This window comes from Coffea eugenioides, chromosome 6 (genome assembly GCF_003713205.1).
Source record: "Coffea eugenioides isolate CCC68of chromosome 6, Ceug_1.0, whole genome shotgun sequence".
Lineage (NCBI taxonomy): Eukaryota > Viridiplantae > Streptophyta > Magnoliopsida > Gentianales > Rubiaceae > Coffea > Coffea eugenioides.
In genome coordinates, this window is record NC_040040.1 from 53,475,100 (window position 1) to 53,547,188 (window position 72,089).

Below are 72,089 nucleotides of genomic sequence, written 5' to 3' on the forward strand. Positions count from 1 at the left end.
GCGTACCCACGTGTTGAAAAGAACTCTTTTGGACATTATTGGGACGGGATGGTCAGAAGACTACAGCTTCCAAGGCGTGCCCACGCCTTCCAACCTTTGCGACAATGAAAGTCAAACTTGACCATGATCCTGTCAAACCCTAGTTTTCCACTTTTCTCTTTTTCTTGTCTGGTCTGGTCTTGTCAATTGCCTTTGTCTTAGTTTCTGCTTGCCACTTTCCTTTGTTTTGTTTTAGTTTCAGTTCTTTTTTTTTTCCCTTTTCTTGTTGGTCCACCGCCGCCATTGCCCGCCGCTGTCCGTCGCCGCCATTCGTGCGCCGCACCGCAGCACGGCTCTTTCCCAAAAGCCGCTGATCTGGTTCAGCCGTTGCTGCTCAAGTGCGCGTCAAGCCTTCAGCAGCGCCGCTTAGCAGCCCATGCAACCAGCTAGCCGCCGCGCGCTTCCTCAGCAGCGCGCATCTTCAGCACACGCCCAAGTGCGTGCTGCCTCCTACTCGCGCCGCCACTCAGATCCAGCGCGCGCAAACATGCCCAGCATCCTTAGCCAGCGCGGGCTTCACCTGCGCGCTGCAGCCAATGCGTGTTCTCCTCTGCGCACGACCCAGCAGAACAGACGCCTGCCGGCGCGAGCCTAGCCGTGCGTGCGATCGGCACAGCGAGCATCTCCTGTTCTTGCAGCGCGCGCCCAGCAGCCTTCACCTCGCGCGACCATTCGGTAAGCGCGCACGCCGTGTGCCCGTCAATTGCGCGACTTGCCTAGCCCGCGTGCGCGTCTCTCACCGTGCGTCTCCACCGCGGTCTTCTCCAACGTAACAAAATGGTACCTCTATTTTACTATATTGTTGCCACTGATCTTTGAATTTGAAGTCTGTGCTATATTTGACTTGATTTTGGGATTGCAATAATTGTGGGTTCTGGTGGATCTGAGATTTGGTACACGTGGCTGGTGATTCACCCTTTATTGAATATAATTGACTGTTAATTTAATTTTAGGGTCTCAGATCTATTTGTCTTTACTGTTATTTGCCAAGTGACGCCAGTGAGGGCATCTTTGTGTTTGTTTGACTTGTCGTTGTTCTGGTGGGGTCACTGTGTTTCTCTTTGCTATTGGACTGCTGACTGTTGAGTGCTACCTGTGGATTGTGGTCCCCTGTCCCCATTTTGGTGGTTGTATTGTTGTTCCTGTGCCTATTTATATTTATTTCTGTGGTTTCCGAATGCCTCTGAAAAAGGCAACACCATCTAGTCCATCTGGGTCCCAACCTCGTAAGAGGTGAGCCCCAATTCAACCCCCCACTCGGTCCAGTTTAGATCTCTCCAAAAGTACTATATCTCCGGAGAACCGGGGGGAACATATCACTGACCTTACACGGGAACAACATGACCGATTGAATAGCTTGTTGCCGCGTCCTTTTGCTCCGTGTAAGTGTTTTCATGCCCCGACCCTGGATCGTTTGCAAATTGCACGGGATATTGAACAGTTGTTCTCGACAATTGGTTGGCAGCGATATCTAGTCATTGACTACCCTACATTTGAGGAGCTGTGTTATGAATTCTATTCCACTTTTGAATTTATCAAAAATGAATTTATCACTTTGGATGAGTAAGGGGTGATTAAATTTAGATTAAGAGGTACCCCACAGGATATGTCCATTAATGACTTTAATCTGATTCTGAGGTTTGTTAGTGAGGATACAATTTCCTCCGGGATATATATCAACTGTGCATGTGATTACACCAGACCTTTTTTAGTGATTATATTGATAAATAGAGGGAGTGGTCCACGGACCTTCAGCTCTATGATCCGAGTTAGTCCAAGGCCTCTCATCTGAAAGATCCGGTCTTGAAGATTATCCACAGATTCTTGGCCTACAATTTCTCAGGCCGGAAGGACTCCTCTGGTACCCTTGCCAAGGCTGAATTTTATTTTTTTGGGTGCATGCGCAACAAAGTACATGTTAACTTTAGGTGTTGGGTGGCCACTTAAATGCAATCCATCATTCAAAAATGGCATAAACCGGTGATTATGGGCTCGCTTATTACTCACTTGGCCGTTCGATTGGGATTGCTTGACCTCGATAAAGAGCACAAGTTCGCTCTAACTCGGGAGATTGAGCCATTGAATTTGCGTAGCTTGGAGAGAATAAGAGTTATTTTCAAAGTAAGAGATGTATATCAGATGATCCCTCCTGGCGAGGGCAGGCCACAGCCCCGGGTTCCTCCTACTGTCCCCCCTACTGGGTCACCGCCCCACACTGATCAGGCGGGTCCGTCCTCCTACCATGCTCCCCCTGTTTGGGAGTCCCAGTACCGTTCCCTCCAAGATTCTGTCCATGAACTGGGGGAGCGAGTTGAGGGACTAGATGATCTTCTTGCAGCGTTGCAGGTTTTTGCTCGTATTCAGATGAAGAATCAGGTAGCTTTCTTTACTCATATTGGATTCCAGCCGCCTCATCCTCCTTCCCCTTAGTGTCTCGTTGCACCATCTCAGTAGTCAGGGAAGTTTCGCCCCCTTTATCCTTACACTTTATTTGTCTTTGCTACATTGAGAATAATGTAGGTTTTTAGGTATGGGGGGGATGGTGTCTATTATTTCTTTTTGCTTAGAACGAAAAAACAAAACAAAAAGGAAAAAAAAGAGGAAAAATTAAACGAGAAAAAAATATTATATGTAGTTAGTTCACTTTTTGCTAGAACATGTTGCTATGATGGATTACACAATCAAGGTGCACGTGTATGTGGTCATATATGCTAACTATACATTTTGTTTTTCCTTGGCAATATTGTTGAATGTTGAATGTGCTGGACTTGACCCATTCTTGAAACTTTTGGGAGCTTTTGAGTCATGCACGAGTACATTATTCTTGTCTGCTTCGTTTGGATTGTTGAATGGGTATCACACATGGTATTGGCATTCTAGAACTTGCTATTTTATACATGTCAAAGCCACATTTGGTTGAACTGGATGCATTTAAAATGATAAAGGCATTTAGGATGTAACCTTCTTTAGTTTTTTACAAACCATGCCTTCATCTTGTCTCCCGCTAGTGAACCATTTTGAGCATCCTTCTACTTTGTTTGTTAGCTGTGTTTGATAACCTAGAGCCTTTTTAGACTTTCTTATTCAACCTTGTATCCATAAGAGATATCTGAACTTCGTTGTAGGTGCGAGGCAAATCAATCTAGTTTCGCAGGTGTTGTCAAAATAAAAGTTGTGTGGTCTTAAAAAAAAAAGGGCAAGAAATGCTATCGACAAGCTGGTGAACAGAAAGCTCTGGCTTACAAGGCGTGCCTACGCCTTGCAAGACGCCCTAAAAAAAAGAGAAAAAAAGAAGAGTTTTGACACTTACACAGTGGGTATAGCAAATGGAAATGCTTTACTTGTGGAATTCCTCCAGTAAAGCGTTGAGGTTATGCAAGTGGATATCAAACATTCTCTTGATACATTATACCCTATCTTTACCTTCTTATCCCACCTTTTTACCCAAGCCCTATTAGAACCCTATTGAAGTCCCTTTGATTTTTGTATTTTGTTCACTTTTGAGTGGAGGAGATGTGATAAATGTGCGAGTCTATGGTAATGCCATTTGGTGATGTTGATTTGAGCGTTCCTAGTATCTATACACTTTCTTGAAGGTGACGAGTATTACTGTTCACACTCTTTGAATAACTACCTGTCCAGTGTGTTCTAACCTTGGCAACATTGTCAGGAATGCGGGATGCTTGTGTTAGTGTAGATCACTGTATAACCGTTGCTATCTTGATTTTACTTCCGAGTTTCGAAATGCTTGAGGACAAGCATTGTCTAGATGTGGGGGAATTTGATAAAGCAATTATTGGGCACCATTTGCACTATTATTTGGTCATAATTTTGGTTACTTACTATGCTAAGTGTTGAGATTTTGCTCATATTTGATATTTGTGTAAATTATAGGTGGTTGGTGTCAAAAGTGCTCTCTCGAGGCAAATTTTTAGAAGACTCTTTATTTCATGACGTGCCCCCGCCAGAAATTGAGGAAATACACCTAAAAGACGAACCCGCGGGATTGGTAGAAAAAGTGGGCAATTAGGAAATCACCAAGCTCGTGGGCCGCGGAGGTGTAGGGGATAAAAACTCTATTCCTAGAGAAAGCAGAGGGTTTGACATTTTCTTTCTTTTCGGCGGCTACTTTGGGAGATTTTGAAAAAGCCAGATTCACGTGGGCCAAAAAGAGAAAAGGAGACCAAGGGTCTTAAGGCTAAAAAAAAAGCTTTTGAGCTTTGATTTTTTCAACGGTGGCAATCTGCGGCGAATAGGAGAAAAGCCAGATTTACGTGTGATCGATAGATTAGCTTTAGTTTTCCCTGTAGTCGATTTTGCTTTGTCCACCTTTGTTTCGTATGATTTTCATTAGACCTTTGCTTCAGTTTTTCTCCAGTATGAACATGAAACCCAAAGAGAAGCAAGACTTTTCGTTTGTCTTCTTCATTATTTTCATCTCTCCCAATTCTGCGGTAATTAAGTGGATGATAACAATCAACCCACGTGAGATTGATATGATGAGGAGTGGCTAGGTTTCTCCTCTACCCAAAGGTCGACGCGAAGGCGCGGTCCATAACATCTGTGATATCTAATCGAACTTTCACTATTTCGTCTAATCCGTTACTGTTCGTACGTTTCCTGGATTAACTGTTTATGGATATTTTATTAATTGAGTATCAACAACCGGATATTTGATTTAATCTAATAGCCTACTGTCATGTCAACTAAATTGAATTCGTAATTGTTCGTTTAGTCGATAACTAATGACAATCATCATAATTGATTTTATATTAGGAAAATGTAAGATCTAGTTTAAATAAACCCTCTTAACGTGTTTATTGGTTAGGGTTGAGTTTTTCTAGTTTTAATGCAGCTGGATAATTAAACTCCTACGGTCGTACCTAGGGTTGTTTCTGGTTAGAGAAGCAGTTAATGGTCGTACCTTGGCTGTCGAGAAAACAAGGAAAAACTGGCTGTTAGAGCTTGTTGATAGTTATGACCAACCTAGTGACGAATGAATGAAATATCTTTGTATCGATGATCATTTAATTGGACCGTACCTGAAAAGTTGATCTTTTGGGTAGAACTTTACTAATTGCTATTTTTAGTAAATCATACTTGGTGAGTTAGTTTTTGAATTTTGTTTATTTTATTTTTATTTTTTATTCCATTTAATATCCCCCAATTTCGTTCTATTGACTTGGGAAGAAACAACTTCCTACCCGTTCCCTGTGGAATCGACCCAACTTGCCACCGTCTATTAGTTAGTGAATTTAGTCAAATAATTAATTCTGGTATATCGGATTAAGCAAATTTTTCGGGAACAGGGTGAATCAAGTAACCCATTGCACACCTAAAGTCCCTGCTCCAGTACTTAGAATTGATTATTGACTGCTTTTGGTGGTAGTTAGATATTATTATTATTATTGCACAGGTTCGGCACCTGTCAAAATATCATTTTCAAAATTTTCAGATAAATATACAATGACAACGTCCATTAGACGCATATTTAGTTTTTTATGCACTGCAAAACTCATAAGATATTTAAATGTAATTATATCCACTACAGGTGAATACATTTTAATATAATCAAATTCAAGACTTACTGAAAATCCTTGAGTTACAAGTTTTACTTTATATCTCATAATTTCTTTTTTTTCTTTTTTTCTCACAAATACCCATTTATATCCTATTGGCTTTATACCTTCCGGTGTTTAGACTACAGGTCTAAAAACTTTTCTTTTAGCCAATGAATCTAATTCATATTGAATCTCATCTTTCCAATTTGGCCAACATTTCTATACCAACATTCATTAGCTGATTTAGATTCATGATTCTCGTCCTCTATCATAATATCAAGTGCTATATTATATGTAAAAATACTATCAACAATTATTTCTCTTCGGTTCCAACTTTTTCCTGTGCTGAAAAAATTTACTGAATTTACTATAATTTCATTCTCTTCATGAGTTGGCTTTTTATGAACTGGTTCTTCAGGAGCAACCTCTTCAAGAGGTTGAATTTTATCACTAATTGTTGATTCATCTATTTTTTTTTCTTTCGAGGATTTTTATTTTTGGAACTAAGAGGTCTCCCACGTTTCAAGTGTGTTTTAGACTCATTAACACTTATAATTTGTCTTTCAGGAACATTAATTTTAATTGGAGCATTTTCAGTAGGAATATGGGATTTAATAACTCTTTTAGAATCATTAAATGCATCCGGTAATTGATTTACAATTTTTGCAAATGTATAATTTTTTGAACTTCTAGTTTACATTCTTTGGTTTGAGGATCAAGGAAATCCAATAATATTTTTCAAGTGATTTACTTTTTCGGTTGATCTTTATCTCCCCCTAAAGTCGAAAAATATGATTAATCAAAATGATAATTTACAAATCTTGAAGTAAATAAATCACCTGTCAATGGTTCAATATACTTAATAATTGAAGGTGATTCATTGTGACGGCCCCACCTCCCCCTAGGGCGTACCCCAGGGTTCGGCGGGTCGCCTGCCCAGCTCTCGTCGGGATTCAGTCGTTCACTACAGTTCTCAAATGAATTACAATATAAATCTCAAATATACATCCACGTCTCCAATAATTACATATCAAAAGCGAAGCGAAAATAATTTCCAACTATCCATAAAATGATTCCAAATCCAAACTGTACAAGATATATGCCATCCAACCACATGAATAAGTACTACTCGCTCTTCCTTCGCCTTGAGCCCTGTGGAGGGGAATACAATCGTTTTGGGGTGAGTTAGAAGCTCAGCGAGTAACCAATAAAAGCAGTCATCAAATATATTTCACAATAATGCATTTCAATGATGTCATGATTCCAAGATCAAATGTACGTTTATTGCTCTCGTGAGCCAGTGAAATCATTGCACTTGAACACCCAACGCTCAAATAGATCATTTAACATTAATAGTGAGAGGGAGCCCCTTTTTGAGCTCCAGATAAACATGAACATGAACCATAAACAGGGTGGAGACGTTGGTGTCCAGCACAAGACTTTCCCAGAACTCATTGAAGCCAAAATCATAGCATGAATTCACATGCAAGCACGCATGAGATGCCGTCGAGTAAATAATACAAGAAACATTTCAAAAATAACTTTGGAACCTGTTTAGGGTCACTCACCTCCATGGCTCAGAAACCATCCATCATATATCATTGCCTTGCTCAAATCCAAGTCTTAGATCACAAACTCAATGCAATCAAGTCCTTTCAAAGCTCGGACAGCACTTCCACTAAATTTACTAACTTTTCCAGCCATTATGGCTTCATTATTTCCTCAGCCAGTCCCAAAGTCACACAAATAAGTTCATTCAATAGCCGTTCAGTAAACTCCAAGTAGTACAAGTACAATTCAAGCTAGGAAAAAGTCCGGAAATGAAAGTCAAGCCCTAAGATATTCAAATAAGCACAATAAGACTCGATTACAAGTCATAAACCAATTCCAAATACCACCAAAATAGGGCTCCATAAGCATACATAAGCATTAGAGGAAACCAGAAAAATTCGGAAATGGAGTTAAGCGTTAACCCGAAAAAAACAGTTTTTGACGTCATTATGCAGTTTTGATACCAATGGCACTACGATTATCGGATGAAGGTGCAAGACCCAGCGTTTCGAAGCTAAGAGATAGGGTTACAATATTACAGAAGGTCACTCAGCCCAGTTTTGAGTGTAACCAGGTCAAAAATACAATCTACTACGCCAGAACCGCAAAAACAGATTCACAAATCGCATTCTGGTGCAAACATCATAAATTAGGCTACCTAAGTCCAAATCCAGTAATTCTAAAGCCATCCGAAAGCTAAGAAACAGGGATACAATTCATCAGAAGACCTCAACAACCAATTCCGAAGCATTCCCAACCAAATTAACCAATTACAGCCTCAACTATCAAATTCGGGTAAAACCAGGGCAGCAAGGGTAATTCCATCTTTTCTCAAGCTACGCTGCTCCGATTGACCTGAAATTTTGCAGGCACCTCTAAAATATCATTCCCTACAACTTTAATGTTTTAACCCAAGACCAATTCGGCCTCTAACTATGAGATAAAAAACCGGGCAGAATGTAGGAACATAAACCCTAGTTTTCCAATTTTCCTTTCAAAACAGAAATTTCCAGCAATTAACCACTTTTTCCACCTTCTAGCTTCATTCTAGATCATTTCCAATCATCATACATAGCCACACCATAACAATCATATGAAATCAGAAAAATTCATGAACAAAAGAAAAATCCATCAATCTCACCCGTAGGTCATGAAATCATCCATAAAATGACATGCTCTACCACTAGAAATCCTTAATTGATCATTATTAGCATGAGAGGGAAGATATTTAATACCTCACCTTTGCAACTCCAAGAAACAAGACAACTAGGGCTTGTTCTTCACAAATGGCTCCACTCAACACCTTAAACTAACTTAGCAACTCACTTTTGTGGAGAAATTTGGAATTTAACCGGTAGGTTTGTAAGATTCAAGCTAGAAATGAAGGAAAATTGAAGAAACTCTCTCTCTCTTTCTCTCCTCCATGGCCGGCCAAGAGCAAGGGGAAATGAAGCTCATTTTGATCAATTTTTGGTATTTAGTAAAGTTGGTGAATAGTGGTCAAAACCAAGGTCCAATGAAAACGCGACACCTAGCATCTCTTTTGGCTTATAATTATCCTTTTGTCTCTCCACTCTCATCCATATAACAACCTCTAATTATCTCTTAGCACTTGGTAAAATAAATCCGGTATCCAAAACTTAACCTAACTGGCCGAATTTTACCGAACTTTCCGCACTAGTGGGTCCCACGTCCGATATATGTTCTTAATTTCTCAAAAACTAACTGATACTAGAAAAATCATCTAAAAACTATATTTACTTAATAAAATTATCTGGGGAATTTTCTAATAAAAAAAATGTCGAAAAGGCGGGCGAACAATAAAATAAACCCTAGAAACTTAGAAAATTTTTGGGTTCTCGCACTCATTCTTTTGGAGTGTCACAAACTCCCCTCCTTAAAAGAATGTCGTCCTCGACATTCCATTTTGTACCAATCAAGTCGAGACATCCCGCAATAATCACTAATATTTCAAACCAAACCCACAGTCCGGCATCCTAAACTTCAAGCCTAGGATACACTACAGAAATCTGAAACCTAAACTCTGATATCAACTGTGACGGCCCGCCGAACCCTTTGGTTCGCCTTAGGGGGAGGTGGGGCCGTCACATTCATACCCGGCATGTATTTTCAATCTTTATTGGGGGCCTAATTTACGACATTGGGGTAGTGTAATTGGAACATAAATTGCACAATCGAATATACGTAAAAGAGGAATATTAGACTCATAACTAAAAGTTAATTGTAAGGGAGAATAAGTATGATAATTTATAAGTCTAATTTTCACAAGTGTTGTTAAATGTAATATAGCATGTCCCCAAAGAGATAAAGAAAGTTTAGACCTCATCAATAATGATCTAGCAATTAATTGTAACCGTTTAATAAATAATTCGACTAGACCATTTTGTGTATGAACATAAATTACAAGATGTTCAACAATTATTCCAATAGACATGCAATAATCATAAAAAACATGTGATGAATATTCATCAATATTATCTAGACAAATTCTCTTTATTGGATAATTTGAAAATTATGCTCGTAATTTAATTATTTGAGCAAGCAATATCGCAAACGTCAGGTTGCGAGTAGATAATAAATATAAATATGACCATCTAGTTGATGCATCAATTAACACCATGAAATATCAAAATGGTCCACATGGTAGATCTACAAGCTCACATATATCACCATTAATTCGTTCTTGAAATATGGGGATTCAATCCCAAATTTAACTCGTGATGATCTAATGATTAATTTTTCTTGGGAGCAAGCAACACATGAGAATTTATTTATTTTTAATATCTTTTGATTTTTTAATGAGTGGCCATGTGAATTTTCAATTATTCGTCTCATCATTATAGATTCAGGATGTCCGAGACGATCATGTCAAACCATAAAATCATTGAAATGAGTAGACTTCTGGTCTATTAGGTGATAAATTTTAATTGTACTAATTTGTGCATATGTAAGCCAGAAGAAAGTGAAGGCAATTTTTCTAATACCTATTTTTGTCCAAAAATGATACTTGTGATTAATAAAAATTTATCATTTGTCTCATTCATTGTCTTGATATGATATCCATTTTTGCGAATATTTTTAAAACTCAATAAATTCCTTCAAGACTTGGGAAGAATGGTGTATTATTTACGACAATTTTAGTCCCTTCAGGGAGAAATAGAGTGACTTTTTCGGAGTTTTCAATCACTTTTGCACTATCATTGATGGTATTAACATTTGTCTTTCTCATTTTTAAATAAGAAAATTATTTTTTATTTTTTTAATATAGTAGCACTGTCAATGAAACAAATGTCAACATCACCATTATTTAATCCCAAATATTTGCCATCCATTTCTTAATCAGAAAGAAAGTTTCAAACAAAAATAAATATTAATAAAAATATAAAAATAGATATTGAATAGAAACAAAATTACATAAAAGATACAAAGCATCATAAAAAATCTAAACAAGCATAGAATTTTTGTTACATAATCATTTGGCATCTTCAGGATGCCTAAAGAAATCAGTTACATCGAAGTGTGTCATATTAGCATCATCGCCATCATCATAATCATTTTTTAAATCAATGAAACTTGTCTCGACATTTTTGTCTTTTTTTTTCAATAATGCTTGATAGAGATCAACAAAATGATCAGCCGTATGACAGGTATGAGACCAATGACCTTCTATACCACATCGACAGTATTTTTCTTCATATATTTTCTTTTCTCCATTTTTGTGATTATTGTTGTTATTCCACTTTTAGGGGATATTTTATTGTTTGCCACAGTTATAATTTTCATGAGACACAAATCTACCACGACTGCATCCACGGCCATGCCCACGTTCACGGCCACCTCTACGGCTACGTCCACGATCTCGACCAGAATTTTGAGATTGAGTCACATTCGTTTCAGAGAATGGACTAGCACCAATTGGTTGGGATTCGTGATTTTTCAGCAATAATTCATTATTTTGTTCAACCAAAAAAAGACATGCGATAAGTTCAGAATATTTTTAAATCCCTTCTCTAAATATTGCTGCTGTAGGAGCATGTTAGAGACATGAAAGGTAGAAATAGTTTCTCTAAAATATCTTCATCAGTAACTTTTTCACCACATAATATTAATTAAAAAGTAATTCTGAATATGGCTGAATTATATTCATTGATAGATTTAAAATCTTATAGCCGTAAGTGAAACCAATCATATCGAATTTTTTGGAGAATGGCCAATTTCATGTGATCGAATCTTTCTTTCAAATTTTTTCAAAGGATAAGAGGATCTTTGACAGTAAGATATTCTATTTTTAATCTTTCATGTAAATGATGACGAAGAAAAATTATAGTTTTGGCACGGTCTTGATTTGAGACTTCATTCTTTTCAACAATAGTATTACCAGTACCTATTGCCTCAAGATGAATTTCAACATTCAATATTCATGATAAATAATTTTTTTCAGAAATATCAAGAGGTACGAACTCTTATTTTATAAGATTAGTCATAAAAAATTGAAAATAATTTGTGGGTTAGAAATTTACTTCAATAGGTAGATAGAAGTTGCTCGAGGAAACACTGGCAGAATCTCGGCAGAGTCTCGTGTTTCGCTTTTATTCAAAGTAGAGGCTCCATTTTCATCTTTTACTCAAAAGTTGAGACTCGTATTGATAACTTGTTATAAAAATAATAAAATAAATTAATATAATAGGGATTGAAATATTAAAAAAAGAAATAGAGAGAATAAAGAACTATTTTCTATTATTTCGACTGATCAAAAGTCATCCCAAGAGGTACCGGAGTACCTCTATCTATATATATGTACTACAAACTCAAAGGTACATGAATTCTATTCATTCATACATTTAATACTTCAAGTATATGAATAGCTCTGAAACGGTTCATCCAATGTAACTCTTGAAATGGTTCATCCAATGAATCATGAATTAATTTTCTTGGGAATGCAAATGGACATCTATCTTTTTGTTTTATAACAATTTTCCTATTTTAATTGTATTTCATTTCCTTTTTAATTTAAAGTACTTGTAGCCTATAAATAGGCATCTTTAGGATTTTATCATTCAGACTTTGATAACATTATTGATTTTTTAACACAATTGTGTATTTGCTGGCTTTACCATGTTCTTTTTAGTGCGCTCTAGCATTTCGATTCTTATTTGAATTTTTTAATGGTTTGATCATGAATCAACCTTTGTTCTTTTTATAGATTTTATTTGTAAATCAAGTCCGTTTTCACGTTTACCACTACCGCATCAAAGGTACTTGATTAGCATTTTCTTCTTTTTCAGTGGAGGTCAAGCCTTAGGCCACGTTGATGACTGGTTACAAGGAAATTGAGACATTGCCTGCAAACTTCTTATCTCACCATCACTTGGTCAAATTCCATTTTTTAAAGCAGGATAAACGAGTCTAAATTACTGAACTTGTTGCTGCAACATGCCATTTGTAACAGCCCCACCTTCCCCTAAGGCGTACCAAAGGGGTTAGCGGACTGCTTGCCCAACTCTCGTCAGAACTACTAAGACAGACATACACAAGCTAAAACGTTTCGAAATATATTACAGCGCTTAAACAATTCGACGACCATGAATAACGAAAACGAAAACGAAAAAATGAAACTGAAAGTGAACAGTGAACAGTGACTGCCACGTCACAATCCGGCCATGGCCGGATTCCTAGCCAGATTGGAAGCAGTAGATGAATCCAAACGGATTCAAAATTCCCTGTCAATCCGGCCAGCTATCCGGCCAAGAACTTGTTGGATTTGTAGTCGGATTCTCCTGCAGAAATTTCAGCCAGAAATTTTTTTCCTTCTTCGTTCAAATTCTGAACCTGTCCAAATCCCAAACGAGTACAAGTAACTTTATATGTCTCTAGAGAATGAACATTCCCAAATCAAATATAACACATGAACATGATTAAACACTTTTATATACACTTTTATAAATTTACAAATCAAAAGGGAACATTGAATCAAGATACATTTAGGGTTTTCCAACTACCGAGGAGTTATACAAAAGAATATCTATACTAGCTTAACTCATTCTTCAAAACATCATATTTCCAAAAGATTGTACCCTGTAAGGAAAATAAAGTTAACGGAGTGAGTTTTCGTCCAATGGGGTACCATCACTCAAGTATTCAAGAATCACAAAAATACAATGATACTCAATCCAAATACATTCATCGAGTGAGTAGAAACGAACACCATACATCACCAGGGAGTAAAAGGATACGGACGGCTCTCAAGAGCCCTTTTCCTCTTTTGCCGTACTTGATCCCACCTCGTTGACTCTCCGTCAACGCTTAAAGAGTGACCATGACCGTAGACTCCACTTTACTCCGATTTTCGTCCATCATACTTACCCCTTACCGGACCCGAACACCAAACAAAACAGAGATGATAATACTTGAGTATATCCAAAGATTCCCAGAAACAGTCTCCATGGCTTGTCAATTTTCCTCGACCAAGCCTTGCCGGCCCAATTCAAATGACTACCTATGAGGTTGAACTCAGATTTAACAGTAAAGGTCCTTGGATACACGTCCAAACGACACCAGTTCAAGTACAACCAAGAAAATTTTCAAATGATACAGTAAACAGTCCAATAAGCAATAGAGAATGAGAGTGATAAAGTACACCCTCGTCTCATCTAGCATAACAGTAATCACAGGCATTCCAGTCACAGATTTCAAGTACGAATAAAGCCATGAAATAACAATCATGTGAGTGGTACACTCATCAATTCAAAGAAAACGAACTTTAAATGTTTCTTCCCGAGGTAAGCCTTGAGCCACCGGAACGTCCTACGAACAATCAAGAAAATAATAGGCGATCTCTCTCCTTGAGAGAACTTTCCCTCCAATGGTGAGAGCTCAAAATTTTTCAAGTCCCAAATGAACAAATCCAGGCTAAAAGCACAAAGAATCTACTCCACCAAAAGATCTCTCCTTGATAACCACAGCTTCTAGATCAGACATATTAATGGTACGGTAGTCAAAGTAGAATGTAATGACCCTAGATATTTTAAATACCTTTAGCAGAAATGTATCTGCTGCGTTTTCTATTTTAGGAAGTTAGTTAGTAATTCAAAAGTTAGTTACTCTGTTACTCATCAAAAAGGCATGCATGCATGTACGCTCATTCTGTTAAGGGGGCGGTTAGAACACAGAAGGATCTAGAGGAAGAATCTTGTATAAATAAGCCTAAAAGGGGACGGAAAGGTTATGCAATGAGATACAACAAATTCAGTTCCTTCTTTCCTTCATTATCCCTTCCCTCTCACGTATCTTTCCTTCCCTATTTCCTCTGTTCTCTTTCTTTTTCATCTACCCCCTTAGCTACTCTGATTATAATCAGTGGTACCATTACAAGTGGTATCAGAGCTTCCGGTCCTTGGACTAGGAAGCTGAAATCACTATAATCCAATGGCAGATGGAACTCGAATGAAAACTATGGAAGAACAACTACGCAGGCAAGATAGCAGACTCCAAGGAATTCTGGAATCCCTAGCAGCAGACAAACAAATTATGGAAGATAGGTTGGATGCAGTAAGCGGGGAGCTGAGCAATAAATTAGATGCGTTCATGGTGGCCATTTCTCAGCAGCTTTCCAGTGTGAACCGAGGGAATTCTGAGAAGGGATTATTGAGCTCTCCAGAGGGAAGTCACTCCAGGAACTCTGACATGGGGACTCGAGAGCAAGGAGAGAAAACTGTCAGGAGCACCTTCCATGCTAGCACACCTAAATTAGAAATTCCAGCGTTCAGGGGAGACAATCCCCGGGAATGGATCAGGAAACTTCGGAGGTATTTCCAGCTTCTACACATTCCTTTGGAGCAGTGGATGGAGCTAACGGAATTCCATTTAGAAGGGAAAGCAGAGGTGTGGTATCAAGGATTCAAATCTACTAGAGGTAACAAGGTGGATTGGATGGAGTTTTCGGGAGAATTGTGCAAGCGTTTTGGAGCATTGGGACAAATGGATCCAGTGGAGGAATTCAATAAATTGCAGCTTTCCACCACAGTCTTAGCCTACCAGGAAAAATTTGAGGAGCTACTCTCTGAGGTAATGAGTCGAGCACCTCTCCTCCCAGAAAATTATTACATTTCATGTTTTTTGAGTGGACTACCAGATGAGTTACGGTCAATGGTGAAGACTCACGACCCTAAGACTCTATCCAAAGCATTCGAGCTGGCCAGATTGCAAGAGAATGCCTTTGAAGCTTACCACAAGAAGCACAAACCTCCCCAAAAATCTGGTTTCGCAGGGAATACTACACAGACTGCTGCTCAATATACCGCGCCTCATACCAAGCCTGTTATTGCCAATGCTGTCAAGAAACAGAATCCTCAAAGCTTCAGAAAAATCACACCCGCAGAGCTGCAGTACAGGAGGGAGCACCATCTTTGCTTTAGGTGCGGGGAGAAGTTTGGTCCAGGACACCAATGTAAGCAGAAGGAAATCCATCTGCTGGTGGCAATAGACGACAGTCCTGATGATCTGGTGGAAGGGGAGATGATCGAGTACAAGGGAGCACAATCAACCAAGGGTATAGAAATGGAGATACATGCGTTAACAGGGAAAATGACTTACAACACCATCAAGCTGCAAGGGAGTTTCAAACGGACACCACTATCAATTCTGGTTGATGGAGGAAGCACTCATAGCTTTGTCAAAAACTCTGTGGCACGACTCTACCCAGAGCTGGTCCAGTCTATCAAGCCTTTCAGAGTCAGGGTGGCAAATGGGGAGTATTTGACCTGCGACAAGATGATCCCAAACATGAGCTGGACAATGCAAGGTAAACAGTTCACTCATGATATGTTTGTCATTAACTTGGAGCCGTATGATGTGATCATAGGGGTAGACTGGATGGCGGCACACAGCCCCATCACATTCGACTTCAAGCAGCTGAACATGTCCTTTGATGAGAAAGGGGAGAGGATTCTTCTGCATGGAGAATCCAAGGAGACTGTTCTCAAACTCCCTGGTGATAAGGCTGAGAAGGAGGGATGGAGTACCAGAATTTGGAAGCATGCATGCGGACTGCAAATGAAGGAGACTCAGGTAAACACTGTCACTCAGCTGGACACTGATTTTCAACAGTCCTTAGGTGCTCTGCTTAAAGACTACAAAGATGTATTTGGTGAACCACGGTCCCTTCCCCCTTCCAGAAACTGTGACCATCAAATTCCCCTAGTACCTAATGTCAAACCTTTCAAGATAGCACCATATAGGTACCCTCACAACCAAAAAAATGAAATAGAAAGGCAGGTGAAGGACATGCTTAGTAGTGGAATTATCCAGCTTAGCCATAGTCCGTTCGCCTCTCCAGTTCTATTAGTAAAAAAAAAAGATGGAACTTGGAGATTTTGTGTTGACTACAGACAACTAAATGACCTGACTATCAAGGATAAATTCCCAATACCTATCATTGATGATTTACTTGATGAACTGTATGGAGCCAAGCTCTTTTCTAAAATAGATCTAAGAGCTGGATACCATCAGGTCAGGATGATCATTGCTGACATTCCAAAAACAGCTTTCAAAACTCACCTTGGATTGTATGAGTTCACTGTTATGCCCTTTGGTCTTACTAATGCACCCGCAACCTTTCAAAGCCTGATGAACCATGTCTTTGAACCTTACCTGAGGAAGTTTGTGTTAGTATTCTTTGATGACATCCTTGTATACAGTCCAGACCCAGACACTCATCTTTTGCACCTCAAAACTGTCCTAGAAACACTCCAAGCTCATTCTCTTTTTGCCAAGCTTTCCAAATGCGTCTTTGGACAGTCACAAGTAGAGTATTTGGGACATGTTATCAGTGGAGATGGAGTGCAGGCAGATTCTTCAAAAGTCAAGAGCATGATGGATTGGCCTGCCCCTACGTCAGTGAAAGCATTAAGAGGTTTTTTGGGACTGACGGGGTACTACAGGAGGTTTGTGAGGGGATATGGACTTGTTGCCAAGCCACTTACTGAACTCTTGAAGAAGGAAAACTTCCATTGGAATGAGCAGGCTGAGCTAGCTTTTCAAAAACTGAAGCAGCTAATGAGCAGTACACCAGTCCTAACTCTTCCTAATTTCTCTTTACCTTTTATCCTAGAAACCGATGCTAGTCATAAGGCTATTGGTGCAGTCCTAATGCAGCAGGGAAGGCCTATTGCCTATCTCAGTCAAGCTCTGGGACTTAAGAACCTGGGACTATCCATATACGAGAAGGAGTTGCTGTCCCTTATTACAGCTGTTTCCAAGTGGAGACATTACCTGCTGGGCAACCATTTCATCATAAAGACAGATCACCAGAGCTTAAAGTACCTACTAGAGCAGAAGATAACCACTCCCCTGCAGCAAAAGTGGCTTACTAAGTTGCTAGGACTGGACTATGAAATACAGTACAAGAGAGGTAAGGAAAATCTTGTGGCTGATGCACTGTCCAGGAGAGGCTATGAAGAAGATAGCTCTACACACAGTCTCTCAGTCATGAAACCTGCGTGGCTAGCTGAGGTTCTGGAAAGCTACCGAGAGGATAGTGCAGTGATTAAGCTAATCGAAGCCTTGACAATTACACCTAACTCTCTTCCAAATTACTCTTTTGATAGGGGATTACTCAGGTATAAAGGCAGGATTTACATTGGAGCGTCAGGGAGCTTGCGACAGAAGCTGATAACTTGCTTTCATGACTCGCACCTTGGAGGACACTCAGGCAATCTGGGAACCTATCAGAGGTTGAAGGGACCATTCTTCTGGCCAGGAATGAAGAGAGAGGTAGAAGGTTGGGTGCAGCAATGTGATGTCTGTAAGAGGAGCAAGGTAGAAAATTGCAAAACACCAGGCCTACTGCAACCACTTCCTGTCCCTGAGCAAGCATGGCAGCACATTGCAATGGACTTCATTGAAGGATTACCTAAATCTCAAGGATATGAAGGAATACTAGTGGTCATTGATAGGTTTACCAAATACTGCCACCTCTTAGCACTACCCTCCAAGTATACAGCACAATCAGTAGCTAGCATGTACTTTGATAACATCTACAAGTTGCACGGATTACCCCTGAGCATTGTATCAGACAGGGATAGGCTGTTTACTAGCATGTTTTGGCAGGAATTGTTTGGGAAGCTGGGTACTGAGCTGCACTACTCCACTGCATACCACCCTCAGACAGATGGGCAGACAGAAAGGCTGAACAGGTGCGTTGAGACATACTTGAGGTGTCTTTGTTTCCAACAACCTCACAAATGGAAGTTCTTACTAGCAGCTGCCGAATGGTGGTACAATACCAACCATCACACAGCCTTGAAAATGACTCCTTTTCAGGCTCTGTATGGTTATCCACCCTCTCAATTAGGCCTAGATACCTTAGAGACCCCAGTAGCCGCTGTGGAACAGTGGTTGGGGGATAGGAGGAAGTGGAATGAATTGCTGAGGGGAAATCTAATCAAGGCTCAAAATCGAATGAAGCAGTTTGCTGACAAGGACAGAATTGAAAGGAGTTTCCAGGTAGGTGACTGGGTATACTTGAAATTGCAGCCTTACAGGCAAACTTCAGTAGCAATCAGGAAGAATCTGAAGTTATCTTCCAAGTACTATGGGCCGTATAAGATCCTTCAAAAGGTTGGAAATGCAGCCTATAAGCTAGAGTTACCTGCTGGTTCTTTGATACATCCTACCTTCCATGTTTCCTTGCTCAAACCATCTGCAACAAATCGTGTTGTGACTCAGGAGTTACCCTTGACTACTGCTGAGGGGCAGATTAAAATTGCCCCGGAAAGTGTACTTGATACTCGTGAAATCATAAGGAAAAAACAGAAGATGACTCAAGTGTTGATCAAGTGGGTGAACTTAGGCACGGAAGACTCAACTTGGGAGGATGTCACAGTAATACAATCACAGTTCCCAAATTTCCAGCTCAATCCTAGTGACTAGGATTCTTAAGGGGAAGGTGTTGTAATGACCCTAGATATTTTAAATACCTTTAGCAGAAATGTATCTGCTGCGTTTTCTATTTTAGGAAGTTAGTTAGTAATTCAAAAGTTAGTTACTCTGTTACTCATCAAAAAGGCATGCATGCATGTACGCTCATTCTGTTAAGGGGGCGGTTAGAACACAGAAGGATCTAGAGGAAGAATCTTGTATAAATAAGCCTAAAAGGGGACGGAAAGGTTATGCAATGAGATACAACAAATTCAGTTCCTTCTTTCCTTCATTATCCCTTCCCTCTCACGTATCTTTCCTTCCCTATTTCCTCTGTTCTCTTTCTTTTTCATCTACCCCCTTAGCTACTCTGATTATAATCAGTGGTACCATTACATAGAAGCACCCATAGTGTCTTTAACACTAATTCCAAAAGTATCAGTAGTTGAAGCGGCATTGCAAGTACGTAGTGGAAGGGAATTACACAGGTGTTAGTGGGGGTCTACTTCACAGGCATAAAACCATCCATTTCAAGGTTTGCATCCCTTTTTTACCTTCTTTTTTCCAGTTTTCCTTTATCTCTGTGTTTTAGTATTTGTTTCTATTGCTGTCCTCTGTTTCTGTTTCATCCAGGTAAGCCTTTACCTAGCTGAAGAAAGCATTTTTTCTGTTCATCTGCACTTGTTTTGGTTAGTCCTATTTCATTGTTGGAAAGGAGCTGGTATCCCCCTTTTAGCTCAAGCTATTACTATGGTGGAAGAACTAGCGGAGATTATGCAGAAATTTGCTCTAAACACCCAAGAGTGTACCATAACTGACTCGGAAGTGGGTGACTCCAGTATCAGTAGGCAGGAATGCGAGATTTGTCTTCTGGAGAAAATTCAGAGTGATAGAATAGTTAACTTCACTGGCCTAAAAAGCTTTGTCAGCACGGCTTGGGGCTTCCCAAGAGACTTGAAGGTCACAGAGCTAGGACCAAACTTGTACCAATTTGTAATTCCTGATGAGGATATCCGAGAGAGGGTGGTGAACGGTGGCCCTTGGATTCTGGACAACCAATTGTTAGTATTGTGTAAATGGTATGAAGGGATTGAAGATGACCCAGAGGCTTTTAAAATGGCACAATTGTGGGTGCAAATGTGGAACCTGCCGGTTCACTGTCTGTCAAAAGATGTTGGGAAGAAGATTGGTAAAACAGTGTTTAGGGGGGTAAATGAAGCTATTATCCCTCAAACAGGTGGGAAGGAAGGTAGGCACTTGAAGGTGCATGTTGTGGCTGACATATCTACGCCATTACCTAGGGGATCAACTGTTAAGATGAATGGTGTGATGAAATGGATTAAGTTCCGGTACGAGAGATGCCCAAACTTCTGCTATGCTTGTGGAATTATTGGCCACAGAGAGAAAGGATGTACATTAGGTGCCTCGGTAGGGAAAAGGCAACAAGAGATCCAGTATGGTCCTTGGATGAGGGTAAATTATGATAAAGGATCCCCGCAAAAGGATAGTAACAAGTACAAACCCCCTTCCAATAGAGTACATTGGGGTGTGGAAAATGGAGAGCTGGTTCGTAAGGAGCCAAGTCAAGGAGGAGGGGATAAGCAAATCAAGGAAGAAGTGGGTACGGAGGAAGCTAGGGAGAGGAGTGTGGTGGCTGCCTTCAAAAAGGAGATTACTAAGTTTCTTCATTCCAAGAGGGAAGGGCCGGAACAGATTCCACCAATTCCCCCTAGCAAGACAGTAGAGAAGGATGACATACAAAGCAGTACAGCAATGATGGAATTAAGAAAAGAGGGAGCAGAAGGAAGTAATGAAAAGGACAAAAATCTGGTAGTGACTATGGAGGTAGAGAGTAGTGAGAGGAGTGGAGCTTTTGAATACCATAAGGAGGACTTGGAAATGATGGAACCACAGGCATCAGGGGATGTACAAATAATCACGGATTGCAACCAGATTATGGAGAAACAGAAGTGCATCAATGAGCTGTTACAGATTAGAACTTTTGATGAGAACATTGGAAGTAATCAACAAGGAATGGGACAGCCTCAAGAATTGAAGGTTAGAGGGTCTACAAGAACTCTACGAGGAAGAGGCAGGAGAGCATTAAAACAGATTGACAGGAACAGTATGGCTCAACCTGTGCTGAGTAAACGAAAGGTTTGTCTGACTGAGGAGGAACAACTAGAAGCTGATAATATGGGGCAGGGGTCAAAGAAGAACAAAAAGGATAGCCCGGGTAGGGGGAGCGAGACACAAGAAGAGGGGATGGGAACCAGCCTGATCTGGGTCCCCAACTACCAATGAGAGTGATGGTGTGGAATTGCCAAGGTGCTGGGAGCCCCTTGACAATTCTCCATCTGAAGGAGTATAAAAAACTCCTCTCCCCAAACATTTTGTTTCTAAGTGAGACAAAAAATAGATCAAAATACAAAAAATACTTAACTATGACTGCTGCTATGTGGTGGAAGCAATGAATAAGGCAGGGGGAATGACATTGTTTTGGGACTCAGATGTTAAAATTTTGCAAGTGCAGCACACTTCCTTCACTGTGGAAGCTAAGATTGAGGACCAGGAAAGTAAGTACATTTGGTGGCTGATTGGCATCTATGCAAACTGTAACGATGCTATAAGGAAAGAGCAATGAAGGGTAGTGAATAGGAGGAGACAACTATGGGAAAACAAATGGTTGATAGCTGGGGATTTCAACGATATCGCATCAAATTCAGAAAAGTGGGGAGAAAGATGTAGAGCTGAGTGGAGCTTCAATGACTTCAGGAACTTCTTAAGTACAAATCAGATGGTGGATCTGGGATTCGAAGGGCAGCCGTGGACATGGTGTAATAACTGGGGAAATGAAGGCGAAATCATGCAAAGGCTAGATAGACCCATGAGTAGTGCAGATTGGAACCTGGAGTTTGAGAGTGTGAAATGCTCTCACATTAAAACATATGCTTCAGATCATTGCGCCTTGATGATAGACACTAAGCCTACGGTTGTGAGGAAAAAAAGAAGGTTCTTTTTTGATAAAAGGTGGCTACAACATGAGAATATAGCTGAGGTCGTCAAAAAAGCTTGGAAGGAAAATATTGAAGGTTTTCGGATGTACCAAGTGCAATCAAAATTGAGGAACTATAGAGTAGCCTTACTTAAGTGGAGTAACGGCATTCACAAAAACTCCAAGGATAAGATAGATAACCTCAAAAAGCAATTGGACCAGACTAGAAAATCTGCTATGGACAACAAGAGAGAAAAGGTGGCCGGCCTGAAGACACAACTGATAGAGGCTTATAATGAGGAGGAAATCTATTGGAGTCAAAAAGCCAGGCTCAAATGGTTGCAAGAAGGAGACAGAAATACCCAATACTTCCATGCACAGGTAAATGGAAGAAGAAAACAAAACAGATTGCAAAGGCTCCAAAGGGAGGATGGTGGCTGGACTAAATCCGAAGAAGAAACTGGGAAAGTGATTGCTGACTACTACAGGAACCTCTTCGCCAAGTCTTCAGACAGTAATGCTCAAGAGGTACTAGAGGGGATCCCAACTACTATTACGGCAGAAATGAACAGGGAGTTAACCAAGGAAGTGACAGAAGAAGAGATCAAAAATGCTTTCTTCACTATGGATTGCAATAAAGCTCCTGGCTCCGATAGTATGACCCCTTTATTTTTCCAAAAATTTTGGAAAATTATCAAAGGAGACATGGTAAATGCTATTCAAAGTTTCTTCCATTCTGGTTTTATGCTTAAAGCTATTAATCATACTATCATTTCCCTTATTCCCAAAATTCCCTATCCTACAAACATTAAGCAATATAGACCTATTAGTCTTTGCAATGTCGTGTATAAAGCTATAACCAAAATCATTGTAAATAGACTAAAGCCTGTTCTAAATAACTGCATTAGCATCAATTAATCAGCCTTTATACCTGGGAGGCACATCATTGATAACATTATCATTTCCCATGAATATTTGCACTTTCTTAAGAATAAAAGACTTGGGAAGGATGGTTATATGGCTGTGAAGCTGGATATGTCGAAAGCCTACGATAGAGTTAAATGGGAATTTTTACAAGCTATTATGAGTAAAATGGCATTTTGTGAGAGGTGGATAAATTGGATTATGAATTGCATTAGAACAGTCTCATTTTCTTTCAATATAAATGGCGAATGCAAAGAGTATATCACACCACAACGAGGGATCAGACAGGGCAACCCTTTGTCACCTTACCTCTTCCTCATATGTTCTGAAGGCTTGTCTAACCTTTTAAAAAATGCAGCTCAAGAATGAAGGATAAGTTGAATCAAGATCAGTAGACGAGGCCCTACAGTGACCCATCTTTTCTTTGCGGATGATTTGCTAATTTTTTGCAAGGCCTCATGTCAAGAAGCACAGGAACTGACAAAAATTCTGAGGAGCTACGAACAAGCATCAGGACAAATGATAAACCTCGACAAGTCTAGCGCCTGCTTTAGCAAAAATGTCAACCAGGAATCTAAGGAGGCAGTATGCAGCAAGCTGGAGGGAATTGAACAAGTAGCTCAAGAGAAATACTTGGGACTCCCAATAGTGGTCACCAGATCGAAGAAGCAATTGTTCGGATACATCAAGGAAAACATTGAACGTAGAATGCAAAACTGGAAATCCAAATTGCTAAGCTCGGCTGGGAAAGAAATCTTGATCAAAGCAGTCTCAATGGCTATGCCCACTTACACTATGTCTTGTTTCAAATTGCCTTGCAGGTTATCTAAAGATATCTGTTCACTTCTATCAAAATTCTGGTGGGGTGACCAAGACAACAAAGACAAAATTCATTGGGTGGCTTGAGAGAAGTTGACCAAGAAGAAGAAGAATGGTGGCCTCGGGTTTAAGGATTTTCAAAGCTTTAATAGAGCCTTGCTAGCCAAACAGATTTGGAGAATCATAAGGAATCCAAATCTGTTGTCTAGCAAGGTGCTAAAGGCAAAGTATTTCCCTAACAGCTGCATCTAGGAGAGCAAAGCCCCAAAGAACGCATCATGGTTCTGGCAAAGTGTTATGAGCTGTAGAGAGGCTATGTGGAGGGGAGTAAGAAGACGCATAGGAAATGGGAGAAAAACCAGCATTTGGAACGATCAATGGATCCTAAGCAATGGCAAAGGGAAACCTGTTACGGCCAAATCACAAGGAGGCAAACTTGACAAAGTTGCTGACTTGATCAGTAACTTCAGGTGGAATAGAACTCTCATTTTCAAGACGTTTTGTAAGGAGGATGCAGATAATATTTTGAAAATCCCAATCAGCATCACGGGAAGAGATGATAACACCTTCTGGACAAGGAACATAAATGGGGAGTACACGGTGCAGTCTGGATACAAAATGGAAATGGAAAGAAAGGAGGAAGTGATTAGGAAAGAAGGTGAGGGAGTGGAAACGAGTTTTAACTCAGTGAGCCAGCAAATGTGGAAGGTTCTGTGGAGTTTAAACATTAGCCACAAAGTTAAGATATTCATTTGGAAAGGTCTCTCGGATGCGGTACCAGTCAAGGAGCTAATATGAGAGGAGAATCAAAGGGGGAGATCTAATATGTTCTGTATGCGGTGAAGAGGTGGAACACTGGGAACACATGCTACTTGTCGCGCCCCATTTTTTATAAGAAAAAATGATAAATGGTTTTAAAAGTGAATTTTGAAATGGTTTTAAAAGTGAATTTTTGATTCGAAAAATGAATAAAGAGCACGGGTCTAAATGGGACTTGAAATGCTACGATTTGACCCAAAATAATAGTTTAAAAAGGGTTTTTAAAACAAAATCGGAGTCGCCACTTGGTATAGAGTTAAGGTGTGCCAAGTCACCTAAAAATGAAATTTTCAAAGGAAAAGGTAGAAAAACCCCTTTTAAACGACTCCTAGTCTACGTAAATCAAAGAAAAAGGTTCGGGAGTCATATTTGAAGAGAGGGAAGGCAAGGACGAGGTCCAAGGCACCCTCTCAACCTAGCCAAGGCTAGTTGCGCGATTTAGTCAAAGATTTTCTTGTTTTAACCAAAAGATTCATCACATTTGGATGTACTATATGAATGCAAACCCTAAACCTAGGGGGGTATCGGGGGGCAAAATTTCTCTTCAAAGCTTGAGTGGTGCCAATCACATTAATTGTGATGCCCAATAATGACTCTTTGGAGAGGTCACGAATAATGCAAAATCATGAGACTCTAAGAAGAGAAAAAGGAACAAAATAATTATAGAAATATACATGTCTTAAAGGAATGCATCATGTCGGGTACGGGGGACTAATGTTCGCGACTCAATTTTCCCTTTAATAGAGGGAATACGAGCGTGCTAAGGTTAGAAGACCAAACTCGTCCATATCCCATATCCAAGGGGCATTCCCTAATCTAATCAAGCAAATGCCCTATCCTAATCCTAATTCTAAAATGAAATGCGATTCTAATGTTATGCATCACACATAGGGGTATATATATATAGGGAAATTAGGGATAAGGGCTATACGTATAAGGAGGGATGTCATGCAACATGGGGAAAGAAGCCCTAAAAATAAAGATATGCATGAGATGAAGTGATCACACAATCATTATCTAATGCGCGAAGGGCTCCTAAGGGCTAGCGTTGGACTAGCCCACATCTACGCTCTCTCACAAGCATTGGACTTGCAACAACTCGAGGGTAAGACCATGACTAGCATTGGACTAGCCACGGTTTCGTGCATTTGCATCCATCATACATACATAAGTAAATGTGCATAATTAAAGCGAGTAGGCATGTGAGCACGTAATTCATATAACACATAACACATAAGCATGCATATCTAGATGCCAAACCCAAAGAAAGCAATTAAACACATAGCACATACGCATGCAAATCACACAAAGACAAAACAAAGAAACCCTAACTATTACATTAGGAGGGGGAAGCCTACTACAATCTAAAAGGGGAAACGGAATAAAATAAATAAAATAATAACCTAGCTATTACAACTTTGGCATTCAAGTGCCTTTCAAATGATCGAAATTGAAAATAACTATACAAAACTAAAACAAATAAAGTGGATAAATAAATGGATAAATAAAACGAAAACATTCAAAAGGCAGGTAATTAAGCACATAATGCACATAGGGTCAAATAAAGTGGAAATAGGGGATAGAGTGTACCTCCCTTGAGTTGGAACCCTAAATGGAGTGAAATCACTTATTTATCCTCCAAAATAAAAGAAAAGGTCAAGGTACCAATTTATTTGGGAAAATTAAAGAAAATAGGCAAACACAAGCTCACTTGGACACAAAGTTCTTAAATTCATGCATTAAGTGCAATCTAAACAAAGCATGGTAACTAATTGAAGCAAACAAGCAATTGAGTTGAAAAATTGAAGCTGCCAAGGACCAAATTGAGGACATTCTTCAATTGGTTGGGTCATAGTAAAACAAAGGGGGACTTGAGGGGTTAAATGGCAATTGAGAACATTTCCATGCAAAGCTTACGAAGAAACCTTCTGCAACATTGCTGGTTTCTTTCTACTGCAATTTTTACCGTAGCTTCCTTTCCATTTCATTACCTCAAGCAACCAACATTTTGATATCTCAAGCAGCTAATACAACACGATCACTAAGCATTCATCTCACTTCTCACCATGAAATCTTTGTGTTTTTTAAAAAAAATAGAAATTCATTCAAAAGATCATGCAAGCATCAAATAACAAAGCTGTACAATTTCCCAGCTACGATTAGCTACCCTTATTTTGTTCATCAGATGTAATCTTCATCCGAACACAGCCCAACATCCCAATCCAACATCAAACCGCAATCTTGAGTAAGGAAAAAAAACAAAGTTCAACATCCGAATATACAAACAGCAAGAGAAATTCTGCATTTTCGGCATATGATTTCGGCAATGAGACCTGCTGCATTTTCTTTCAAACTCAGATTTCTAATCACAGCTTTGATTAAATATTTTTTTAACCAACATTACAACTTTAGACTAAGCAACAAACTACATAAACACCACCATCCAAACAAGCAGAAAACTTAGAAGGACATCATGTAAAATTCTGGAAAACATGCAAAATGGTTCGGCAGCTTCGTTGTTTATTTTTTCAGCAAGTATTTGAACATGATTCGAGTATTTCAGACCCCAAACATGCAAACCCAACACCTCTTATCCAATTCCTCTTTCCAACATAAGATCAACCAGCAAATTGGATGGCCGAAACTTTGGTGAGCAGTTGCAGGAAAGAAAACAGCAAAAAGAATGCAAAAGCTTTTGTTCTGCTGCAAATTTGTAGCTTATCAAAACGCAACCAAAATAGCTTAAAGCTTTGCCGAAACATCAAACAAATGCACAAGGTAAGAACCTAAGATCCCAACCATGATCTTGCAATCAAGAACAAATAAAAAGACTCAACATTCACAGCAAACATCTCTCCAGATTCTCGGATGGGGGCAAACGGGCAACTTTTCTTCACACACTTGGAGAAATGGAAACTAATATGGTGAAACAATCGTGCCCCAATAGAAATATAGCCATAAGCAAAATCACGGAAGACATGCTTCAAAAGCTTGAAAGGAACTGAATCTTAAAGAGAAAACTTACAGTGCTCTCAGTTTCTGAAGTTAACTTGAACCCAGAAGGTGGCAGTGTTGGTGGTGGTCGACGGACAGCAGCAGCAGCAGATGCGGACTGGTGGTTGGAGTTGGGTAGATGATGGGTTGGCTATTCGGGTCAGCCAGGAAGAAGTGGAAGAGCATGAGGAAGTGCAGGGGTGGTGTAGGGCGGTGGTCATGGAGGTTCGCAGGCGGTGGTGGCGATGAGCGGCGATTGCTCTGCCTTCTTTTTTTATCCCCTGCCTCACAAAGCTCTCTTTTCTCTAAAACCCTTCTCGGCTCTCCTGGGTTTTCCCTTTCGGATGAAGCTTTCCGTTTCTCTTTTTTCCTCTGTTTCCTCAGCCGAAGCTTCTCTCTTAATTCACTTTCTCAAGCCCGTAGCTTCCTTCTCACTCTCAGCTGTCGTCAGAATTTCCCCATTCTTTTCTTTTGCTCTGCTTCTTCCTCCTCAGCCCAGCCGCCAACAGATTCTCTCTACCTTCTCCCAAAATTTTCAGCCGTCATGCACTCGCTCCCAGATTCTTTCCTCTCTATCAGACTTCAAACCCCCTCCCCTCTCTCTGGTCTCTTTCTTTTCTAGCCGTCAACCACCCCTTTCCTCTCAGATCCTCCAGCCGTCCTTTGCCTCTCTGGTTTCCGTTTCCTAGCCACCCACAATTCCCAGACTTCCCTCTCTGGTTTCTTCTTTTTTTCCTCAACCCCGCCGTCACTTTTCTCTTGTTGCCTTTATTTTCCTCTGTTTTCCTTTCTCGACTCTCTCGGTCTTCCCTCACTTTCCCTCAACCCTCAGCCGTCACTTTTCTCTTGGTCGAAAGCCTTTCTCTATTTCTGTCCTCTCCGCCGTCGCCCCTGCTTAGCTCTCTCTCGGTCGCTCTCTGCCTTTTCCCCGTTTTCTCTTTCTTTTACCGTCCAGACTCCCCAATCTTACTCTCTGATTTTTCCAGCCGTCATACCCTCCCCTATCCGCTGCTCTCTCAGCTTTATAAATGAGACAAGGGTTCTTTAAACCCTCATCTCAATGGTTTCTAAACCATCCCAGCTTGACGCCTCTCTCCTGGCCATCCGATGGCTATTGTGTCCGGAAGGTTCTTTGATAAGAGTCCAAAGAGGTGAGGTGGCCGAATGTTTGGAAAATCTGAAAACATCCGTGGAAATTGGTATCTTTCATACATTCGCCGCATTGCATGGCTTTCACCTCTTTTTTTTTTTTTTTTTAAATCAATTACGAAATAAAAGATAAAATAAAACTCTAAAAAAAATCTTTTATTTAGTTGATGAATGTTTCCCGTTTTTCCAATGAACTAATTAAGTAAATTAGCAAAACACAATTTTCTTAGAAAATTAAACAAAACTAATTTAAATAAAATAAAATAAATAGAAGAATGACAAAAAATTTGGTTCTACAGTTTTGCCCCTCTTTGTCTGAGTTTGGAAAAACTGAGACAAAGAAGTAGACACCAAAAACTTACCTGTGTTATTCGGCTGCAAAACTACTCAAGCGACTGAGGACTGACCCCTTTAACAAAAATTTTAAAATGGGACTGACCCAGACAAGAAATTTAAAACGAGACTGAATCGAACCAGGAATTTAAAATCGGGACTGACCTGAAACAGGAAATTAAAATCGGGGCTGACCCGGAACAGAAAAATTTAAAATCGGGACTGACCCGAAACAGGAAGTTTAAAATCGTGGGACTGACCTGAACAAAATTTAAAATCATGGGACTAGCCCGAACAAAATTTAAATCATGGGACTGACCCGAAATTTAAAATCATGGGATTGACCCGAACAAAATTTAAATCATGGGACTGACCCGAACAAAAATTTAAAATCATAGGACTGGCCCGAACGAAATTTAAAATCATGGGACTGACCCGAACGAAATTTAAAATCATGGGACTGGCCCGAACAAAATTTAAATCATGGGACTGACCCGAACAAAATTTAAATCATGGGACTAACCCGAAATTTAAAATCATGGGATTGACTCGAACAAAATTTAAAATGGAATGCACACTAGTGGGACTGAGCCATGTTTAGCGGCAATGATAATAACATGTTCACTAGTGGGACTGACCCACGGCTAGTGGCGATGAAAATGAAATGAACACTAGTGGGACTGACCCACGGCTAGTGATAATGAAAGTGAAATGCACACTAGTGGGATTGACCCACGGCTAGTGGCGATGTAAAATGAAATGCTCACTAGTGGGACTGACCCGCGGCTAGTGGTGATGTAAAATGAAATGCTCACTAGTGGGACTGACCCACGGCTAGTGGCAGTGCAAAATGAAATGCTCACTAGTGGGACTGACCCACGGCTAGTGGCGATACAAAACGAAATGCTCACTAGTGGGACTGACCCACGGCTAGTGGTGATGTAAAATGAAATGCTTACTAGTGGGACTGACCCACGGCTTATGGTGATGTAAAATGAAATGCTCACTAGTGAGGACTGACCCACGGCTAGTGGCAATGCAAAATGAAATGCTCACTAGTGGGACTGACCCACGGCTAGTGGCAGTGCAAAATGAAATGCTCACTAGTGGGACTAACCCACGGCTAGTGGCGATGTAACGAAATGCTCACTAGTGGGACTGACCCACGGCTAGTGGCAGTAAAAGGAAATGCTCACTAGTGGGACTGACCCACGGCTAGTGGCGGTGTAACGAAATGCGCACTAGTGGGACTGACCCAACGGCTAGTGGCAGTGAATAAAATGAAATACTCACTAGTGGGACTGACCCAACGGCTAGTGGCAGTATAAAAGAAATGTTGGTATGTATGAAGAGACTGTATAAGACTTGCTCGAAAAATTATCCAAAGATTTGCCCCAGTGTGATGAATCGGTCAGTGGGATTAAACCCGAGCCTGCTTTAGCTGATGGTGCAAAATCCAAACCCAACGTGATGTTTGTGAAGTTGGCGGCACAAAATTCAGGCCCAATGTGATCTTTGTGATGTTGGCGGCACAAAAACCAAGCCCAACGTGATGTTTGTGATGTTGGAGGCACAAAATCCAGGCCCAACGTGATGTTTGTGAATGGTCAGTGGGATAAGACCCAATCCTGCCATCCAATTGGTCAAGGAATTAAGTGTGATTGTCAAGAAGGGGGGGATAGAAGGGTGCGCGGCATACGCTGAAACTTCGCCCACAAGACATTAAATTTGATTTTTTTGTTTTTTTTTTTGTTTTTGAATTTTCCTGATTTTTGACCTTTTCGAGAGAAAAAATAATTTGCCCCAGTGTAGGTCCCTTTTCCCTTCTTTCTTCGGCATCGGCCTTCCACATCACCAGATGCTCTTTCGTCGATTTCAGCCGTAAATGCCTGCACGGGGGGCTTACCAAAGTATGACATGCACTTAAATTTCATGAAAAGAGCAGCGTGATTGATTTGGAAAAATGTATTATTTGATTCTTGGACGAAACCTCAAATGTATTACAAAAAAATTTGCCCCAGTGTGGGCCCATTTAATTGCAAAAATTTGTTTGGATGACTCTCCATTAAATTAAACAAAGTAAGAGACTATGTTTCCTAACAGACAATTTCATGATGAATTTCTTGAAATAATACCAAATTACAGAAGATTTCTTCCTCATCTCAGCATCGATGCTTAGAGTAACGGGTCACCACTTCTTGTTGGCTCATCTTTCAGGATCAATCGAGTGGGGCGTTATTTCTGATTTGGAAATGAGAGGTCAAGATTTGTCTTATTCTTGTGCCCAAATTGCATGTAATCCCTTCAATACCACATCTAAGTGAAAGAAAAGAGTTTGTCACCCTTATTTCTTAAGAAAACTTAGTCAACACATAGGTTTTGTTTGCTTGCAACAGAGGGGTAGAAACGATAGCTAAACATGCGAAAACTGGTTATACCCTTATGATCACAAATGATTGATGGATTTTCTTATGAGCATAATCCTCACTTTGGGTTGTCATGAAGGATAAGTCAGTGATGGACTTTACGAGCTTGTAATGTGGCTCGAAAACGATAGTTAAAGAATAAGTCTTTTAAGGACATTGCACCGAAGATCGCATTTTTTTCAAAATTGCCCCTATTTTGAACTCAAAGATCTCAGATTTGGTGACCTTCATTATCACTTAACGGGGACTTCACCATTAAATCTTTTGCATTTCCTTTGCATTTATTTTCGCTTTTTCCTTTTCTTTTCTTTTTTCAAAAGTGCCCTCGCGGGTTCTCACATGAAGAGCAGTGTCAACCTCACACCTAATTAATTCAGAAATACATTCAAAAAAATTCTTGGCATCAGTATATGAACATCACTTACCAATTAGAAAAATTTCTGGACAGAGATATTACAAAGAACAGAAGCCAGGACTTTCGGCTTTTGTAATGGGGTCAGGTGGGGTGCTTAGAAAAGTTAAGACTTGAAAGCGGATTTCAAAAGCGGTTTGAAGAATCCGAGATCGCATTGTTGCGCCAACCCCATTTTAGGGCTGAATCAGAATTTGCCCCGGTTTATGCTCAATTGAGGCTTTTTCTCTTTCATTTTCTTTCTTCTTTTGATTTTCGGCCTTCTGCCATTCTTTTGAACTTTCACAACACTTGCCCCAGTTTATTTTTGAACTGAGGTTCTCTTTTCTTCTTTTGTCTTTTGATTTTGTTGCATTATCACTTTTCACTTCTTGAAACTTTTCCCTTTTCAACTCAAACTTGCCCCAGTGTGGGATTTGCGATTCTCAGGGGTTGCCAAATGAAGTATTTTATTCTGAATGTTCAAAAGGGATAACTAGGGATAGAATGTTTGATTGGAAAAGAAGAGGGCCTGACTTTTATTCCGTTCCTTACAATAACTCTGAAAGGAAACTTTCATTAATGTGAAATTTCTTGCATGTATCTGAATTAATTGACTGAGGAAGACTCTTGTTCATCCATATCTATGAAACATAAGTGATCCGCCGGACAGAACTCGTCCTTTTTCTTTTCTCTCTTCTTTTTCAAAATTGAAGCCCAGATATTAATGGTAGAACCAAAATTTCCCCAATTCGCAATTCCCTCTCTTCTCTTTTTTCTTTCCAATCTCCGTCCCCAATGTGGGGTGCAATCGTAGGTGCTTTGAAAAGAACCACCCATTTTAGCTCAAATAAGGATGCAAGGGATAAATGGTGTTTAGGTTGTAGAAACGATGGCCAAAGTATCATTCTTACACCTCATGACAATCAAAGTAACGAAATGGTCATTGATAATCCATTCCCCTTTTTGATATTTAAAAATTTTCCAATGTAGGGTAGTGATCATCAAGGCACTTATTTGAAACGAAATTATTCTTGTAAAAGCTCAAATGGGAGAGCAAATGATAAAATCTGTATAGGTAGAGAAACGAATGCTCGAAATATCATTTCAAATTTTCAAAACAAACAAGAATAATGCACATTTTTGCTTTCATTTAGATGTGATTGCATCTGGTTAGACCAGTGAGCATTTTTCAAGCAAAGATTGCCCCAATTTGCAGTTTGTCAATCAATGTGACCAATTTCTAAGGGTCAATGGAAATGGACAAAATATGAATTGTATGGTGAAGAAGAAAAGACATTGCATTGGGTCCTTTGAAACAGACCAATCAGTTTGAGTGATCTCTTTTACTTTTGAACACTCTTATAGCTCAGATCAACAATTCTAGTGTGAATTTCAAGCAAGAGGTTGAAAAATCTCAATTTAGTCTTATTTCTTAAAATTCATCATGAAATCTCTTAATGAGCAAAATAAAGAATGACATGTACATAAATATATACAAAACAATAATTGTCTAAACAAAAGTTTCATTATTGCAAATGTTTGAAAAATTTTCTCTCAAGTATAATACATGTGAGAAAAGAAAAATTCTAAAGAGATCTTTTACACATGTATACACACTTTTCTCGCTTAACAGCTTTTCCTTTTTGAGCAATCAAGTCATGAAATCTCTTAAATGTTTTACACTAGCACTTTCAGATGAACTCTTCAAATTTACATTGTATGACCCTCGCAAGAATCAAGTAATACTTGCAATTTTCACACTTTATTAGACAAAATCGTCATCAGATATAAAGAATATTTTTTGCCTTATTAAAACCTTTTGATAGATGCAGGGGAGGGGAAAAATAAAAGAAAAAGAAAAATACCCAGAGTTAGTAAGCAAAATTGTAAAATCGATATGCATGTCCTATGGGGGAACCCTTTTATGCCAAGGGTAGGCACTATACCATACCTGACGAATCCGACCAATAAGTTGAAGAATTTGGTCAATCGGAGTAAGAAGAGACATTTATTCTAAAAATGAGGACAACGTCCGAATGAATTGCTTGCTTTGATTGATACAAGAATTTGCAAAAACGCACCGGTTTGACCTTGACGAACTTCCTATCAGAGAGATTGAAATTCGTTGACAAATCTTCTCAGTGAAGCATGGGTCAAAACCCCAACTGATCAAATGGCTGGATGCAATGGATGGTTTTCTCAAAATCGACTAGGTTTTCCAACTTGAAATTCGACATTGAAACCCTAATTGGTCAAATGGGTTGAATGAAATTGACAATTTATTTAAAATCGACCGGATTGCCCTCAAAAGGGTAAACTAGTCAAATGAATTGGATGAAATTGATAATTTATTCAAAATTGACCGGATTTCATTAAAAAAGGGTAAAATGGTCAAATGCATTGAATAAAATTTGATTATTTATTCAAAATTGAATGGATAACCCCAAAAAATGAATTAAACTAATCAAATGAATTGTATGAAATCAATTGATCAAACAGATCGAGTGAAATGATGATTTATTCAAAATCGACCGAAGTGCCCTAAAACTGGGCAAATTGGTCAAATGGATCGGACGAAATTGATGATTTATTCGAAATCGATAAAATTGCCCTAAGAATGGGTAAACTAATCAAATTAAATGAAATTAGTGGTCTATTCAAAATCGACTAGATTGCCCTAAAATGGATAAACTTGTCAAATGAATTCAAAATCGACTAGCTTGCCCTAAAAATGAACAAATTGATAAAATGGACTGGATGCAATTGATGAATAAAATGGTCCAATGGATTGAATGGAATTGACGGCTTATCGGAAGTTTCAAAAATTTATTGTGATGCATTAGTCTATGAGCCTTCTAATATCAAATTTTGGCCTCAATTTATTTATCGTCTCAACAGTGAGGAAATATTGGTGAATTTGTTCCAATTAATGTCCTTTACGCCAGGGATTTTTACCAATTTTGATAATGTGGCCGAAAAGTGATTATTAGACGCTCATATTCCAAAGATCGCTCTATGAAAATGATCGGATCCTACCTTACCTTGTGCACTACCCCTTTGGATGGTACAAAATGTAAACGTGCAAGTCTCATTGGATTATATATCCGAAACACAGGGTGGCTTATTCCTAACACGGGATCCCCTAAATGGCATTCCCTTCTAGGGTTTATGCATGATGCCATTTTATCAAAGCGCGTAAATTTGCAGTACCCAAATGAAAAGTGACCTAAAGGGAACCCCTTTTCGTATGCCGGGGTGAGCCTAAAATGAAATGTGTTCATGTTACAAATGCGAAGCATTGAATTTAAACGTGTCACATCAAACGGGGTAGGCTCCTAGAGAGTACCATGCCAGGACTCTTATTTCCTAGGGTTTATGAATGCAAGTGGAGACAAAACCAAAGAGAGTTAGTTTAATCAGGTATAACACATTGTAGCAAAGAAATATAAAGAGATAAAACAATAAAAGGAAAAGAGGGGTTGGATCCCTCCCCTCGTGGATAGTGTCCCTAATAAGGCAAGGCAGACTCTACCCTAGGCAAGCTATCATGGATGCATGAGGTATTGGCTCACTAATGCATCTAGACTCGATAGGTTTTAGGTCCCCGGGCCTTCAGACTTGGAAACCAAGGGTCATCAATCCCAAGGTTCTTTGTCGGTGGCTCGAGCGATTCCCCAGACATTGCTACGCACACATCATGTCACGGCTACATGTCTGAGTGAATCTATCACAAATCCTCAACCTTCGACTAAAAGCTAAAGGCTATTAACCCAAAGCTTAAAGCGGAAGATTGAGTGACCCCTTGGGTCATGCTACGCACACGTCGTGTCGCGATCACACGTCCAAGTGGGTCGCCTAAAATCCTAATAGGGTGGAGTGGCGTGACAAGCCACTAAAAGAAAAATAAATGAGGGGTAAAAAATTAAAGTGTATGCACGTATGCTAGTGCTCGTTTGGAGGGGAGGGATCGAGAACCAAAGCGAGGCTCTAGGGTAATATCCCCCTACCCAAATGCAATGCAAAACGCGGTATAAGTAAAAAGCAAATAAACCATTCATTCATCACATACATAGTGTATCAGGAGGGATCACGCACGTGGTAGATGCAAGAAACCCTAAAAAAGAGAAAAAGAAAAGGAAAAGAAGAATGCAACCTAATACCTCCAAATGTAATATATAAAAAGATTAAAAGAAGGAAAAGTTTGACTAAATCAAATTTGCTCGGACTCTCTAAGTCCCCAGTGGAGTCGCCAGCTGTCGCGCCCCATTTTTTATAAGAAAAAATGAATAAATGGTTTTAAAAGTGAATTTTTGATTCGAAAAATGAATAAAGAGCACGGGTCTAAATGGGACTTGAAATGCTACGATTTGACCCAAAATAATAGTTTAAAAAGGGTTTTTAAAACAAAATCGGAGTCGCCACTTGGTATAGAGTTAAGGTGTGCCAAGTCACCTAAAAATGAAATTTTCAAAGGAAAAGGTAGAAAAACCCCTTTTAAACGACTCCTAGTCTACGTAAATCAAAGAAAAAGGTTCGGGAGTCATATTTGAAGAGAGGGAAGGCAAGGACGAGGTCCAAGGCACCCTCTCAACCTAGCCAAGGCTAGTTGCGCGATTTAGTCAAAGATTTTCTTGTTTTAACCAAAAGATTCATCACATTTGGATGTACTATATGAATGCAAACCCTAAACCTAGGGGGGTATCGGGGGGCAAAATTTCTCTTCAAAGCTTGAGTGGTGCCAATCACATTAATTGTGATGCCCAATAATGACTCTTTGGAGAGGTCACGAATAATGCAAAATCATGAGACTCTAAGAAGAGAAAAAGGAACAAAATAATTATAGAAATATACATGTCTTAAAGGAATGCATCATGTCGGGTACGGGGGACTAATGTTCGCGACTCAATTTTCCCTTTAATAGAGGGAATACGAGCGTGCTAAGGTTAGAAGACCAAACTCGTCCATATCCCATATCCAAGGGGCATTCCCTAATCTAATCAAGCAAATGCCCTATCCTAATCCTAATTCTAAAATGAAATGCGATTCTAATGTTATGCATCACACATAGGGGTATATATATATAGGGAAATTAGGGATAAGGGCTATACGTATAAGGAGGGATGTCATGCAACATGGGGAAAGAAGCCCTAAAAATAAAGATATGCATGAGATGAAGTGATCACACAATCATTATCTAATGCGCGAAGGGCTCCTAAGGGCTAGCGTTGGACTAGCCCACATCTACGCTCTCTCACAAGCATTGGACTTGCAACAACTCGAGGGTAAGACCATGACTAGCATTGGACTAGCCACGGTTTCGTGCATTTGCATCCATCATACATACATAAGTAAATGTGCATAATTAAAGCGAGTAGGCATGTGAGCACGTAATTCATATAACACATAACACATAAGCATGCATATCTAGATGCCAAACCCAAAGAAAGCAATTAAACACATAGCACATACGCATGCAAATCACACAAAGACAAAACAAAGAAACCCTAACTATTACATTAGGAGGGGGAAGCCTACTACAATCTAAAAGGGGAAACGGAATAAAATAAATAAAATAATAACCTAGCTATTACAACTTTGGCATTCAAGTGCCTTTCAAATGATCGAAATTGAAAATAACTATACAAAACTAAAACAAATAAAGTGGATAAATAAATGGATAAATAAAACGAAAACATTCAAAAGGCAGGTAATTAAGCACATAATGCACATAGGGTCAAATAAAGTGGAAATAGGGGATAGAGTGTACCTCCCTTGAGTTGGAACCCTAAATGGAGTGAAATCACTTATTTATCCTCCAAAATAAAAGAAAAGGTCAAGGTACCAATTTATTTGGGAAAATTAAAGAAAATAGGCAAACACAAGCTCACTTGGACACAAAGTTCTTAAATTCATGCATTAAGTGCAATCTAAACAAAGCATGGTAACTAATTGAAGCAAACAAGCAATTGAGTTGAAAAATTGAAGCTGCCAAGGACCAAATTGAGGACATTCTTCAATTGGTTGGGTCATAGTAAAACAAAGGGGGACTTGAGGGGTTAAATGGCAATTGAGAACATTTCCATGCAAAGCTTACGAAGAAACCTTCTGCAACATTGCTGGTTTCTTTCTACTGCAATTTTTACCGTAGCTTCCTTTCCATTTCATTACCTCAAGCAACCAACATTTTGATATCTCAAGCAGCTAATACAACACGATCACTAAGCATTCATCTCACTTCTCACCATGAAATCTTTGTGTTTTTTAAAAAAAATAGAAATTCATTCAAAAGATCATGCAAGCATCAAATAACAAAGCTGTACAATTTCCCAGCTACGATTAGCTACCCTTATTTTGTTCATCAGATGTAATCTTCATCCGAACACAGCCCAACATCCCAATCCAACATCAAACCGCAATCTTGAGTAAGGAAAAAAAACAAAGTTCAACATCCGAATATACAAACAGCAAGAGAAATTCTGCATTTTCGGCATATGATTTCGGCAATGAGACCTGCTGCATTTTCTTTCAAACTCAGATTTCTAATCACAGCTTTGATTAAATATTTTTTTAACCAACATTACAACTTTAGACTAAGCAACAAACTACATAAACACCACCATCCAAACAAGCAGAAAACTTAGAAGGACATCATGTAAAATTCTGGAAAACATGCAAAATGGTTCGGCAGCTTCGTTGTTTATTTTTTCAGCAAGTATTTGAACATGATTCGAGTATTTCAGACCCCAAACATGCAAACCCAACACCTCTTATCCAATTCCTCTTTCCAACATAAGATCAACCAGCAAATTGGATGGCCGAAACTTTGGTGAGCAGTTGCAGGAAAGAAAACAGCAAAAAGAATGCAAAAGCTTTTGTTCTGCTGCAAATTTGTAGCTTATCAAAACGCAACCAAAATAGCTTAAAGCTTTGCCGAAACATCAAACAAATGCACAAGGTAAGAACCTAAGATCCCAACCATGATCTTGCAATCAAGAACAAATAAAAAGACTCAACATTCACAGCAAACATCTCTCCAGATTCTCGGATGGGGGCAAACGGGCAACTTTTCTTCACACACTTGGAGAAATGGAAACTAATATGGTGAAACAATCGTGCCCCAACAGAAATATAGCCTGTCGCGCCCCACTTTTCGAATGAATGTGAAATGTGTGCGAAGTGTGGTGTGAACGTGTGCAACATAAAAAGTAAAAGGCCATGGGACTTTGGAAAGCGACGATTTGGCCAAATGAAATTTAAAAAGGGTTTTTTAAATATGAAAACGGAGTCGCCACTTGGTATAGATTTGGGGTGTACCAAGTCACCCAAAAGGTGTTTTTTAAAGACAAAGTAGTAAAACCCTTTTTAAAACGACTCCTAGTCCACCTAAGCCAAAGAAAAAGGTTCGGGGGTCACGTTTGACAAAGGGGAAGGCAAGGATAGAATCCAAGGCACCCCTTTGACCTAGCCAAGGCTAGTTGCGCGACTTAACCTTACCTTTCCTAGTTTTCTACCCAATGTATGCTCGCACGTTTGGATATGACTATATGAATGCAAAACGGAAAGAAAAATGCAATCCTAGGGTCTACGATGTCTCTTATGAGGCTTGTGGTCCCAAACCACATGAATTGTGGTGGCCAACAGAGGAAAGCCTCATAGAGGTCGATTGATGCAAATGAGATTCAAGTGCGCAAATGTGAAAGTGTATGAAAGATGCAAGAAATGTAAGTGCAAGTGTGTGAAATTATATAAAGGTGCTTGTGTGAAATTGTAAAAAAAATCCAAGTGTTTGTGTGCAGATGTATGAAATGGTGCTCGTGTGAAATTGTGTGAAAAATCCAAGTGTTTGTGTGCAGATGTATGAAATGGTGCTCGTGTGAAATTGTGTGAAAAATCCAAGTGTTTGTGTGCAAGGGAAGGGATATGAAGGTGCATGTGTGAAAGTAGGAGGAGAAAATAAAAGTGTAATGAGGGTATAGAATGATAGAGTGAATATAGAATGCATGAGCCTAGGGAATGCAAGCAAGACGGGTATGAGGATGGACTCCTAACTTTTCGACTTGATTTTCCTTTTGATTAGAAGGCAAAACTAGCGTGCTAAGGCTATCGATTAGCCACACTCGCTCGTTTCCCTTATCAGAAGGGGACACTCAAGCAAAATGAACCCTATAGCTAGTATGGGATGCAAAACCTAAAATGAGGGGAAAAGGGAATCGAGGAGCATGCCAGATGATAAAATTAAGAAAAAAATGCATGATATGTAGTGAACAGGCAAATAATGCATTAATGAAAAACAAAGGAAAAATCCTATTGGGTCTAGCGTTGGACTAGCCCTTTCTATGAATTCCTAATGAAATAATGAGCCACAACTAGCGTTGGACTAGTGCGGTGACGTACACTCATCCATTCCATTCATTCATGGTTATGAAAGCAAGTAGACATGCCAAAACGCTTGTAAACACGTAACACGTAGCACTTAGCATGCTCGACTAGATGCAAGAGCCTACTAAAGCAATTAAACATATAGCAACAAAGGCAAGCAACCAAGGGGAAGGGGAAATGGACCAGATGCTCTCCGAGCCCTATCTATTACAAGCCAAGAGGTGTACACATACCCCATAAAAGCATAAAGGGAAAGGGGAAGTGGACCAGATGCTCTCCGAGCACTATCTATTACAAGCCAAGAGGTGTACACATACCCCATAAAAGCATAAAGGGGAAGGGGAAATGGACCAGATGCTCTCCGAGCCCTATCTATTACAAGCCAAGAGGTGTACACATACCCCATAAAGCTTAAATAAAAGTAAAAGCAACTAAATGCACGCAAGGAGGTAAGGAAAGCGGAGTAGGCATGCATATTCACATAACACGTAGGAGCACGTAAGGTCAAATGTAGTGCAAATGAAGGATAGAGTGTACCTCCCTTGAAGCGACGCCCTAACGTAGTGAAATTACTAACTTACCCTCCAAAATAATAAAAAGGTCAAGGTACCACTTAAATTATCAAATAATCACATGAAACAAAAATTAAATATGAAAAATGAAAGTTAAACACTAAATTAAGTCAATTAAAGTATTTACATAGACAAACCAACTATGTACAAAGCAATTAATGCAAGAGGGACTTAATTAGAAGGACATGAAAATTTCTAAAAGAGAGTAAAATAAAATACCAAAATTGATGAATTAAGATGAGACCCATAAAAATCAAATGCAAAAATGTGTTTAGAACACAAATCCAAGCTAAAAATTCTATTAGAACTTATTGAACCTCAAAATGCATCCTAAAACTCACTAAACGCCTTACCCAAAATCATGTCAAAGCATACCAAAAGCAATTAAGATTCTAGAATGATAAAATTGATTAAATTATTCAACTAATTGGGCCATAGCAAGACAAAAGGGAACTTGGGGGTCAAAAATGCAATTTTCTGAAAGCTTTCCATGCAAACTCATGCAAATCAACGTGAGATGGCCTGCAACAAGAAAACATTTCTGCAATCAAGAAGATCAACGTAACTTGCATTTTCACATGCCGATATCAGCTTTAACACCCAAATTTGATCAAAACCGTTCAATCAAAACATCTAGAAACCTTATCTTAGCAACATGCAACACAAATTCAATATCTAACAATGCCAAACATAGAAAGAAAATCATTTAAATGCTGGGAAAGAAACTAAACAAAACAGCAAACATTCAGTAACTGGATTGTTCACTTTCCAGCAAATACCCGAATAGGATTCGAATGTTTTAAACTCCCAACATGCAAACTCAAACTTTCATACCCTAACATCCGAACTCTAAACTAAACAAACAAATGTTCAACATTTAAACATGCTACAACTAGCAAGAGATCATGAAAGTGCTGAGAAAATTATTCACCAAGGAGCATGCAAATCTGGAAAAAGCAAGTAAGATCAACGATATTCACTTTTGTTGTTAGCACAGCAATTTATTCACAAAACTCAACCTATTCTAATGAGACCTTTATGCAAGATGTGAAGAGAGTTTCTGCAACAACAAGCTTCGATAAATCATGAAGACTTTTGGCATCAAAGTCAGCTGCAATTTTCTTTTCCAGCCACAGCTTATCATGCAAACCAGATTTTTGGCCCAAATACAATGCTTTGATTAAACATTCTTCATCTCAACATCACAACCTCAGAACTAAGCAACAAAACTTCATGATAATCACAAACCAAAGACCAAAAATTTGGGAAGATATCATACCAGAAATCTGAACGTAAGTGCAGAAATGATTTCGGCAGCCTGTTTGTTTGCTTTTCAACAAGGTGTTCGATCATGGTTCTAGTATTTTAGACCCTAAACATGCAAACTCAACACCTAACCTCCTATTTCCATTCCCCCAAAACAGATTAAACATGCAACTTAAGTGGAAAGACTTGATGTGCAGCTATGGAAAAGAAAACGGAACAGGAAATGCAATTCCTTTTGTTCTTTGTTGCGGAAACTTTCTGCAGCTATGGGTTCACGTAAATTAAAGGCAGAAACATTGCATTGGACTCCCCATTCATCTACCAAACATCAATCTCAGTAGTGAAGAAACAAAAGAAAAAGAGCAAAGAAAGCATCAACGCCCACTACAATTTTGAACCCAGAAAAATCTGTTTCTACAATTATTTCAGTCCAAACCCAATCTACTCATGCGTAAGAAGAAAAGAGAAAATTCAGACAAGCTTCACAACAGTCCGTCCATAATCACATGACTCTCACAACATTGCCCCAAAGCCAGATAACCTGACCGGGTTGCCAATCACAGAAGTGCAGAAAAAGAAAAACCAAACTCGCAGCAAAACAAAATCTAGCATCGCAGCAAAATTTCAACCTTTCTGGCATGATTTTACAAGCTATGGGCAGAAGACAAATGAAAGGCGTTACCTTTATCCCTTTCCAGAGGAAAGAACAGGATCTGGGCTGATGAACTGGGCGTCCTTGCGCAGCCTAAAAGCTTTATCTTCCTCGGCTGTCAACGTTCTTCTTCAGGTCCGCAGTACTCGTATTGCTTGATGAATCGAAGATGATGATGACGTTGGGGCTCCTCCTCCTTGCTGCGCCACCTCTCTCTAGTTCTCCCTTGGTTCTCCAAATCCTCCTCTCTTGCTCTTTCTCTCCTAGCCGCTCTTCTCACAGCCGTTCAACCCCCCAAGAACTCCTGCCGTTGTCTCCCTCTTTTTGCTCCTCTCCTCCGTTGTCCAGAAAAATCCTCTGTTTTGTTTTCCGTCCCCACGAACTCTCCCTCTCACTCCTGGTTTCTAGTTTCTTACCAACCTTAGCCGTCAAACTCTTAGATGAAGCCCCCCCAAACCCTCGGCTTTTCTTCCCGTAGCTCTCCAAGCTGTTTTCGTTTGCCTTGTATTTTCTTTTGCCGTCGTCAACCTCTCAATTTTTTCCACCCCCCTTGCGGCTGTTCTTTCTTTCCCTATTTATATGGGAGCCTCCAACCCTAAAACTCCAGTACTTTCTTCCATATTTGCCATCAAGGGCTGCCCGAAGTCCTTTCTTGCAAGCTGCGAAAAACGCAGCTTGCAGTCGCGTTTCTTCCTTCTTTTTTTTTTTTAACTTAATAAATACATAATATAAATAATAATAATAATAACAATAACAAAATGACAAAACCATGTAATGAGAACAAATAAATAAAAAAACAAACTAAATAAATAAAAACAATAAAAATGTCCATTTTTCAAATTTTCTTCATTTTTCCCCCTTTTCTTTTTTTCTTTTCTTTTCTCAAAATAACTTAATAAAAATAACTAAAGTTCCAAAAGATTGAATTTGAACGTATTTTTGTGACCAATTTTCCCTTTTTCTCTTTTTTTCATTTTTCCAATCCAACTAAAGCCTATTTTTTGACTTTTTTCTTTTCAAGAAAGCATTGAATAAAAACAAAATGACTACAACATATTTTTGATGTTTTCCTTTTCTTTTTTCTAAAAACTCTACGCTAATTTTAAACTTAAAAGCTAAAACTAAAAATTAAAAGTAAACAACGAATGCAAGCAATCTAAAATGAAAATCATGAAATAGATGCCACATAAAATTATTCAAAATTTGGTGTCTACATAGCCATAAGCAAAATCACGGAAGACATGCTTCAAAAGCTTGAAAGGAACTGAATCTTAAAGAGAAAACTTACAGTGCTCTCAGTTTCTGAAGTTAACTTGAACCCGGATGGTGGCAGTGTTGGTGGTGGTCGACGGAGAGCAGCAGCAGCAGATGCGGACTGGTGGTTGGAGTTGGGTAGATGATGGGTTGGCTATTCGGGTCAGCCAGGAAGAAGTGGAAGAGCATGAGGAAGTGCAGGGGTGGTGTAGGGCGGTGGTCATGGAGGTTCGCAGGCGGTAGTGGCGATGAGCGGCGATTGCTCGGCCTTCTTTTTTTATCCCCTGCCTCACAAAGCTCTCTTTTCTCTAAAACCCTTCTCGGCTCTCCTGGGTTTTCCCTTTCGGATGAAACTTTCCGTTTCTCTTTTTTCCTCTGTTTCCTCAGCCGAAGCTTCTCTCTTAATTCCCTTTCTCAAGCCCGTAGCTTCCTTCTCACTCTCAGCTGTCGTCAGAATTTCCCCGTTCTTTTCTTTTGCTCTGCTTCTTCCTCCTTAGCCCAGCCGCCAACAGATTCTCTCTATCTTCTCCCAAAATTTTCAGCCGTCATGCACTCGCTCCCAGATTCTTTCCTCTCTATCAGACTTCAAACCCCCTCCCCTCTCTCTGGTCTCTTTCTTTTCTAGCTGTCAACCACCCCTTTCCTCTCAGATCCTCTAGCCGTCCTTAGCCTCTCTGGTTTCCGTTTCCTAGCCATCCACAATTCCCAGACTTCCCTCTCTGGTTTCTTCTTTTTTCCTCAACCCCGCCGTCACTTTTCTCTTGTTGCCTTTCTTTTCCTCTGTTTTCCTTTCTCGACTCTCTCGGTCTTCTCTCACTTTCCCTCAACCCTCAGCCGTCACTTTTCTCTTGGTCGAAAGCCTTTCTCTATTTCTGTCCTCTCCGCCGTCGCCCCTGCTTAGCTCTCTCTCGGTCGCTCTCTGTCTTTTCCCCGTTTTCTCTTTCTTTTACCGTCCAGACTCCCCAATCTTACTCTCTGGTTTTTCCAGCCGTCATACCCTCCCCTATCTGCTGCTCTCTCAGCTTTTTAAATGAGACAAGGGTTCGTAAAACCCTCATCTCAATGGTTTCTAAACCATCCCAGCTTGACGCCTCTCTCCTGGCCATCCGATGGCTATTGTGTCCGGAAGGTTCTTTGATAAGAGTCCAAAGAGGTGAGGTGGCCGAATGTTTGGAAAATCTGAAAACATCCGTGGAAATTGGTATCTTTCATACATTCGCCGCATTGCATGGCTTTCCCCTCTCTTTTTTTTTTTAAAATCAATTATGAAATAAAAGATAAAATAAAACTCTAAAAAAATCTTTTATGTTTGATTGATGATTTTCCGTTTTTTCCAATGAACTAATTAATAATAGCAACACAATTTTCTTAGGAAAAATTAAAACAAAACTAATTAAATAAAAATAAAATAAAATAAAAGAAAGACCAAAAATTTGGTGTCTACATCCTCGGTGCCCCAGTTGGCCCGGGGGGCAATTAGGCTAGATCAGTTAGGAATACATTTGTTTCAAAGGGTCCGGTCCCTCTGAATTTTTTGTATGCGCGTAGGCGTTTTATTTATGGTTCGTGAATAAAATTTGTGGTGGCGTCCGTCCCTGTGAACGAGGTTAGCCAAAAAAAAAAAAGAAACATGCATCAAGTAAAATAAGAAAATAGGTCAAAATCATGATTCAACTAATAAAACAACCAAGAATTCAAGGCAGCTAAATGAAAATCAAAGAAAATATGTAACTAACTGTCGGGTCACAACACAACTTGCAAACATCTAAAAGTGAGCAAAAATGAACAAAACCTTTTTTTTTTCTTGGTCAAAGCTAGGGTTTGAAATCTCTTGTATTAAAATCTCTTTCTTTCCATAAATATGGCATGCCACAAAACGTTAGATAATCAATTAAAAGAAGCAATAAGGTACACCAGTTCGTTATCATTCGCTATATATAAAGCAATAAGGTACAACAGTTCGCTATCATTCACTATATATACAAGCAAATCAAATTGAAAGGTATGAAAATTTTGGGTCCTCACATCAGCAGTCACGCTTCGTGGGTGCTGCGCGACAATGTATGCATAGGATTTCGTGTTTGAGAAATCCTTCCCCCAAACAGATGGATGAGGGGCTGCCGAAGCAGCCATTGAAGGAGTTCAAAGGAGCTTGGGAGAAACCCTAGAACCCTAGAACATTGATTCCCTTGTTCATGAAAGAGGTGCGTATTTGTTTTCTATTTCCTCTTTGAACCAATTTATCTTTTTGCCCACATTTTAAGCTTTTCATTTGTATATAATTATTTGAAACTTGACATAAACAAGTGATTACAAGCCAAGAATTTGATAATAGTTGCAAATCAATAAAGAGAAAATTCAAATTTGATGAGTTATCCTTGTAAACGAAATATGGCTTTGATTTTTTATTAATAACATCCTAAAAGAAAGCAAAATTATTACTACACAAAAAAACACACTCATGTTCTATTTTTTTTCAAGGCAGTTCATTTATTTGTCTACAATTTAAGCCCTTTAGTATTTTTCGTGTTGTCAGTTTTCCTTGCTTTTCTCATTGCCATGTATTATTGTCAAATGAAACTTCAATGCATGGAGATAAGAAATTGAAAGTGGATTAAGAATTTTAAGAAAATGTGCCTTGTATTTCTATACATGAATGAAATATGATATACAATGAATTGATTTTTAGTCCTCTTAGTCCCGTTTGGAAGATAAGTGTCTATTTGAATGGAAAGAAAGGAGTAGAAGTGAACCAAATTGTTTTGTCTCATTTCATTTCTTAGTTTAATGAGATGCGGAATCAAAAAAGAAAGGAAAAACCGAACGCAATACAAAATCTACTATGTGAAGCAATGTGAGCTGACTCTGATTTACAAAATTACTTCCTTACTTTTTAAGGTAGTTTCTTTATTTGCCTATAGTTTAACCTCTTCATTTATATATTTTTATTTGAAACTTCAGACACAAACCACTAATTGCAAAAAATAGCCAAGAATTTGGCAGTTTCAAATGATCACCCACAAAACACATGAGCATAGAATAAAAAAAATGTACATAGCATCATGATCCATAAATACATATAAAAAAAAAGTAAGCCACGTGCAAACTGAATTAGCAATTGAACCATATTAATTAGCAACCTAGCTACTACAAAATTTCTGTGGTTCAGTTCTTTAACAATGATAACTATATAATACACATTAACTAAAAACGTCTAATGAAATTATTCTCTGGAAAAAGGCTAAACAAAATAAAAGATTACAGTAATCAATTTAACATTTAAGCTACACTCCTAATCAGACGACATGAATGCCTAACACTAAACAATATATTCCTTCCTTGTAGCTGCTCAGCCACATGATCACTCAGTTCAACATCTTGCAGCAAAAAATTAGAAGCATAGTCATAAACTGAATAAGTATGAAAAACCATTGTATTCCTAGTCTACATATACTACTTATCCACAGTCAAAATCCAAACCCTTAGTTGTATTACAGTAATCAATTTAACAGTGAGTCACATGCCTAACCAAACCAGATGAATGCCTGACACATGATCACTTAGTTTGACATTTTGGAGCGATGAAAATAGATACATAATCATAAACTACATGCGTATGAATAATCAAACAAAAAACACATTACAAAAACAATCCTGAAATGCCTCATGTTTTAAAACTTCATAAATATGAAAACCAACCAAACTAATCAATCTCTTGGCTCCAGTGCCAAAGGCCAAAACATTCACAGAGTCTAAATCAGGAAAAATCTCTTTTAGAGCAAAAATAACTGTCAGTCTGCCTAAAACAGATCAGTCCCACAATGCAAACTATGCACAAGACCAAAGCTGATGTGATACACACTTCGACACGATCTAGACAACGACACCAACGGTTTGGCAGCGGAGAATTTGACCCAATCTAATCCTCTAAGTGGCGAACAATATTGATACAATCTCAACCCGCGACTTAACGAATTAGCGAACCAAATTATAGGTAGTAGAACGCCACAACCAAGGAGATACTTGATTGATAAGCTCGGTATGAATAACTTGAGAAAGATTCTCAAATATTCAAAGGAGCTCTTTTGGAAAGAGAAAAGTGAATAACTCACGAATTTGTATTGATCAAAAAACTGATTTTGAAGGTCCCTTGCCTCGGTTATATATAGCCATACACTTAACAACCTAAAGTGAATTGGATTCACTTAAACTAGAAATCCTAAGTAAAGCCGATTTTACTAAGTAAAAATACTTGCTAGTGTTTGGCCAAGATAAGGGTGTTTATTTGGCCGACTTTATTAACTAAAATAAATAACTTAAATAGCAACTAAAATGACAAATAAGCCCTCGGCTTTGACTAAGGCAACAAGCAAGACTAATCTTCACTTGACTCTTCAACTTGGAGCAAGGTATATATTGTTGAATCTTCATTCTCCAAGCCTTCAATGACCTTCAAATCATCCCCAACTCTCTCTTGGATCGTGCATACAAGAGTTTGAAGGGATTCACGCATTTTCTTGGCACGAGCTCTTGTAACCAGTCCTAGTGGGGCTTGAACCTTATCCGATGGCCATAGCTTGACTCGTATCAATAGCAACCATTAACTCACATAATTTTTTCACAATCCAAATTTTGTTTCTTCAATAAAAAAAAAAAGAGAAACACAAAAAATTTCAGTTTTATACAAAACCAACAGACAACAAGCACAAAATTTCCTTCACACATCTCAATGTCAAGCACCAGAAGCAATTCAAAGCGAAATAGAATAAAAAACTACAATGAAGATTGCATCCTTATTAATTAGAACCTATTTTCTTATGGAATCCACTAATTAATTGCAAATGACCGATCCTTCAAGCCTTAGAACCACCAAAGCACCAAAGCAAAACATCACAAAAAATAGAAACAAAAACAACCTTACACGCACAAATATGAGAAAAAAAAAGGAAACTCAGCAAGAAACATTTCTAAACAAAGTCAAGCTCACTAAAGTTCGACTGGTTCAAGTTGCCATGCTTTGGCCTAAAAAGCACAATTGAACCATTACAATTTAGCCATTCAACTTGATATCTGTGGAAGGTTGATGAGGTATGTGATCAAAGATAATAGAGATGACAGACAATTAGGTTCAGTAATTAAGCACATGTATCTTCTAACACATTCCCCAAAAGATCTTTTGCATGTCCAAATTTTCTCTCAATAAATGGGAATATCAGCTATCATTAACTATTAAGAATAAGCGTTGGTTAAGTAGTCCAAAGATCTCAAAAAAGGAGAAATAATTGCAACAAGGACTTCAGTGCTAGTCTTTCCATAAAATACAGGATATATGTCTACTCCGGTAAGACTATTTAAAAGTTCCTTTCACTGTTTAAGAAGAACAGACTAAGGTACTAGAACAATTTCACTAATTGGAGATTGAAGAAAATGCAAATGAAAAATTATCCTGAACTATCGAGATATTACACACCAAGTTAGAAAAAATATGAAAGCATATATCTTTAGCTGCTAGCATCCAGATTCCAATTCTTGCATTAGTAATGGGGAAACCTTTTAAACCCCACATGACGGGGTCATCCAACCTGCAAAAATTAAAAAGAATAACATAATCCTCATAAACAACAAAATAGTAGCAATAATCACAAAAATATAGAAACCAACCAACTATATTATTCCGAGATATTAACTCAGAAAAAAACCACAAACCAAGCCGTAAAAAACCACTAAATCAGTCCAATTGCAACAGATTAAAGAAATGAAACCACTATATCACCAGTTCTTCAAACCCTAAAATCACAAATTAGAACCTAAATTCAATTCAATGGAGTCCAAGTTTGAAACATTAGCCCAGCACTTTTCTAGCCATGTTGCTGACGAGCAAACAAATATAACGGTGAGGAAGAAAAGAAAAAATAAAAAAGAAATAAAAAGAGAGGAAGATCTGACGAGAAGAGATGGATTAGATAACTGGAGAGATAGAGAGAGAGAGAAAAAAAATTAGCCTAGTCTATCCATGTTACTGACGAGCAAATGCAACAGTAAGGAAGAAAAGAGGAAAAAAAAAAAAAAACTCAAAGCAGGAGAGAAAAAGAGAGGATGGAGAAAAGGCGAATTAAAAGAACAGAGAGAGGAATGGAAAGTCTGGAGAAGAGGCAAATTAGAGGAACGGAGGAATGGAGAGAGAAAAGAGAGAGAGAGAGAGAGAAATGAGAACAACATCTTAGAGCAGCAGAAAGAGATAGCTAGAGAAAAAAGGGTGTGCAATGCGCTAAACCGAAGAAGAAAAAGAGCCATGTGAGGACGACGAAAGTCACATGAAAACTTCTAAATTCTTTGGATCTTTTATTACTTATGTGGATTAGAAAGAGTATGACCATCTTATAATTTTCTAAGATATTAACTCTAAAACAAAATTGACTGTTTCTTTTCCTCTGTTCAGAAGTGTGCCTCCTCCTTCCTCTTAGTTAGTTAGTCCTCTCTTTCTCTTCCTTCAAATCTCTCTTCAATCTTCGCCACTTCTTGCTTCTATAACTGTCTCTTCGATCTTCACCACCCTCCCTAGTCTATCTCTGATTCTGGTGCTCCTCAAAGGCTCAAAGCACACCCTCAAGAGTCAAGCCCCAAGTTTGTTTCTCTTTTTTGTGTGTTATATTATGTAAGATTTCTTCTTAATTTGATTTTTGATCATAAATAAATTAACAACTGAGGAATTGTGGATACTTTTTGATACGTTCCTCAGCCAACTTATTCCAAGACACGTAGCACGATTCGCCCAAGGGTCTAGACGGTTGATCAATCGTTTGGATTGCGGAACCTAGAATAAAGATGGACGACTCAACTTGATAGAAGGCGGTAGAACAGCCACTCTAATTGAGTTGATTACTCAAGTAAATAGACTGGATGAAAAACCAAGGACGTCAAGCGAGATTGCTCAAAAACCCTTGCCTTGCAAGTAAGAAAGTTGCACACGGTTTTGATGTCAACGAAAGTAATGTTTTTTTCTCAAAAGTTTGTAACCCTTTGTTCGTACAAGAGATGCCTTTTTATAGGCTAGAAACTAATGCGAATCCAATTGGAACAAGGATTGCCTAAACTAGAAAGGAAATTCGGACCACTCTTGAACATAAGTGGGCCGACTTATGAACTCCAATAACTAATAAACTCCTAACTAAACTCACGGCTAACACTCTAACTAATGACTCGATAAAACCCAACTAACAATCAAACAACTAGTATTACTAACAATCGGACCACATGCTCTAAGGACACGCGTGGCCATCACTCGATGCCCCATTGGCTCAGATCAAGGTGTAGATAAGTCAATTAGCGACTTTCAGGCCTTCAATGTCCCTATGGACTCCATGTTGATCTTGAACACTTCGAACAAGTTGAAGAGACTCTTTGAAGCACTTTGCCCATGCACGTGTAACCGAGCCCAATGGAACTCTCACCTGAGCATCATCAATCGGGCTTGACTCAAGGTTGTCATCCGTGCACACATCACTTTTTTAGTCTTTTTTTTTAGCAAGTCTGATATATTCATATAAAGAGATGGACTTTATACCTTATGGCAAAAACTTTGCTAAAGATGATTTATTCGTTGTATCTCTAATGACCTAGTTAGAGAAAACCAAAATTTTCAATTTTAGACAACTGATGAAGGAATTTTCTAGGGAGTAATCGACAACCACTTGACATAAGATTTATTATTTTTTAAAATAAAGGACAATTGCAGAAACCTCTCTTGAGGTTTTTTTTAATAGCACTCATCTCCCCAATGATTTATAAAATAGCACTGACCTCCCTTAGGAACTAATTGGGGCCTATTGCTATCAAAAGAGTGTGTGAATTTACCTAGCTACCCCCAATTATTTGTGGTTATCTGATGAACAAATTTTACAAAAGAATGAATGTTGCTTGTAAACAAATTGAGGGAGTAAATAAGCTAATTAATTACTAATTAAACAAATTGAGTAACTAATTGTTTAGTATTTCCCTTTCTAAAATGTTTATGTAAGTCCCAAAGACAACCAAGAGGGGGGGTGAATTGGGTTGATTAAAATCTTAACCAAATTTATGCACTTTTTCTTTAATAAAAATTTACCTTCTTTTCTAGTAATGATCAACCAAGTAGATTAGAAGACAAGAGCAATATTGATCAGAAACACAAGTATAGACAAGCAATGAGAATTTTATTAAACAGAAAAGTAAATTAGGGAATCAAACCAAGTGTCTACCAAGCTATCCTCAAACTTGAAGACCACACACTAGGAAGAGCAACTTCTCTTAGATGAAAGAAGATCAACTAGATGTACAATGAAGGGAGCACTTCTTCCTTGCCCTAAGCCTCACTTAGTCAAGCTAAGAAGTTTTACAATCACTCAGAAAAAAACCCTCAACAAAGCTACACTAAAGATCCTTTCAGTCACAAAAGAAATGCTCACCAGAAATTCACACCACTTTAAAACAAATCTTGCTTTGGAGACTATTTTCTAGCTAAAATATCTCTTGAGATCTTGTAAACAAAGTGTGCAAAAGTCCTTCCTTCGTTCAGAACAGTTTGCTTTTAAAGGGGAACAAAAATGGGCTTCATTAAAGCTTCCAACGGATAGAAGGCAGATGAAGGGTCAGCTAGCCGTTGGGGCTTTCGGACGTCCGACGATCAAATCATCGTCCGAACCAAACGTCCGAAAATCGCCAAGTTGAAGTTCGGACGTCCGATGAGATTTTTGTCGTCCGACAGCACAGCGTCCGATCGTAGGCCGAGAGTTAGCAAGTTATCTTGGAATTTTTCGGACGTCCGATCTGGTTGATATGCGTCCGAGGTGTGCGTCCGATCCTTCCGGACGTCCGACAGTTTCCTTTCGGCCGTCCGACCTGATTGTCCTGTTTTTGCTTCTCATTTTGGTTGTCTTGCATTTCATGACATATTTGAACCTGATTCTTGGATAGACAAAAACACTTGTATTTGAAGGAGGTTAGATAAACATTTCAAAGTACCAAGAATGACAAACAAGACATACTTAAAAGACAGTATCTTTGATCGGAACAAAACAATGACTAAATTCGTTTATATTATTTCAATCTTGTTTGCCACATCCAAAGCATCGTAGACTGGAGTCAATCAAACATATGCTTTCCTTGTTCCATTAGGCCTGATCAATCTTGGTCAGTATAAACGAACTTTTGTGATCATCAAAACCAAGAATAACATTCTCCCCCTTTTTGATGATGACAAAACAAAAGTTTGAAATGAAATTTTATGATTGCAATGAAAACTCCCCCTTTCAAAATAGACAAGAACTCCCCCTGTCTTAGTGAATCACAAAATTTGAAAATTTTGAAAAACTCCCCCTCACAAGGCTGCCCATCCGAGTTAAACAATTAAGCATATCATCCAATCCAAATTTAAACAATCAATCCAACATATCCTAACATCACCAATTATCAATCATGCCAACATCACCAATTATCAATCATCACTCAATCCAATCATTTGATACCATCTCCCCCTTTTTGTCATCACAAACGGGCAACCAATCACATCAACACATCCACAAATTCACAAATTTAGACAAGTTCACACATCAAAACTTAGACCATCAATCAGAATAGACAATCCACAAATTTATTACATTCACATAAGCAGAATAGACAATCATTCATCAAAATATTCAGACATCCATCAAAACAGTACTTAAACATCCAAAACGAAACTTAAAATATCCATTACATTACATATTCATTGTTGAATACCACAAAAACATAAAAGAGACAAACAAAATGCAAATGTCCTAAATGATGAACTAAGTGGATCCAGGTGTCCTCCGAGAGAGCTGATATTGATCAAGATCCTCCTCTTCAGTTTCTTCATCATCTTCAGCAGCCTCTTCAACTGGTGCCTTGCCTTTATCTGATGTAGAGGTGCCATGAGGAGTCACAGGGGTTGAAGAACCAGGATCCGGAATTGATGAACTTGGATCAGTGGGGTGTGACTCTTTGTCATGGGAAACTTCCTCAACAACAGGGGGGGAAACAGGAGGTTCTTTTTGTCTAGGAAGGCAGTTTGTTGCTCAGAGGACATAGTGAGCATTAGACCATGTTCTAGAAGAAGAACATGCTGTTTGAGTTCACGAAGGAGCTCAATTACTTCATCACTGGAAGAGGAAGATGCCTTAGAGGCAGATTTCCTAGGATGAATGGGAGTGAGTGGAATAGATGAAGGATCATGTGCAGCCTTAGACCTAAGTTCACTAGATGATGCACCCTTATAAGCCCACAGATTATCTTTAAAAACAAGATTTTTCCTTTCAAAATACCCTTTTGTAAAGGCATAAGAAGATGCTTCTTTAGGACAAACACCTAGAATAGGGACTTTGTAAAACTCAAAAATCTTTTGAAGAAACTTTCCATAAGATAATTTTCTGCGAGAATCAGTGGCATAGCGAAGTAAAAACTTGCACATGACAAAACCAAAATCAATACGAATTTTTTCTTGAAAACAATAAAAGAGGTACAACTCCATTTTGTTTGCATCAGTTCTATGGCCATCAGTAGGCACAAGCAGGTTTGAAATGATAGAAAAAGCAATTAAATTCACAGGGGCCAGATCATTCAATTTAGCATCAGCAGGTGAGGAAAAACTTCTTTTGAAATAGGTTAACATTTTTGTCCCATCAAAATGATTTGCCGCAGTCGGGAGCTCTTCATAGGAAAAGAAATTAGCAATCTTATCTTTGCATAAACGTTCAATGGTAGTATTTAAAATGGAGTTCACAATTTCAGAGTCAAAGATTAAGTCTACCCCATTAACCCTGGAAAATATTTCAGTTTGGTCAGAACCTTTCCTTAGATTGGCAAAAAATTGATGCAACATATCAGGATAGTAGACATTTGGCATAGAAATAAGATGTGACCATTTCTGGAAAGCAAATAGACTCAGAATGGATTCTAAACCTATGGAGCGAAATTCAGAGGGGTTTATAGTTCTTTGAGGGATGACACCCTTCTGGGATATCCAGGAGTATTTGTCTTTCGCAGCATCATCAAAGAATGTAGGAGGAGGGGCTGATTTTGGAGGCGGTTGAGAAGATGTCCCCTGTCCAGATTCAGGCTGAGAGGAGGGTTGTGGTGTAGGCCGTGACATTTGACCCTTGATAGCTCCTCTTTTGAAGCGTTTGGATGTCCGTTTGACAGTGGGAAGACTCTCATCCTCATCCCTGAGTGGATGCTTGCGTCCGGCAGTAACTTTTCCTCCCCTTAGATTCACCATTGTGCGAAAAGTATGGAATGATAGATGCAAATGATACACACAGTAGTAGGAAAGTGAATCGCACAAAAATTTTGGAACAAAAAACCTTGTAGAAGATTTGACAGAGCGGTTATGAAAAGATAGGGTTTTGAAGAAAATTTGGGAATGTGCGAAGTGATAGATGATTCTGTGAAATGATCAGGAATAATGACTCGCAATTGATCAGGAACTGTTTTGGTTGAGTCAATTTGGGAATGGGGGCTTCAGAACGATATGAATTTGAGAGTGAGAGACAAGAGGGTTTTCGTCCGAGAGGAAATAAAATGGGAAGAGTCTGAAGCAAATGAGGAAGAAAGTTGTTTTAAAAAATGAGCCGTTGCACTGTCGGACGGCCGAACGAAGTTGTGCGTCCGACAGTTGCGTCCGAACAGGCGCAATTCTGGAAAATGGCTGAAGAACATCATCGGACGTCCGTTCATCTTCTTTCGGACGTCCGAAGACTTTGAGAAATTTTAGGATGATTTTTCGATTATTCCTAATTTTGATCTTAGATGAATGAACTGATCTAATGGCAGAGCTTTGGTAAAAATATCAGCAAATTGATCTTTAGAACAAACATAATTTACACATATTTCACCTTTTTGAACAAGATCACGAATAAAGTGATGCTTTATATCTATGTGCTTTGTCCTAGAATGATGAATAGGATTTTTGGTCAAATTTATAGCACTAGTATTATCACAGAATACAGGCATGCAGTCATACAACAATCCAAAATCATTCAAAGTGTGCTTCATCCATAAAAGTTGAGCACAACATGCACTAGCGGCAATATATTCCGCTTCGGTTGTAGACAAAGATATTGCATTTTGCTTTTTGCTAAACCAAGAGACTAAACAATTTCCAAGAAAATGACAAGTTCCACTAGTACTCTTTCTATCCACACGACAACCTCCAAAATCAGCATCCGAATAACCATATAGTGCAAACTCATTAGATCTAGCATACCAAAGACCATAGTCTAATGTACCTTTCAAATACCTAAAAATCCTTTTTACAGCATTCAAATGTGATTCTTTTGGACAAGATTGAAATCTAGCACACAAGCAAACAGCAAACATAATATCAGGTCTACTTGCGGTTAAATAGAGTAGGCTTCCGATCATACCTCTATAATGCTTTTCATCCACAATATTACCTTCTTCATCTTTGTCAAGCTTTGTAGAAGTGCACATTGGAGTTCCAACTTGCTTTGAGTCCTCCATGCCAAACCTTTTCAGCAATTCCTTGGTATATTTTGCTTGATTTATAAAAATTCCCTCAAGCGCTTGATGTATTTGAAGTCCAAGGAAGAAATTTAATTCTCCCATCATACTCATTTCAAATTCATTTTGCATAGTGGTGGAAAACTCCTTGCATAGATACTCATTAGTAGCACCAAAAATAATATCATCAACATATATTTGCACAATAAGAAGGTCATTCAACACTTGCTTAGTAAAAAGTGTGGTGTCCACAACACCCCTTTTGAAACCATTTTCAATCAAAAAACCACTTAGTCTTTCATACCAAGCTCTTGGAGCCTGTTTTAGACCATATAAAGCTTTAGATAGTTTAAACACATGACTTGGAAATTTTGTATTTTCAAAACCGGGGGGTTGATCCACATATACTTCTTGATCAATAAAACCATTTAAAAAGGCACTTTTAACATCCATTTGAAACAATTTGAAGCCTTTAAAGCATGCAAAAGCAAGAAGCATTCTAATAGATTCTAATCTTGCTACGGGAGCAAATGTTTCATCAAAATCAATTCCTTCTTCTTGTGCATATCCTTTGGCAACTAATCTGGCTTTATTTCTTACAACAACACCTTTATCATCCAACTTATTTCTAAAAATCCACTTTGTACCAATGATAGGTTGATTTTGAGGTCTATTAACAAGTGTCCAAACTTCATTTCTCTCAAATTGATTAAGTTCTTCTTGCATTGCCAAAATCCAGTTTTCATCCTTTAAAGCATCATTGATATTTTTGGGTTCAAAGAGAGAAACTAAAGCAAAATTGTCAATCAATTTTCTAGATGAGGAACGAGTGTTTACCTTCTCGGATGGATCACCAATTATAAGCTCTTTTGGATGATTTTGGCTGAATTTCCAAGCCTTGGGAAGATCTTTGAGTGGATCATCATTTTTGTCTTCATCTTCTTCTTCTTGATCATTATGAACTTCATTTTCCATTTCAGTTGCTGCTGGTTTAGAGCTTCCTTCATTTCCAATTGATAGCTTTTCCATTCCTTCTCGAACACCTACATCATCATCCTCACACGAACTTTTGGAATTATCATCATTTGTTTCATCAAATGTTATATGTATAGCTTCTTCAATCACAAGAGTCCTTCTATTAAAAACTCTATATCCTCTTTTATTCTCACAATACCCCAAAAATATTCCTTCATCAGATTTTTTATCAAACTTACCAAGATGTTCCTTTAGATTCAAAATAAAGCATTTACAACCAAATACTTTGAAATAACCAACCGTAGGTTTCTTATCAAAAATCAGCTCATAAGGAGTTTTCTTTAAAATAGGTCTCAAAAGTATTCTATTCATCACATAACATGCAGTGTTTACCACTTCATCCCAAAGGTATTTAGGCAAACTACATTCACTTAACATAGTTCTAGCAGCCTCTTGTAGTGTCCTGTTTTTCCTTTCTACAACACCATTTTGTTGTGGAGTTCTTGCAATTGAAAACTCATGTGTAATGCCATTATGATCACAGAAATCTGGAAAACCACAATATTTGAATTCCGTTCCATTATCACTTCTAATCCTAACAATTTTTAAGCCAAGCAGATTTTGCACTTTAGCAAACAATGAAGTAAAATTCTTGAAGGCATCATCTTTATGAGCAAGAAATAGCACCCAAGTGTATCTAGAATAATCATCAACAATTACAAAACAATATCTTTTACCACCCAAGCTAGTAATTTGAGTGGGACCAAATAAATCAAGATGCAAGAGTTCCAAAGGTTTAGAAGTAGATACACACATCTTAGGTTTAAAGGAATTTTTTGTTTGCTTCCCAAATTGACATGCATCACATATTTTGTCCTTATCAAAACTGATTTTTGGCAAGCCTCTAACCAACTCCTTTTTCGAAATTTCCTTTAGTAAATCCATGTTAAAATGACAAAGTCTTCTATGCCACAACCAAGGATCTTCATTTGAAGCTTTAAGACATTTCAAGCTAGATGAATCAATTTTATCAAGAACCACAATATATATGTCGTTGAACCTCTTACCTTTGAACACAATATTATATTTGGAATCAAGCACAATGCATTCATGTTTTTTGAATAACACATTCAAGTCTTTATCACATAATTGACTAACACTAAGCAAGTTATAACTTAAGTTATCAACTAAGAGCACATTATGGACAAAAGTTTCACCATCCTTACCAACATCTCCTATACCAATTGTCTTAGCTTTCACATCATCACCGAATGTCACCTTTCCACTTGATTTTGATTTTAGCTTTATGAACAAGGAGGGATCACCGGTCATATGCCTTGAGCAGCCGCTATCAATAAACCATTTGGACTTGTTTGATCCTTTTTCCTGAAAATAGAAAGTGTTTGGTACCCTTTTTAATTTTTGGGTCCGCAATAGTTAGCATTGTATCTAACTAACCACATGCATTTCATCCCTTTGTTCAGATTTCTTTTCACATAGCAATCACCTTTCAGATGCCCTCTTTGACAACAAAAACCACACATAATGGAAGAGTCCTTAACATGTACTGGTTTGACATATCTCAATCCACATTTTCTATATGTTGTGAAACCATGTGCATTTTTGTTGTGTGCAAATGTTCTTTGAAAAATAGTAGGATGTGTAGGTGACATGTTCCTTTTGATAAACTCCTGCTTTCTTGCTTTCAAAGTCTCATCCAAGTTGTCCATTCTCTTTTTTAAATCACCATGTCTTTCCTTCAGCATTTTACAAATATTTGTCTTTCTATCAAGCTCATTCTGAACATCAATTCCGGCTCTTACAAGACATTCATTGTCAGTCTTTAGTTGTTTATTTTGTTGAAGGAGACATGCATTTTCATGAAAGAGAAAAGCAATTTTCTGTTTTAGCTGCTTGTTCTTATCATAAGATTCCTTCAAAGCATTATGCAGTTTTTCAACAAAGGATTCAAGATCATCATCTTCTTCATCATCACTTTCAGATTGAGAGTGTATGGGAGTTACCTCATTATCTCCAATAGCCATGAAGGCCATTTGAGCTGATTCTTCCTCTTCTTCAACTTCCCCTTCAGAGTTGCATTCATTCCAAGTAATCTGGAAGTTGTTGAATCTTGGCTTTCGATCAGCTTTTCCATCTTTCATTTTCTTCATGGGGCATTCGTTTGCATAGTGTCCAGGCTGTCCACATTCATAGCATTTGTCCACTTGCTTCTTGTTGAATTCTTGTTTTCCTTTGTTCCTTGCATTTGATGAATAATTTTGGAATTGATTGCTAGGTCCTCCCTTTCTGAACTTCCTTTTATTCAAGATTCTTTTGAAACCTCTTGTGATGAGAGCAAGATCATTATCATCACCATCCGAATCTTCATCATCCAAGTGAGCTGGATCATCTTCACTTTGAGTAGTCTTTAGAGCAATATTTCTTTTTGCTCTAGCATCCTCTTCCTCCTGCACTTTAGATTTCAGTTTTAACTCATAAGAGGTTAGTGAGTTAATGATAGATTCAATAGGCACAGAACTTAAATCCTTAGCCTCCTCTATTGCAGTCACTTTATTTTCCCATTCTTTGCCCAATGCATTGAGAATTTTTCTGTTCTTCTCTCCCAAGGTGTACTCTTTGCCCAACACCTCGAGATCTTTGATCAAGTCAGTGAACCTGCAAAACATTTTGTCAATATCCTCAAGAGGTTCAATCTTAAATGATTCATACTTTGTGACCAAGATGGCCTTTCTCTGTTCTCTCACATTGTCACCACCCTCATGGATTTCTCTTAACTTATCCCACATTTCTTTGGCTGATTTACAGCCTTTCACTCTAATTGATTCATTTGAATCTAAGGCACTATAAAGAACATTCATGGCCTTGGCATTCAATGTGAGGTTAGTCCTATCTTGAGCATTCATTTCAGCTCTCATTTTTGGCCGAAGCAGCCCTGTATCTGCATCAAGAAAGTTAGCTTCATGCGGTCCTTCACTCACAATAAACCACAGTTCAATATCAATAGATTGCAAAAAGATAATCATCCGTTCTTTCCAGCTAACATAGTTGGAGCCACTGAACATGGGAGGCCTAGTAACAGATTGCCCCTCAACAAACATAGCATGACTGGTTGTCATCTTTACTCCAAGCCGTTAGAGCTTAATCTCAAGGAGACCAAGCTCTGATACCAATTGTAAGTCCCAAAGACAACCAAGAGGGGGGGTGAATTGGGTTGATTAAAATCTTAACCAAATTTATGCACTTTTTCTTTAATAAAAATTTACCTTCTTTTCTAGTAATGATCAACCAAGTAGATTAGAAGACAAGAGCAATATTGATCAGAAACACAAGTATAGACAAGCAATGAGAATTTTATTAAACAGAAAAGTAAATTAGGGAATCAAACCAAGTGTCTACCAAGCTATCCTCAAACTTGAAGACCACACACTAGGAAGAGCAACTTCTCTTAGATGAAAGAAGATCAACTAGATGTACAATGAAGGGAGCACTTCTTCCTTGCCCTAAGCCTCACTTAGTCAAGCTAAGAAGTTTTACAATCACTCAGAAAAACCCTCAACAAAGCTACACTAAAGATCCTTTCAGTCACAAAAGAAATGCTCACCAGAAATTCACACCACTTAAAAACAAATCTTGCTTTGGAGACTATTTTCTAGCTAAAATATCTCTTGAGATCTTGTAAACAAAGTGTGCAAAAAGTCCTTCCTTCGTTCAGAACAGTTTGCTTTTAAAGGGGAACAAAAATGGGCTTCATTAAAGCTTCCAACGGATAGAAGGCAGATGAAAGGTCAGCTAGCCGTTGGGGCTTTCGGACGTCCGACGATCAAATCATCGTCCGAACCAAACGTCCGAAAACCGCCAAGTTGAAGTTCGGACGTCCGATGAGATTTTTGTCGTCCGACAGCACAGCGTCCGATCGTAGGCCGAGAGTTAGCAAGTTATCTTGGAATTTTTCGGACGTCCGATCTGGTTGATATGCGTCCGAGGTGTGCGTCCGATCCTTCCGGACGTCCGACAGTTTCCTTTCGGCCGTCCGACCTGATTGTCCTGTTTTTGCTTCTCATTTTGGTTGTCTTGCATTTCATGACATATTTGAACCTGATTCTTGGATAGACAAAAACACTTGTATTTGAAGGAGGTTAGGTAAACATTTCAAAGTACCAAGAATGACAAACAAGACATACTTAAAAGACAGTATCTTTGATCGGAACAAAACAATGACTAAATTCGTTTATATTATTTCAATCTTGTTTGCCACATCCAAAGCATCGTAGACTGGAGTCAATCAAACATATGCTTTCCTTGTTCCATTAGGCCTGATCAATCTTGGTCAGTATAAACGAACTTTTGTGATCATCAAAACCAAGAATAACAGTTTAGTAGCTTAAACAAATTGTTTAGTATTACCCTTTCAAAAATGTGGATGAATCCAAACTTGGAAGAAATATAACCAGAGGACCTAATTGGGGGACAAAGTGTTCAAACCGTCGGCCAGTTACTAACCATAGGAAAATCCACCGAGTAACCAACATTCTGATCCTAAACCGTTAGACAAACTCGGTGGATCAATCCAAACTAATGCAGAATCTTGTAAACCAATCCAACCGATTGATGAAATCGGTGGAGAAAACGCAGAATCTGTCCAACGAATTCGTGTCGGACTTTATTGTTTTAATTTTAAACGATTTTTGTATTTTAAGTTATTTTCTACTGTCTAGTATCTATTTGGATCTTGTAAACCTACTAAGGCATATGTAACCTATGTAGCACGTTAATTGAGTCTAGTTAGCATTTAGGAAATTGTGTCTAGTAAAGTTGTCAAGTCCAATTAAGAAACTTGCATTGTTTCCATCTTGGATTAGGTTTTTGTGTCTTGTAAGGCTATAGATAAACCTAGCTTGTAATGTTTTTAGGAATTAGACAAATATGAGAATTAAAGTTTGAGAGTTCCATCTCTTTCTTGTTCCTTTGTGAACGCCCTTGATACAAAGTGAGTCGTATCTCCTTTGTTCAAGTTTTGGCTTATCAATTCAAGGTCATGTTGAATTGTGGCGCCTTTCTACCCTCCTAAACAATCTTGAATTGTACTTGATTGCATTCGAATCCATCTTTTGTGTCAATAACCTGATCAAGATAGATTCTTTCACTGCCTGATCGACATGGTTCTTCAAAACAGATTCTTGTCGGGTCGAGTTCGCATCAAACACTTCACCTCCAATTACCAAACTAAAGTCAAGGAAACCAGCTGTGTTGTGGGGACTCGCACTTTTATTCTTAATTCCACCTATTTTAAATTATTTGCATTGGCATGTCATTTAATTTTATTATTTTAGCATGAACTTTACTTATATTATATCTTTATCGCTCGAGTCAAAAAAAAATTGGCAAAAAGTCGCACCGGCGCGATTAATTGGGGATTTGGAGAGTTATCGTCGGACTAGTAAAAATGAGTATTAGTGGTGTAAGAAAAACTATCTTGGAAGGTTAGTACTTAAGAGTGAGAAACAAGAGAAAAACTAGTGAGTGTATGGCATTGTTTGCAACAATTCCTAGTTCACTTCCTAAACAACTAAAGTGCCAACTTTCACTTCATTTCAAATCATCATCCAAGCCTTCACCTTCTCTTATTTTTTCTCTCACCTTGGCCAACTTTGAGGCTATAAAAAGAGGGGAAGAAAAACTTCTTTTCCAACTACAAAATATTGCTCCAAAATCTCCCCAAAATCTTCACACCTTTGGAAGTTGTCCAAGATTGAAGAAACGTCTTGTCTTGGGGTGGTTCTTAGTGGATTTGGTGGTGCAAAGCTTGGACTTAGCTAGGGTTGAAGAAGGTTGGAAGAGGTAATTAACTCCACTCTACTTGATCTTTGATTCCATGCAAGTATTAGTAGTAGAAGTTGGTTGCTATGAAAGGGTCTCTTGAACCCTAAAAATTTAGGCTAGATGACTTGAAGATCTTTCATGTTTTGTAATGAAATCTATGGTAGATTTTGATGTTAAAAGACTTGATATATGTTGGTTTTTGTTTATTGTGGAAATCTCATGCATTGGATGAATTTTGGATGTGATTTGTTGAAGGACAAAATTCTGGAAATTTTCCCTGTGTGTTGGCCGATCTGATCAGCTGGTTTCCAAACTCCTTTTTTGAAATTTTAGGGTGAAATCTAGCTCAATAATCTTTGTTAGATGTTAAGCTATGAATGTGTGAGTAGGTTGAGCAAAAAATTTGGACTTAAGAAGTCAAGAGAGAGAAGTTCACACTGCCCAATTTTTCTGAAAAATTTTCGCAGGTGTGGCTGACCAGTTTTAGAAAAATCTTGATATCTTGGTGTACAAAAATCCAAATCGAGTTCTGTTTATGGAGTTTGAAACTAGACATAGAATTCTTTCAACCTTGTAAGTTTCAGATTTTTACTCAATTTCTACAAGTGCCAAAAATCCCACAAAGATGACTGAAATTCAAACTCGATTTGCTCTTAAACTTGTTAAAGCTGTAACTTGAGGCCAAAATTTGACTTACTTGTGGATTGAATCTTACAAAAGTGTCTTTGGGACAATTGCAGTGCTTTGAATCTAGTTTCCAACGGTGTAAAGTTTGCGATTTTTGGACTTACGGAACTCAAGACATAATTTTTCAAGTAGCGTCGCGCAAAGCTGAAATTTCTGGTTTAAAACAAAAATGTTCTTATAAAAACTTCCAACTTTCCTTTGAAATCGTTAGTCCCTTTAAGTTTGATTTCATGGATGGATACAAAGTCTCTTGTGACTTTAACCTCTCGTTTTCAATCGTGGTTTTCAAAGGATTTAGACCTCTCTTGGTGTATTGTCTTAGTTGATTAAGCAAATGAATTTTTCCTCCTTGTGTGCTAAGTAACTTAGGGTGTACGTGAGCGATGGTTTAAGGGGGAGAATTTAGCTAAAGATGGTTTGCATTTGGTGATAGTTGGTTGATATTGTTTCAGGTGTCCAAGAGGATTTCGAAAGAAATCCCAGCATAGAATAGTAAAGGACTTGCTTGCTCGTTTGCTTTTGGCTTTGGTGATTGTCAAGTGCATGTCTTATTGCACTCTACTTGGATTGTTTCTTGATAATACTTGTTGATTGTGTGAATTAAACTTGTCGAGGTGAGTGTGTACTTTATCTCACTCATCCTCTCTTGTTTGATTTGATAATTTACTTGCTCATACTTGACAATTATACTTCTGCTTGTGCTTGACTTGGTGTCGACTTGAGAGCAATCTCATCGACTTATACTTGATCTTGGGGGATCCAAAACCCAATGGCTAGCTGTTCAACTCGAGCCAGCAAGGGCTTGGTTGAGGAGTTTGGTGAACATTGGGCTCTTGTACTTGATTTGTTTGGATATACTCGAGTAATATCACATCTTGTTTGACGTGCAGGGCTGGCAGGGGGCGTAACGGTGGACGGAAATTAGTGGAAAGTGGGGTTCTACAGACTTGTTACTTGCTTGGTTGACGGAATGTCAACATTTGAAAATCGTGATTCAAAAGTATCGGTGTAGCATGAATTGTGGATTTAGCTCCTAAGAGCTCCTGTATCCGTTAGTGATTGTGCTTTTGTTTTCTCTTGTGAATTTACGTAAAATATTATGGTGGCCCTTCTTGATTTACATATTATTAATGCTAGTTGTACTCATTTGTTTGCCTACTTTTCTTAGCATTACTGAGCGTTAGCTCACCCCTTTAAGTTTGATTTCCTTATCAGGATTTTGAAGTGGAGAGAATTTTGAAGACGCTGCCCTTGACTATATTTTGGTCTAGCTATGGATGTGAGAACTTGTAAAATCCCTTATATTTTTTTTAAAATTCCCTTTAATTTGAAAATTATTACTTTACAATAGCTTTACTACTCATTCACTTCCCCAACAGTTACAATTAATTATAGAACCACGGGTTTCCCCTTTACTTTCATCGTTAAGGTAAACTAGGGTTTTCACGTCTTTTTGTAGTGTGAGTAATCGGTACAGAGTGTGTACTAAATTTAGTGATTACGAGTGAGTTTTAGATGATATTAAATGTGTGATTAGAAGTAATAATAATAAGTTAGTGAATGGTAAGTAAAAACCCTAGTACGTGCGAGTTAAGGAAAAACGGTGCGAACCGACGTGTACCGTTCACTACCAATTGAACATACCACTTGACCACCACTTCATTAACGTAATCTCATTGTTATTAGTGCTTAAATATCAGCCCTACTTAGTTCCTAATGGCCGAAAATTTTGACTAATAAAAACCAAGGAAAAGAAAAATTTTGAGGAATGATCTTGGAGTGACACTTGGAGGTCATCCAACCATTTTTGACCCAAGCCAAGTCTTAGCTTCTTATCGTTTCTTGGAGCTCTATTTCTGCCTCATTTTGCTTCATTGTGGCCTAGACTTAAGGGAGAGAAAAGAGAGGAAACTACTTCATTTCAATCTTGAGTTTTAGCTTAGTTTGAGTAAAAATCCAAAAACCAAACCGATTAAACACTTACGTAGGAACCTAGAAAGCTTTGAGTGCTAAAGTTTTACAAGGAAAGGTGGTGGATTTCTCTTGCAAGCATCTTAGTGAGGTATTATGGCTATCCTTCCTATTTCTTTCCCTTAATCTTGTTTAAGTTTGTATAGCAACTTATACTCTTGGCTAATGATGGTTATTTAAGTAGTTTTGATGGTTATGGTGGATTTTTGGAGTTAGGGTTTGAGTTGTTCAGTTGTATTTCTTGTTGTTTAGATAGCATATGATGTCTATAAGCTTGGATAGGGAGTTGGGATGGTGGTTCAAGACATGAATGAGAATGTAAACCTTGAAGTCATCAAATTTCCAGCTTTAAGAATAAACTGCCCTACTTCTGACCAGCTTCATTCGTCCATATTAGAGGCCAAATCAGGCTTCGGTCAAAACATGAAAGTTGTAGGAAATGATATTATATACCTGTCTGTAAAATTTTAACTCAATCGTATCACTGTAGCATATGAAATGACTGAAATACCCCTGACTGCCAAATGTTCTTTTCAGCAGGCAGTTTTGAGATTTCACATTTTTGGCTTCGTTTTTCACTTTGATCCATATCAAATCAGCATTTATCCAAAACACAAAAGTTTTAGCCCTATATTTCAGTTTTCCAACGCATCTGAAAATGCCTCAATCGGAATTATGTAGCTTGAGTTATTGCCGTTTGAATCCAGTGCTGACAACCAGATTGACCATGAACTTCTGGTTCTGTAATCTGCAAATTCGACCTAGATAAACTGTGAACTGGGTTGAGTCGCCTTCATAAAAGTTGTAACCCTTTGTCTTAACTTCAAAACGGTATAAAGTGTATCCCAATCTAATAAACATAGCTCCAGTTGTGACCAAAATGCTATAAGATGTCAAATCTGCTGTTTAGCTTTTTGTCTTCAAAACTGATTTCCGATTGTAGTATTAGACTTGTGTTGTAATTGGATGATTTTGGAGCCTAATTGAAGGGCTATGTTGGTAACATTAGTTGTGTGTGATTGTGGGGCTGAATTGAGAAAAACAATGAAGCCATAAATGGCTGAAAAATAGGTAAACACATAGGGCGTGCTGCCCAAATTTAACTCGAATTGTAGATATACTCGCGACTTGAGTAAGGATTGAGGACGAATCTAACTCGAATTGTCCAGGTTATTCGAGGCCGAAACTTGTACCCTTGGAAAATCAAAGTAACGACTAATAGAAGTACGTTTTTCTTATCACTTCGACTCAAATGGAGATTCAAAGTTTAATCGCTTCAAAGTTTCAAAGTTTTAAGAGCGAGCATGAGTTTACAAATATTCTCCAAATAAGTTTCAACTACTTGATTCTCGTTAAACGAAACGTTTAAGTTTCGAATCTTAGTCGATTTTAAAAACTCTTAAACGATGTTTTATCGTAGATTTGGACTCCAAACCAGGAGTACTACCTGAACGTGATCTGTAAAAGCACTACATCTTTGGTGAGTGCTTTCAAATACCTGATTGCACTTGACACTTGTGTTTAATACTTGAATAATGTGATTACATGATATATGAGTGGATTGATAGGGCAAGCGTGTACTTTATCGCACTTGCCCTAATGTGATTTGTTCTTGGTCATTGATTTCAATTGAATTGATATACATGCATATGAATTATATCTTGTCTGGAATTCCAGAAACCCTGTGGCTAGTTAATCGAGTCGAGCCGGCAAGGGCCTGGTCGATTGGATAACGAACCCTGGGTAGTTAGTGTTGTCGAGTGGAGTGTTATCTTCTCGACTAATCGGTATACTCGCATATTACCACCAGTGTTTATCTTGGAGTTTGGGCCCAGTAAGGGGTTTGGTTGGTGGACGGATATTGGAGTTAAGTGGTGTACTACTGGACTAGTTACCTGACTTGAAAGTTGACGGAGTGTCAACTACTATTTGATCAAGCAATGGTGGAACTGGTTTACAAAAGCAATTTTATCCTTTTACGTGAAATACTGAATATGAAATATTGGCTGTACAAAGTGTATTGCTCATTTTCTTGACTTGTTATGCTCGCTATTTCACTATTATGTTACATTCACTGTTAATTAATGGTCAATTTGCTATTTGGAACATCACTGAGCTTTAACTCACTCCGTTAGTTTTGTTTTCCTTACAGGGGGTACGAGCGAGGCGCGAGATTCGTAAAAACTAGCGTAGTCTAGTTGTTTTGAATTTTGAAGTTATACTCGCGCTAGCACCCGACTAGAGTTATTTGTACTTGAATTGTAAACACTTTAAAGTATTTTGGTGTGTAGAGCCTTGTATCTGGGTTGAGCATCAATGTATATATTAAGTTTGAACTTGTGGTGTTACTTATTTTCTATGGGTGTACATTATTTTCTTGAGCTTCAAGTGAGTGAGTCCTGGCGTGAGCTGGGCAGGCGATTTGCTAAACCCTAGGGTATGCCCTAGGGGGAGGTGGGGCCGTCACAATGGATATAAATGATTTAAGTGATCTTCCGATAGTTGTATTTTTGGGACGCTTGATGTATTTTTGAAATATTATGTTGTAGTTAATGTATGACTTTTGAAGGTAGCGACCTCTTCTATATATTAGTAACTTGTTAGGTGAGAAGTTCTAAGTTATAAACTTGGCTTGCAGTGAGTTCTAGCGAGGGTTAGGCAGGCGGCTCGCCGAAACCCTGGGGTTCGCCCTAAGAAGAAGTGGGGTCATCACATGTGTTACCCCAAAAACCAGTTATAGTAGTGGATTGCTAAATCAGACCTCATTTATAAGCTGGTGCAAGTTTAGATCTCATTTAGCCATTTAACTAGCCATTGCTTTCACCTGATGCTTAAGCTGTTGCAGGTGCATTGGAAATGGTTTGGACTTATACCCCCTGAAGTTTATTGATCCTTAATAGTTTTTTTCCTTCCTTTGCTAATACTACTAGGCAAGCAAGATGAAGGGCAAATCTAGTACAAATTTCTCATCTTACTCCTTAAAATAATTTTTTAATAGGACTCTTTCTAGCTTGGACCGAATCTAGAACAGATTCCTTACGTTTAGGGGTGGTCAATGCAATTTCTTAAACCAGAGGGGAGGTGAGTGCTATTGTCAAAAACCTCAGGGAAGGTTTCTGCAATTTTCCCTTAAAATAAACTTGCCAGTTTACTCAAGAAATAAAAAATTGTAGAAAGAATATTTAGATGGCACTTCCATATAATTGTATTTTCTATCTAGAAAATTAAAATATGAATGGTTCTTTCCTTATGAACTTGACATAAGAATTTAAGAATGCTAATTTCATCAACTTGTAGATTAGTTAATTAAAACTTGCTGTTTTGACATGTAATACAGAAGTGAAATCAAAAAATTTTTTGAATGTCTTTTGTTCTTTATCCCTCCTTATAATTTCATGAGCATACATTTCAAATTAGCTGTTGCTTTTCAACTAATTTTGTGGAAGTTGTCCACCATTTATGCCATTAGCAATGTTGATTTTTGATCTATCAACATTTTATGTGGTGCTCTATCCAATGTCCTTTAAATTTCTGTCTTGTAGTTTTTATTCTTTAGTATTTTTTCTTTGGGTCACTGTATATAAGATTAGTGGTAAGTTTTTAGAATGCACTGACTTGAGGCAAAACAATTGAAACTTATCTATGTATATAAAAAAAAGATTTTGGAGTTATCCATAGAATTTCAAAAATTTTCATTTATCTACTCTTGTTTTAGAAGTCAATTTCTCTTGTTTAAGGTGTATTATCTGCTCTTGTTTTAGTAGCCTAAATTGTGAACTAATTAAAGTTTTTTGACTTTTTCAAATGTCAAGTATGTAAGGCTAACTATGGATCATTCATTTTCAATAGATCCAAAAAATGCTTCTAGAACCTCTAGAGCTAATACATGTCAAGCATCTCTTCCTCCTACATCTGAGGCAAAAGTGTCAAGCAAAAACATGTCTTAGGTGTTGAAGCATTATGAAGTTGTTAGATGTACTGGAACAAAATATAAGAAAGTTGCTTGCAAATATTGTGAATAGTTGATTGCTTGTGCAAGTAAAAATGGTACTACTTCTTAGAGTAACCACCTTTATAGGTGTAAAAAATATCCCTATAATAACACGGATAAGAGGCAAAAGGCATTCGAGTTTAAACCAAAAGAGCGTGGTGGTAAAAGCCTTAACAACTCATAAATTTGACCAAGAATCATGTAGAAGAATGTTGGCTAGGATGGGGATTAAAAATAAACTACATTTCAAATTTGTAAAAAATGAGGGTTTTTAGGATTTTGGTCAAGCTATGTAGTCACAATTTGAAGTCCCCTCACATAGAACTTTAATTAGAAACTGCCATAAGCTATTTTTTAAATGAGAAGAAAAGTTTGAAGAAATAAACTATATCCTTGCGTGTTTGTCTCACCACTGATGTTTGAACACCCATTCAAAATCTGAGTGATTTGAGTTTGACAGCACACTTTATTGATGATAAATGAAAATTACACAAAAAAGATCTTAAGTTTTAATCTTATTACAAGTCCTGCAGGTGAAGTAATTGGTCAGATTGTAGAAAAATACTTACTTGATTGAAAAATTAGTAAAGTTCTTACTGTTACAGTAGATAATACTAGTTTAAATGACAATTGTTCACAATACTTGAGGAGAAGACTTGTTAATTGGAAAGGCATTGTCTTAACTGGGGAGTACTTGCATATGAGATGTGCTACCCATATCTTGAATTTGACTGTTAGGAAGAGATTGAAAGACTTGGAAGATTTTATTGTTAGGATCCAGTCTGTTGTGTGATATGTGAAGTCTTTACCTACTAAAGTTCAAAAATTCAAATCTTACATAGAAAAAGAAAGAATAGAGAGTAAAAGCCTTGTGTGCCTTGATGTTGAAACTAGGTAAAATTCCATTTTTTTTATGTTAGAGGCTGCTATAAAATTTTAGAAAGCATTTGAGTTATTAGAAACTGTGGAAAACAAATATGCGAAAGAATTAGCTCCAAAAAATGAGAATGAGTCTAATACTCATAAGGGTTCTAGGGTGATGGGTGTGCCAACTGAAACGGATTGGGAATAAGCGAAAATTTTGTTGCCTTAAATTTTTTTATGATTCTACTGTGAAATGTCAGGCTCACATTATGTGACAGAAAATGTATATATGAATGAAATCTATGGCATTGGTGGTCATCTTAATTCATTTCAAGAAAGTGATGGCATCAGTTTGTTAACCATGGTTGGTAATATGAAGAGAAAAAATATGACAAATATTAGGGTAATGTTGAAAGGATTAACATATTGATTTTGATTCTTGTTGTTCTTGATTCTTGACATAAACTAAATTATGTTTAATGGGCAATTGATGAGACATATGATTTTCAAAATGCTAAAATATTAAAAGTTAAGGTGGAAAAATGTGTCACATTCCCTATTTTTGATTTTTGACATTCCCTATTAAACGTTAGTTTTATATTTCATCACAAAAGCTTTACAGTAATTGGACAAAGGTCCAAACAAAAGAGACAACTGTCCCATGATGATCCTTGATGCGTTAGCATCTAAGATTGGGATTTACCCATTCTTCATCAAACCAGCTATTAAGAGCATGCAAGCTCAGTTTAATACTATCTAATTTTCCTGTATTAGCTAATGAAAAGGAGCACAGATGAAATAGGCTACTAATGGACTGAATATCCTCTATTAGTGTTGCCGACCGCCAGCTACTATGTCTTGAGTCCACAATGTATCCCTTCAGTTTGCTGTTGTCCAGCTCCACCTCTATGTTTCTCCAACCTTGATTAGCGACATTTATTAGAGCTAGTTTGATAGCTTCCACTTGATCTTGCAGTGAATCTCCTGACATTCTTTCTCTAAGTGCCCAAGCTGCATGTAGTTGGCCTGGGTATTCTGTAGCCGTAATTCCAATTCCCACTGTAGACTGACTTTTGTCTATTTGGGTATGGATCTTTAGCAGCATTCTCATGCACCCAGCTTCATGATTTTGTTCAGCCCGTTGTTGTACTCCTGTTTCCTGAATCATCCTTCTCTCATT

The 72,089-nt window shown here is 38.3% G+C and overlaps 1 protein-coding gene across 1 annotated transcript; it reads left to right on the plus strand.

Annotated features, from left to right (window-relative positions):
- Nucleotides 1–21,558: 21,558 nt before the first annotated feature.
- Nucleotides 21,559–27,888, plus strand: LOC113774437. Its single transcript, XM_027318974.1, has 6 exons — nt 21,559–21,664; nt 21,815–22,738; nt 23,006–23,139; nt 23,461–23,828; nt 24,135–24,534; nt 27,706–27,888. The coding sequence occupies exons 1-6, from the start codon at nt 21,559–21,561 to the stop codon at nt 27,886–27,888; spliced, it is 2,115 nt and encodes a 704-aa protein (XP_027174775.1).
- Nucleotides 27,889–72,089: the final 44,201 nt, after the last annotated feature.

Coding starts and splice junctions, on each gene's coding strand:
- LOC113774437 (XM_027318974.1), top strand. CDS start 21,559: ATGAATAAGGCAGGGGGAATGACATTGTTTTGGGACTCAGATGTTAAA. Junction 21,665..21,814: donor TAAGATTGAGGACCAGGAAA/GTAAGTACATTT, acceptor CATCAAATTCAG/AAAAGTGGGGAGAAAGATGT. Junction 24,535..27,705: donor TGAGCCAGCAAATGTGGAAG/GTTCTGTGGAGT, acceptor ACTTGAACCCAG/AAGGTGGCAGTGTTGGTGGT.